This window comes from Chanodichthys erythropterus, chromosome 11, assembly GCF_024489055.1.
Source record: "Chanodichthys erythropterus isolate Z2021 chromosome 11, ASM2448905v1, whole genome shotgun sequence".
Lineage (NCBI taxonomy): Eukaryota > Metazoa > Chordata > Actinopteri > Cypriniformes > Xenocyprididae > Chanodichthys > Chanodichthys erythropterus.
In genome coordinates, this window is record NC_090231.1 from 2580483 (window position 1) to 2652571 (window position 72089).

The 72089-nt window shown below is 38.1% G+C and overlaps 2 protein-coding genes across 2 annotated transcripts; both read right to left on the reverse strand.

The window, feature by feature from the left end:
- Positions 1 to 8606: 8606 nt before the first annotated feature.
- On the reverse strand, positions 8607 to 33326 carry apold1b (apolipoprotein L domain containing 1b). The gene is made up of 13 exons (XM_067400981.1): positions 33086 to 33326; positions 30087 to 30134; positions 28505 to 28549; positions 28333 to 28407; positions 25617 to 25676; positions 20510 to 20560; positions 20388 to 20423; positions 15890 to 15949; positions 15633 to 15710; positions 15506 to 15545; positions 15375 to 15426; positions 14781 to 15195; positions 8607 to 13155 (listed from the first exon to the last, which is right to left on the reverse strand). Exons 2-13 carry the CDS (start codon positions 30120 to 30122, stop codon positions 12679 to 12681), a joined length of 1425 nt encoding a protein of 474 aa, XP_067257082.1. The 5' UTR covers positions 30123 to 30134; positions 33086 to 33326; the 3' UTR covers positions 8607 to 12678.
- A 322-nt stretch (positions 33327 to 33648) lies between these two features.
- Positions 33649 to 60333, reverse strand: si:cabz01007807.1 (uncharacterized). Its single transcript, XM_067400530.1, has 37 exons — positions 60201 to 60333; positions 59313 to 59354; positions 58869 to 58913; positions 57233 to 57292; positions 56438 to 57139; positions 56198 to 56266; positions 53244 to 53306; positions 52232 to 52291; positions 52115 to 52150; positions 51844 to 51897; positions 51706 to 51756; positions 51359 to 51424; positions 51162 to 51233; positions 51032 to 51079; positions 43653 to 43700; positions 43484 to 43564; positions 43352 to 43399; positions 43161 to 43220; positions 42553 to 42621; positions 41610 to 41684; positions 41454 to 41519; positions 41041 to 41100; positions 40900 to 40959; positions 40758 to 40814; positions 40630 to 40677; positions 40450 to 40545; positions 40316 to 40366; positions 39228 to 39272; positions 39075 to 39128; positions 38894 to 38992; positions 38761 to 38814; positions 38610 to 38684; positions 38392 to 38478; positions 38237 to 38276; positions 38102 to 38156; positions 37410 to 37743; positions 33649 to 35836 (listed from the first exon to the last, which is right to left on the reverse strand). Exons 1-37 carry the CDS (start codon positions 60201 to 60203, stop codon positions 35423 to 35425), a joined length of 3447 nt encoding a protein of 1148 aa, XP_067256631.1. The 5' UTR covers positions 60204 to 60333; the 3' UTR covers positions 33649 to 35422.
- Between the last annotated feature and the right edge of the window lie 11756 nt (positions 60334 to 72089).

The following is a 72089-nucleotide window of genomic DNA, read 5'->3' on the forward strand; positions in this document are numbered from 1 at the left end:
AAAACAAAATCCATACAAAAGTTCACACACACAATGCAATGAGCATATACAGTAGACCCATAGCAATGTGCAATGTATTTATACAGCATTTATTTAACTTTTTTATTGTTAGTTGATAAAACTGTTCATTACAGTGCATTAACTAATGTTAACAGATACAATGTTAATGTTATAAATGTAGTATTAAATGTTGAGATTTTATTAACTAAGATTAATAAACACAGAAGTATTTTTCATTCTTTGTTCATTTTAAACCTAATTGTAGAGTGTTACCAAACAATACTCCACCCATCCATCTATAACTGTATTGCCTTCAAAAACCTTGAATATATATATATATATATATATATATATATATATATGCATACAGTGGGTACGGAAAGTATTCAGATTCCCTTAAAATTTTCACTCTTTGTTATATTGCAGCCATTTGCTAAAACCATTTAAGTTCATTTTTTTCCTCATTAATGTACACACAGCACCCCATATTGACAGAAAAACACAGAATTGTTGACATTTTTGCAGATTTATTAAAAAAGAAAAACTGAAATATCACATGGTCCTAAGTATTCAGACCCTTTGCTGTGACACTCATATATTTACCTCAGGTGCTGTCCATTTCTTCTGATCATCCTTGAGATGGTTCTACACCTTCATTTGAGTCCAGCTGTGTTTGATTATACTGATTGGACTTGATTAGGAAAGCCACACCCCTGTCTATATAAGACCTTACAACTCACAGTGCATGTCAGAGCAAATGAGAATCATGAGGTCAAAGGAACTGCCTGAAGAGCTCAGAGACAGAATTGTGGCAAGGCACAGATCTGGCCAAGGTTACAAAAACATTTCTGCTGCACTTAAAGGGCCATGAAACCCCCCTGTTTTACCCTGGTCGTTCACACCTCTGAGTTTCAAAAAGTCTGTGGAAATGGGCATGTAAAGCTCTTGAAAAGTGGGAGTGTAGAGGGGGGGAAGAGGGGAGAGAACAACCAATGAAACACAGACATACAATACACTCATTATACAGAATAATGAACATTAATATATGAGCACGGAGAGAATGACAACAAACTCCCAAGCACAAGGGAGAAATGCGAAAGAATATTTAATAGGGCTAATAATAGCTACTTTGATTACATTTACGAGCACTGCAGTCTCAAAATCAGTCTTTTAGAATAATTGTGTCGTCACGTTCAGATAGGCTACACCACTGTATCAGTGTCCAGTTTGCACATATAATTCATTTGAAGAAAACTTGATGAAATATGTGTGCATAACTACACCGTGCTGGTTAATGTTTGGTGCAGGAGAATGTGTGAAATAAACACGGATACTTTATTCTGTATGAGCTATGTGTCACATGGCTAGTGTTATTAAACTCAACGCGGAGCTCCGCGCAGAAACCGAGCATATCCGCGCTCCGCCTGTATATCATAATAACAGTCGTATTTTTCATGTGTTCATATTCAAACTCCAGTTCTGACTGCATCGTGAAAAAAATACAAACAACACACATGCTGCTGTGCTGAGGGAAACAGCCTACGGCTCGCGTGTTTGAACGCAGCTAGAGCAGGCAGAGGAGAATGAGCTGCACTTTACTGACATTTGAATTCTCCGCTGTAATGCGATCTCATGTGAACATATTTTCCATTTGTGCTGGTAGATTACAGCAAAAAAAATCCACATGCACACAAACCTCTGCTCTGGTCGCGTTGCAGGAAAACACATTGTGTTGTAGCACTGAGGAAACGAACACCAACGATATGTCTCTGAATGACAAGAGACCGAGGCGAGAGAAGTGATACTTCCTCATGCATAATACCGCAATTATAATCTCATGCATACTACATCGCAGTGATTCGATTGAATGAGCTTTATGTCATGAATATATATGTCGAGAATCTACGTCAGCATGTTCGGAAGTACAGATCTTTTGACGTTGCTCCGACTCAACTTTTCAAACAGGAAGACAGAAATCACTCTGAAAAAATGCAAAAATAAAAATTTTTCACTTATGAATAACATTAACGAGTACCTTTTTTTTCCCTTTCAGTCGGTCATGTTCGACGTACGTCAGTAGTGACCGATGAATTGGGATATCGCTAGAGAGCCCTATCAGCTTCGAGTGAACTAAAACAAGCCAATGGAATTGGCGTGCGATATTTGCATAATGCGCACCGCCTCCGACAGGTGTATATAAATAGGAAGCAGATGCAATCGCACTCTGTCTTTCGCTTCGGAGCCAACAGTTGGTGTCCAGCTTCAGACTTCACAAGAGTGAAACTAAACAGCCTTGGAGATTCAGCGTCTGTTTGTGTTGGCGTTAAGGCACAACAGTGAGGTCGCGAGCTTCCCGGGGAGCCTGAGCTTAAGCTCTCAACTGCTGTTTTAACAGCAACTGAATTCCCATATAAAACGCAGTTGTCTGTTGCGATTTGGGCCAGTTCCCCCCGGTGTGTTCAGGAGTGGTGTACCTGAACGCATCGCGTCACTCCCTGTGTGCTTCAGTACGAGAGAGCTGACTCTTCCCCTTCTAAAAGAGCTTCACAGACAGACACTGCGTCTCTTTCAAGACGTCATTCTGTCCGTGCGTTTCTGGAGGCGGTCGTTTCCTATCCTCAATGACGGCCACAATCACTTTCTCTCATGTCTGCTTAGCGTGCTGAGACTGTGTTTGTGGGTGGTTCATATTCTCTTATGAGAATATGCCCACGTCGGCGCGTTGTTTGTCTCGCCTTTCTCGTAAGGGCTTGAGCGTTCAGCGCGCTGTGTGCCTTCGAGCTGCCGGCTGACAGCGCATGTTGCCATGGCAACCCTGCGCGTCGTCTGGCGCTCTAGATGCACGGTCGAGACTCGAGCGCCTTTAATGAGGTGGAGTCCCCTCACTTATTCCCTGATCTAGTTATTTTTCTGAATAAGAAGAATACTACTTTGGTTAATAAGCCTGGGTGACCAGAGGATCACAGTGGGGCTATACCCGCCGAGCCATTCTCCGTGGGCCCCCCACTCCTCTAGTGCATCGCAAACAAGTTGTGACTATGTCCGTGGGTGGTTCATGTTTAGTAAAACATGGCCACGTCGGCGCCCAGTGCGCCGTGTGCTGTCCAGTTGGACGGCCACGTTCACTGTCCAACATGGCTGGTAGCTTCTGCTTGGATTGCTGGTCCTTCTCATAAGGGACCTAGCGTCTTAGTCGGAGCTCCAGCAGAGGATCAGATGTCGACTGCTACATTGGAGAGAGTATTGTTGGGCTCTGAAAATGAAGATGATGCTGAGCATCCCACAGTCATGATGTGCTCATGCTGAATCAGATTTAGACTTGACAACCACGCTTTCCCGGGCCCCTGGGGGCGTTGTGTGACGCGTACTCGCCTTGCCCCGCCCCCTGTGCCCGGACGTGCATGGAAAAACTTTGCAATTTTGTGTCCTCTTTGGTGTTAAATATGGAGCGCCAAGGGGGCCATAATCTGCATTACAAGTTTTTTCTCTCTCACTACCCTTTAGGGGGTAGTTCTGAGTCAGGGTTGAGCTACGCATGATGCAGGTCATAGCGCAGGCCTCTGGCCAGACAATGTCCACCATGGTGGTCCGGAAACACCCCTGGCTAGTCTTGCTGGGATGTGTCATCGTCAAGTACTTTCTCAATGTGCTCATCTCACAAGCTGGCCTAAAACCCAGCCCGCTCTCCCGCAGCCAACCAAGTTGGTTAACAGGAAGCGGTCCTGGGGATATGGTGACCTGCAGCTGAAGGAAACGGTTCTTTCCCCGGAGGAGGGCCGGGTGGAGAATTCTGGTCTGTTCCGCCGCTGGCTCTCCGGAGTCCAGCGGTCCCCACGAAAAGAACTGTTGTCTGATCCTCCAGGTCCCAAGAGGGTGTGGCTGGTAGTGTGCAAGGCCCCGCCTTGCCACTCTCAGCCCTCTCTCACTTAACCAGCAGGTTCCAGTGTGGTGGTTCAGGCCGCACCCCATGTGCCGTCTCCCATTCACACTGCTACCTCGCAGAGTCTGACCACACTCCGGGCCGCTCCCATGCCGTCCGAGTCGGGTCCCCGTACTCTGCTTGCAGCTGTCAGCGTGCAAGGCCCTGCCTTGTCACGCGCAGCCCCCCCTCACATCGCCAGCAGGTGGCAGTGTGATGGTGCAGGCCGCGCCCCGTGCGCCGTCTCCCATACGCACTGCTGCCTCGCAGAGTCTGACCACACTCTGGGCCGCTCCCATGCCGTCCGATTCGGATCCCCGTACTCTGCCTCGCTGCCCCACCCCCAGTGCGTCTGTGGTGCCTTTGGTCCCGCTGGCTCAGTGTCTGGAAGCGTGGATAGCGCTCCCCAGCCTGTCCAGCTGGCTCATTCGTACCATCAGACTCGGCTATGCGATTCAGTTCGCCCGGCGTCCCCCGGTTTTCAGGGGTGTCCACTACACTCAGGTGTCACTGGACAACGCACCTGTTCTCCGGGCGGAGATTGCTGTCCTCCTGGCGAAGGATGCAATCGAGCCGGTCCCTCCAGCCGATATGAAGTTGGGGTTTTACAGCCCCCTACTTCATTGTACCAAAAAGGGCGGTGGGCTATGGCCAATCCTGGATCTGTGCGTCTTAAACCGGTACCTTCACAAGTTGCCGTTCAAGATGCGCAGAAGCGCATTTTCGAATGTGTCCGTCCCCGGGATTGGTTTGCAGCGATCGACCTGAAGGACGCGCACTTTCATGCATCGATTCTGCCTCGCCACAGACCCTTCCTACGGTTTGCGTTCGAGGGTCGGGCATGTCAGTACAAAGTCCTACCCTTCGGGCTGGCCCTGTCACCCCGCGTCTTTACGAAGATTGCGGAGGCGGCCATTGTTCCCGGTGGTCGGACCCCTTGTTCCTGCGGGCCGGAGTGCCCCTGGAACAAGTGTCCAAGCATGCTGTGGTCCATCCTGAAGGTGTATGTTGCCGCTATCGCTGCACATCACCATGCAGTTGAGGGTAAGTCCCTGGGGAAACACGATCTGATCGTCAGGTTCCTGAGGGGGGCGAGGAGACTGAATCCTTCTCGCCCTTCCTCCATACCCTCTTGGGATCTGACCCTGGTTCTTACATCTCTCCGGGGTCAGCCCTTCGAACCTTGCAATCAGTCGAGTTAAAAGCACTGTCTCTCAAGACCATCCTCCTGGTTGCATTGGCTTCTCTGAGGAGGGTAGGGGATCTGCACGCATTTTTGGTTGACGAATCGTGCCTAGAGTTTGGGCTAGGCCCGGATATGTGCCTAAGGTTCCTACCACTCCGGGTTCGCTTCCCCAGTGTAGTCTAGTTTACTTAGCGGGTATGTCGGAACAGCAGTAGACTCTCTCGGTGTAAGCTCGCCCCCTTCATTGTCCAGTTGGTGCGACGGGTGGCTAGAGCTTGCTCTGGGCACTGGAAGGGGTTTGTAACTGTGGCACTTTTGTTTGGGATCCCAATTCGTCGGTCACTACTGACGTACGTCGAACGTGACCGACTGAAAGGGAACGTCTCGGTTACATATGTAACCCTCGTTCACTGAAGGAGGGAACGGAGACGTACGTCCCGTCGCCACAGTTTCTGTACCCTCGCTGTTGTGCGGACACCAGTTGTCTCCTCAGCGAAAAACAGAGTGCGATTGCATCTGCTTCCTATTTATATACACCTGTCGGAGGCGGTGCACATTATGCAAATATCGCACGCAAATTCCATTGGCTTGTTTTAGTTCACTCGAAGCTGATAGGGCTCTCTAGTGATATCCCAATTCGTCGGTCACTACTGACGTACGTCTCCGTTCCCTCCTTCAGGGAACGAGGGTTACATATGTAACCGAGACGTTATATACATATCTGCTTACATCTCATATACATATCTGTTTACATCTCAAAAAGAGTGTTTTGGGGTTTCGTGACCCTTTAAGGTTCCTAAGAGCACGGTGGCCTCTATAATCCTTAAATGAAAGACTTTTGGGACGACCAGAACCCTTCCTAGAGCTGGCCGTCCAGCCAAACTGAACTATCGGGGGAGAAGAGCCTTGGTGAGAGAGGTAAAGAAGAACCCAAAGATCACTGTGGCTGAGCTCCAGAGATGCAGTCAAGAGATGGGAGAAAGTTGTAGAAAGTCATCCATCACTGCAGCCCTCCACCAGTCGGGGCTTTATGGCAGAGTAGCCCGACGGAAGCCTCTCCTCAGTGCAAGACACATGAAAGCCCACATGGAGTTTGCTAAGATGGTGAGAAATAAGATTCTCTGGTCTGATGAGACCAAGATAGAACTTTTTGGCCTTAATTCTAAGCGGTATGTGTGGAGAAACCCAGGTACTGCTCATCACCTGTCCAATACAGTCCCAACAGTGAAGCATAGTGGTGGCAGCATCATGCTGTGGGGGTGTTTTTCAGCTGCAGGGACAGGACGACTGGTTCCAATCGAGGGAAAGATGAATGTGGCCAAGTACAGGGATATGGCCCAGCCAGAGCCCTGACTTAGGGTGCTTTCACATTAGCACTTTTGGTGCGCACCCGGGTTCGATTGACGTCAGAGTTCGGTACGTTTGGATGATGTGAACACGGTCTTCTGAACTCGGGTGCGCACCCGCGAACCGTACCCGAGTCCGCTTAGAAAGGGTGGTCTGGGGTGCGGTTCAAGTGAACTCCGGTACGGTTCGCTTGTGATATGAATGCAAACGTACCAAATTGCAGAAGTGAACCGCTATTAATGCCGTATTATTTGATAAATATGTGAGTTTGTGTGTTTCAAGTGCTGCAAACAGAGAGCTGTAACGTCGCTTTTCTCATTTCTGCTCGCCTTCAGCATTGTACATTCGTGGCAGATAGACGCAAGAGCCGTTATTAACAAAACCAACGGTTCAAAAACAAAAATATTTAAAGTGAGGAGAGCAACGTTATGCATTTCGCCGCCTTCTCCTGTGCCATCGTTACTAAGCAATGTAGTAAACAGCTGCTGGTTTGATGACGCAAACGAACTGCGGGTCGGACCCAAATAATATAATGTGAACACAGTCCAGTGGGCGCAGGGGGAGGGGTGAGCAATCGAACTCAGGTTCGGTCCAGGCAATCGAACCAAGTGTGAAAGCACCCTTAAACACAATTGAGCATCTCTGGAGAGACCTAAAAATGTCTGTCTACCAACGTTTACCATCCAACCTGACAGAACTGGAGAGGATCTGCAAGGAGGAATGGCAGAGGATCCCCAAATCCAGGTGTGAAAAACGTGTTGCATCTTTCCCAAAAAGACTCATGGCTGTATTAGATCAAAAGGGTGCTTCTACTAAATACTGAGCAAAGGGTCTGAATACTTAGGACCATGTGATATTTCAGTTTTTCTTTTTTAATAAATCTGCAAAAATGTCAACAATTCTGTGTTTTTCTGTCAATATGGGGTGCTGTGTGTACATTGATGAGGAAAGAAATGAACTTAAATGATTTTAGCAAATGGCTGCAATATAACAAAGAGTGAAAAATGTAAGGGGGTCTGAATACTTTCCGTACCCACTGTATAAATATATATATATATATATACACACTAAGCAGCCACTGAACACTTGTTCAACTGCTGGTTAATGCAAATATCTAATCAGCCAATCACAAGCCAGCAACTCAATGCATTTAGGCATGTTGACATTGCCAAGATGATCTGCTGAACCATGAGCATCCGAATTGGGAAGAAAACTGATTTAAGTGACTTTGAATGTTGTTGTGTTGTTGGTGCCAGATGGGCCGGTCTGAAACTGCTGATCTTTTGTGATTTTCATGCACAGCATCTCAAGGGTTTACAGAGAACTTGTTACAACTGAGGTCTGCAGAAGAGCATCTCTGAATTAATGTGGAACAAAATAAATTCTCTGAACCCTAAGTACATTTACACAAACTGAGAAAGTCAAAAAGCGTTAGGTTGTGCCCCACTAATTAACAAATTTGCTTATTGTTTCCCCTGACACTGATCTGAATTCCAGTCGCTCCAGTCGGTCACCAAATATTTCTCTCTGTTTTAATTCACATGACATTTTTGAAACAACACTTTTCTGGCTTCAGCTCTTCCTCAGGCACTATTCACTTCATGCATGATTCACATGACGTGTTATTTGAGGGACATATTCTCTAAAGAGTGATTGTAAAGCTCAAGATTATCCAGCCACATTGAAACCTTTTGACACACCTCTGTGTGATTCCCCTGCTTCTCACCTCCTCATTTAGCAGAAGCACTTAAAACAATATTGCAGTATCTTCACACCTGTGGCACAGACGTCTTCACTGGTCATGACTCAGATATTATTTTGAACACTCATTAAAATACCATTACTTTAACATTTAATAATATAAATAGCTAGTTTCACTTTTATACGCTGTCAATTCTTTAAGCTGCACTGTAAATAAATATATACATTCAGTAGCAATGCAAAAAATGAACTTGATATATTAAGTCTTGTTTTCTTGTCAAGTTTATTTTTCTGGTCCTATTAGCAGATTTTTTATAAGCACAGACTCACTTAATTTTGATACTTAATTCTATAGTATATCAAGTAATTTTCTTCTCAAATTTTTCTAAATGTAAGAATGATTAGATATTGTATCAAACAAAAATACTAGATGTGAAAAAAATTTTTGCAGTGTACACTAGTTTTTATTGTAGGGTCAAGAACGTAAACAATAAACATTTGGTTACAAAAAAATCTCTATAATGTCAATAATAATAAATAAAATCTTAAATTATCTCTTTAATGTCAATAAAAACTTCAGGAAATAAACATTTACCGTCTTTGTACAGATCATGTGATTTTAAGAACTTAAGTATGAGGAAAGAAATGTCTGAAGCTACAATTTCTCGCCTGAAATGTCTTATCCTGTCAACCTTACACTTAGAGAATCTTTTTTTTTTTTTTTTTAAATGTGACAACCGGTCAATTGCATGAAACTAGAACTGCTTCCAGTCATCTAATCCAGTCTTCTACAAACATGGGTCAGAAAAGTTCCAGAACATGCCTGACAAAAGTGATTAAATAGATTTTTCTGTATTTGAAATCCACACTCAGGCAGTTTGGTTACCATTAGTTTTCTAATAAATCAAACTCCCAATTTTAAAATGTTCACATGCTTATGTTAATTGTTCAGGGGCATTTATGCGTGAGACATTCATGTTTTCATAAAAGTACTCTTTGCTGGAATGCGGAAAAAATATTTTTGTATGAGTCGGTTACATCTTTAACAGGTCACTGCATAATAGTCTTCCACTAACCATTAAAGCTGCACCCTGATGAAGAACAAATAAAAAAACGAAACCATGCATATGTGCTTGTTTCCTGAAACACCAGTCAAAAAAATGATGAACAGCCAAAAGCCTTCTTCTTGAAAAACCATTAAGAAGAACATTTTGTTTTTCCTTGTCTAATTCATCTGAATATGGAGTCTGATTTGTTTTTACTGTAAAACACAATGTGTTGAGCATAAATATAATCAACATATTTGGTGTTCCTGGAACAGTATTCGTGTCAACTTAAAATACTTAATTTTGTACAAGAAAACAGCCCTTATTAATGAATTATTAGTAGCCTATTGTAGCCAAGCAGAAACCTGAATCTGACCACAGTGGGTTGGGTTGTTGGATGGTTGATTATTCGTTTGTTTTGCTGTTCACTTGGTTGGTTGGTTAATTGTTTAGTTGGTTGGCTGGTTGGTTGGTTGGTTGGATGGTTGGTTGGATGGTTGATCAGTTGGTTGTCCATTTGGTTGGTTGGTTGGTTGTTTGTTTGGTTCATTGATTGTTCGTTTAGTTGACTGTACAGTTGGTTGGTTGGTTATCCATTTGGTTGGTTGGTTGTTCAGTTAGATGGTTGTTCAGTTAGTTAGATGGTTGTTTGTTTGGTGGGATGGTTGTTAGTTTGGTTTGATTGGATATTCAGTTGGTTGTTCATTTGGTTGGTTGGTTGGTTGTTTGTTTGGTTCATTGATTGTTCATTTAGTTGACTGTTCAGTTGGTTGGTTGGTTATCCATTTGGTTGGTTGGTTGTTCAGTTGGATGGTTGTTTGTTTGGTGGGATGGTTGATTGTTAGTTTGGTTTGATTGGATATACAGTTGGTTGTTCGTTTGGTTGGTTGGATGGTTGGTTCGGTTGTCCATTTGGTAGTTGGTTGTTTGTTTGGTTAGATGGTTGATTGTTTGTTTGGTTGGTTGGTTGGTTGGATGGATGGTTGGTAATTCTGTTGGTTGGATGGTTGTTTAGTTAGTTGGATGGTTGTTTGTTTGGTTGGATGGATGGATGGTTGGTAGTTCTGTTGGTTGGTTGTCCATTTGGTTGGATGGTTGTTCAGTTAGTTGGGTGGTTGTTTGTTTGGTTTGTTGGATGGACAGTAGGTTGTTTGTTTGGTTGGTTGGTTGGTTGGTTGGATGGATGTTTGGTTAGATGGTTGGTTGTTCAGTTGGATGGGTGTTCAGTTAGTTGGATAGTTGTTTGTTTGGTTGGATGGTTGGTTGTTCTTTTGGTTGGTTGGGTTGTCCAATTGTTTGGTTGGTTGTTTGTTTGGTTAGATGGTTTATTGTTTGTTTGTTTGGTTGGTTGGTTCGGTTGTCCATTTGTTTGGTTGGTTGTTTGTTTGGTTAGATGGCTGATTGTTCGTTTGGTTGGTTGGTTGTTTGGTTGGGTGGTTGGTTGTTCATTTGGTTTGTTGGATGGACAGTAGGTTGCTCGTTTGGTTGGTTGGTTGGATGGATGTTTGGTTAGATGGTTGGTTCTTCAGTTGGATGGGTGTTTACAATAAGAGCGCACATTTAACCAGTTATGGAAGTGTTTATAATGAGAAACATTTTAACACCCAATACAACCAACCATCACCATGATGAACAAATAAAGGATTGTTTATAATAAATAAAATTTAATATAGGGTAACATAGTCATAGTGAGGTGTCTGTGTAAGCTTTTACTGTTTATAAATTCATGGCACAGTAACTTCATGACTTCACAGAAGTGTCTTTTTAACTGCTGGATATACTGGTATAGTTGGTTAAACAACATTATTATTACCCCACCTGTTTCAAGACTGAGATAAGCAACATGTTATCTCTAGGACATTTAACGCCTTAATTTAAAATAGTTTAAATAAAGAAGTAACATTCAATCTTCATTTTAATCTTTAAAGTAATTCAGATGTATATTTAAGGACAGCTGTACTGAACACAACCAAATGTTTTTCCCAAGACTGACTAATTTATCTTGACACAATGGCTTAAAAATGTGGAACAACAGCAAGACAAATGCCACAAATGTCAGTCTAAATATGTACATTAACCAACAATAGCCATATAACACAGACGGAAAACACAAAACAGATGGATCAACCTGTAGGTTAGTGATAGACTGATGATAAACAGGAAATAGGTTTAAAAGAAAAAAAAAAAGTTTTAAAACAAAAGATTTAAAAGGTTTGAGTAATATTATATTATTGACTGCAAAACTTGAACTAAATTGAGCTCAGTGATGACACTATTGTCTTTTTAGAGTTGCTTTACAACCAAATTAGTTTCATAACTAAAATTTTGCAACATTAACACTGTTATTTTCCTGTTTTTTACAGTGAAAGTTGCTTTGAAACTATTTGACTTGACTTCTAAAGACTTGTTTAGTCCAGTCAATGACTTATTCATCTGGTACAATGATTCATATGGAGGACTTTCTTAGCAAATATATGTGATGAACTGTAAATATATGCAATATCATGAATTCATTTAATTACAAAAAAACAAAAAACAAACCAAAAAAAAAAATAAAATAAATAAAAAACTGATATTTGAGTCCCACATTTGGTGCATCTGCCCTCTAGTGGTGACAGAAAGAACCTAATGGGTGGGAAATGAATTAATCAATTAATCACAAACGACTGATTGGTCCATCCAGACCAGTGCTGAGAAAAGGAACTGGTATCAGGTGACTCTGCTGTTAGTGTGCTATTTTAACATCCACTGAACTGAACATATATACAGTAAAGAGCTGAAATGTAAGATAAACAGACCCATCACACCTGAGCAGTTAAGAGATTTCAATTGAGAAATAATAGAGAATAATAAATAAGAGAGTGAAAAAAATCTATCATAACAATATCAATGTCACAGTATATAACATGGCACTGTGTTTTTCATTGCATAGATATAAAAGAGTTACTCATCATCTCTTTTCATTATTTGAACAGTCCTTATTTGTAACCACAAGACTCTGTATAACCAGTTCACTTAGTAAGTAGCACTGACGTAATCTACTGACCTTTGACCTTTGGCAAACAGCGGAAATATTTATACTACAGGTCAAAAGTTTGGAATAATTAAGATTTTCTCTTCTGCTCACCAAGTCTGCATTTATTTGGTCAAAAATACAGTAAAAAAGGGAAATATTTGGAATGCTGCTCAATCTTTATCAATTATTACAGTTATTATTATTATCAAATCATTTTCAAAAACATGAAAAAATCCTAATTATTCCAAACGTTTGACCGCTAGTGTATCATAAATACATATTTATTTTTATTTTATATTATTTCATATTTATTAACATTTATGGGTTTAGCACTTAACTTATCCAAAGAAACTTACAAACTAATTTAATAGAAATTATTAATTAAATTATTAATATATTTTATTTGTATTTATTATTGCTCAAGATAATCATCTATGCTTATTCCTCTAGCTGGACTCTTTCATCAGTTCTCATTTTCTACCTCTTCCTCTACATCATCTTCATCCTCCTCCTCCTCCTCCTCCTCCTCCTCCAACTCAACCCCATCCAGGGTTTTCTGCAGCTGCTGTTGGATTCTCTTCAGCTCCTGCAGTCCATCCTGGAGCTCCTTGCAAACCTCTCTGATCTTGGCCGCGAACTCTGTCTTGGCGCCCTTACGCAGCTCCAGCGATCCCTTGGCCAGGAAGAAGACGTCGAGAGCGAGGAAGAGGCCCGACATGACGCCAGAGGTGACGCTGATGACCTGTGCGGCTTTGGCCGCTCCTCCTGCCACACTGAGCACCTGCACGGTGTTGATGAGGTTCTCCGTGTTGACAAGCAGCGCTTTCCCGGCCCGGCCGCCCTCCTTCAACACGTGCTTGACGTTCTGGTTAAGAGCCTTTCTGGAGATGCTGTCCACGTATTGCTCGAAGTTCCACTCCTCCAGAGTCGCCATCCCGGCCTGGAGAGACAGAAACCGGAAGAAGAGAGACACGATGACGAGATGTTCATTAAAAGGATGAATAGTGATAAAAATCAGCATATTTATCTAATCCTAAACGCCTCTGATTGGCCATTGCGTTCATACACTCAACAGAAACGTGAGACATTCTGTCAAACTACATTATGCTTTACTTTTAGATATCATACAGCAATGCAGTAAGGCTCACATAAACACTAGTGGATCAAATATAGAGATGCTTTTCATAATGAAAGATTTACGCTGCAAAAATTGTTATTGTTTTACAATGCAAATATCTAAACATTTTTAAACCAAGATACATTTACTTGAGAAGCAAAATGGCATAAGGTAAAGTCTTGATTTCTGAAAAAATAAATAAAAATAATATAAATAATAGTTTTTATACTATTTAGAAAAAAATAAAATGATAATCAAAGAGACCATCCCATATGCATTAGTCACTTTAGTATTTTATTTGTATGGGTATGTTTTTATAGCTTTTTATAGTTTTTAGAGAGTTTTATGTTGCTAAGAAAACATTTGTGATTTTTATTTAAGTTCTGAAATAACTAAAACAAAACATAAATAAATAAACAATATGCATTTATTTATTTATTTATTTTTTTTAAGTGAGAAAATGACAAAAATACGGAAGAGGATTAGGGCCAAGCAATAATAAAAAAATAAAACCATCTCGAGATTAAAGTTGTTAAATTTCGAGAAAAAGGTCTAAATAAAATGTTGAGAATAAACTCGTTAAATTATGAGAAAAAACTCATTAAATTACGAAAACAAATTCGTTAAATTATGAGAAAAATGTCATTAAATTTCAAGAAAAAAGTCGAGATAAAATGTTGACAATAAAGACATTAAATTACGAGAACAAATTCGTTAAATTATGAGAACAAATTCATTAAATTACGAATTTGTTCTCATAATTTAACGTCTTTTTCTCAAAATTTAACGACTTTTTTCTCATTATTTAACAAGTTTATTCTCAACATTTTATCTCGACTTTTTTCTCGAAATTTAACGATTTTTTTCTCGTAATTTAATGAGTTTATTCTCAACATTTTATTTAGACTTTTTTCTCGAAATTTGACAAGTTTTTTCTAGAAAATTTTAACAACTTTAATCTCGAGATGGTTTTATTTTTTTTATTATTGCTTGGCCCTAATCCTCTTCCGTACAAAAACTAAGTACTAAAATAACTAAAAAATACATAGTATAGTAAAACATTAATACAAAAACAAAATAGTATAGGATCAAAGTTATCTAACTATAACCACAAAAAAAAGTTACTTGAAAAAAAAAAAAAAAAACGCTTTTTAATTAAATACATTTTTTTTCTCAGTTAATGTTTATTTTAAACTTATTTTGCTTAGTTGCCAAGAAAACATTTCTCATTTTTGTTCAGTTTAGCTTAAAGTACTAAATTAACTAAAAAACAATATTTTTAAATAAAAAAAAAACAAAACAAAAAAATAAAAATGACAAAAAGATGCAACAAAATGACTAAAATTAAGAAGAAAGCAGAAAATATCAAAACTAACTCTTAAATGCATAATATAGCATATAATTTATACTAAAATAACAAAGGTTTGTACAAAATAAACGCGTCTGACCTGCAGAAAGTCCAGGCATTCTTTAATATCTTGAATTTCGTGCTGATAGTCTTGGATCATCTTCTCCACCTTCTTCCGGTCCGTGTTGGAGTGAACCGTGTCTGTGATGTTGGCCGACGCTGACGTCACGCCGCCGGCGGTTGCCACACCGATGCCCACCGCCGTCACGATGAGGGACGTCCCGAAGGTGAAGGGTGCCAAAACCAGGCCGGTGATGGTGGTGATGCTGCCGGCTACGCTGGCCACGCCGCCGCCGACGCTAGCGGTCACCGTCTTCTTGTGGAAACTGTCCGCCGCGTCCGCTAAAGCCAGGAGCTCGTGGATCCGCTGCTGCAGCGACGCCTCCCGCTGGTTCAGCAGGTGGACGAATAACTTGGCAGCCATGAACACCCGGTTAGCAGCCGCTTCGATTGCTCTGGAAGACAGAGAGCCACCACCAAAAAAATCTACAAACTAGTATACTTATACCATGTTAAAATCTCTGTTAGTTTAGTATCGTTAATAATACTATATGTTTTTAAGCCATTTATAGCAAGATGTTAAACATATAACATACATATTTTTCTTGGAAAATGTAATATAAATCTTTCTCACCGTTCCCCATCTTCCTCATTAAACTGTTTCGACTCGTTCCATTCGCCCCAACCTGACGAATAAAACATAAACCCGTCTCTGCAAGATCTAACACAAGTCTTTAAAACACGACTGAACTTTACAGAAAATACCTTCCACTGTTCTCCACCAATCCAGCAGACCATCTTCATCCTGTCAATAAGACGAAACTCAGTTCTCTGCCACCAAACATGCTTGATAAAACTAGCAATCAAGGACTAAACTTGAGTTTTCACGTACATCTTCATTGTCCAGAGGATTCCCGTTAATGGAGCGGACGACATCTGTTTCTGCTGTGAGAACTTCAGCAGAGCTGCTCTGGAAATAAAACAGTGAGCGATATAGTGATGATCCCTGAAAAACAATTCTCATCGATGCATCAAGTTTTCAACAACAACACAAGGCTGCAAACCTTTCACAGTAAAACATGGAAGAGTCTTCATGTACACCATATGATAAAATGACATACAGGTGAACGTGAGCAGACGAACACACACCTGAGTGGCCAAACATTCTCCGTCTGTCGGCGATGAAGTCACTTCTTCTCCATCACATACCTGCAGAAAGAGATCAGAAAGACTTTATACTGCAAAAAATGCAAATAATATGCAAACACATTCAGGGGAAGGGTGGAAAACTGCAGGACATTAACCCTGTAAAGCCTGACATATAAAGGAATAGTCAGAAAAAAATAAAAAAATATATAAAATATTATATTATATATATATATACACAGTAGGTACGGAAAATTTAAATTTAAACTTTTTCACTCTTTGTTATATTAAATCATGTAAGTTATTTTTTTTCCTCAATGTACACACAGCACCCCATATTGACAAGAAAAAAACTCACAGAATTGTTGACATTTTTGTAGATTTATTAAAAAAGAAAAACTGAAATATCACATGGTCCTAAGTGTTCAGACCCTTTGCTGTGACACTCATATATTTAACTCAGTGCTGTCCATTTCTTCTGATCATCCTTGAGATGGTTCTACACCTTCATTTGAGTCCAGCTGTGTTTGATTATACTGATTGGACTTGATTAGGAAAGCCACACCCCTGTCTATATAAGACCTTACAGCTCACAGTGCATGTCAGAGCAAATGAGAATCATGAGGTCAAAGGAACTGCCTGAAGAGCTCAGAGACAGAATTGTGGCAAGGCACAGATCTGGCCAAGGTTACAAAAACATTTCTGCTGCACTTAAGGTTCCTAAGAGCACAGTGGCCTCCATAATCCTTAAATGGAAGACGTTTGGGACGACCAGAACCCTTCCTAGAGCTGAGCTATCGGGGGAGAAGAGCCTTGGTGAGAGAGGTAAAGAAGAACCCAAAGATCACTGTGGCTGAGCTCCAGAGATGCAGTCGGGAGATGGGAGAAAGTTGTAGAAAGTCATCCATCACTGCAGCCCTCCACCAGTCGGGGCTTTATGGCAGAGTGGCCCAACGGAAGCCTCTCCTCAGTGCAAGACACATGAAAGCCTGCATGGAGTTTGCCAAGATGGTGAGAAATAAGATCCTCTGGTCTGATGAGACCAAGATAGAAGTGTTTGGCCTTAATTCTAAGCGGTATGTGTGGAGAAAACCAGGCACTGCTCATCACCTGTCCAATACAGTCCCAACAGTGAAGCATGGTGGTGGCAGCATCATGCTGTGGGGGTGTTTTTCAGCTGCAGGGACAGGACGACTGGTTGCAATCGAGGGAAAGATGAATGCGGCCAAGTACAGGGATATCCTGGACGAAAACCTTCTCCAGAGTGCTCAGGACCTCAGACTGGGCCGAAGGTTTACCTTCCAACAAGACAATGACCCTAAGCACACAGCTAAAATAAGGAAGGAGTGGCTTCACAACAACTCTGTGACTGTTCTTGAATGGCCCAGCCAGAGCCCTGACTTAAACCCAATTGAGCATCTCTGGAGAGACCTAAAAATGGCTGTCCACCAACGTTTACCATCCAACCTGACAGAACTGGAGAGGATCTGCAAGGAGGAACGGCAGAGGATCCCCAAATCCAGGTGTGAAAAACTTGTTGCATCTTTCCCAAAAGACTCATGGCTGTATTAGATCAAAAGGGTGCTTCTACTAAATACTGAGCAAAGGGTCTGAATACTTAGGACCATGTGATATTTCAGTTTTTTTTTTTAATAAATCTGCAAAAATGTCTATATAGTATATGGCTCATATAGTACAAATATGGAGGAAAACTGGCTCAATTTTATTTAAAGGCTCAAAATGAGTAAACATATTCTGTGTAATTTATACTGCTTGTAAATTTTGCACTATTTTACAGTATGTGCACTTATGTGTACTTACAGTGTACAGTGTACTTAAGGTAATTACATGGGTTAAGGTTAAGTTCAGGGTTAGTATTTAGTTATTGCAATTACTATATTAAAGGTGCTCTAAGCGATGTCACACGTTTTTAGGCCAAAACATTTTTTGTCACATACAGCAAACATCTCCTCACTATCCGATAGCTGCCTGTGCCCTGAACACACTGTAAAAAAACGCGGTCTCTATAGTCGCCACAAGCTCCAAAAACGGCAACAAAAACAAACTGGTGCAGCGTGGACCATGAATCATAATAAACATGCTCCAGCCAATAACCGACAAGAATGATTTTAAATGCGTTCATGACTGTTTCAGGAAGCACGGAGGGGAGGGGGAGGAGGAGGAGGAGGGAGGGTCTAGCTAGCCTCTGTTTTGTTTGACAACACTTTGAACGTCAACAGGAAGTTACTCCAGCCAGGATTGCTTAGAGCAAGTATGTACATGGGGAACAAGACTGTACAATAATACCATGTAAATCAATGAGATCTTTAAAACAAAATAGCAGATACTTACATAAAATGCAAATACCAATATTCACCAATAATGTCTTAGTATGATATTTAAATGCTTAGTTTATGATCAAAGCTCTGTAGTTTAATGCAATGCAATGATGATTGAGAGATGAACAAATAAACCTCAATTCTCAAAAGCCTAATGATCATATTTGATACTCATGATTTAATCAAGTAAACCTCAGTTGCTTCAGTCCAGTTGAAATATTAATAACAATATCGAAGTTATTCTTAAGCTTATGATAAAAATCAGTGCAGATTTGACAGCAGAAAGACGTGAAGCACAAGCTGAATGTTTGTACAATTATACTAAAAGACTTTTAAAGTCTAAACTATCAATCAGATGACAGATGAACTGTGTGTGACAGCAAAGATTTGATCATGTTGATCATTTAGAGGAATTCATGTAATACATATAATACGTTAGGCTTTATAGGGTTAAGACTTGTTTTCATATATATATATATATATATATATATATATATATATATATATATATATATATATATATATATATATATATATATATATTACAGTACAGTCCAAAAGTTTGGAACCACTAAGATTTTTAATGTTTTTAAAAGAAGTTTTGTCTGCTCACCAAGGCTACATTTATTTAATTAAAAATACAGTAAAACAGTAATATTGTGAAATATTATTACAATTTAAAATAACTGTTTTCTATTTGAATATATTTGACAAAGTAATTTATTCCTGTGATCAAAGCTGAATTTTCAGCATCGTTACTCCAGTCTTCAGTGTCACATGATCCTTCAGAAATCATTCTAATATGCTGATCTGCTGCTCAAGAAACAGTTGTGTACTTTTTTTTTTTTTTTTTTTTCAGGATTCCTTGATGAATAGAAAGTTCAAAAGAACAGCATTTATCTGAAATACAAAGCTTCTGTAGCATTATACACTACCGTTCAAAAGTTTGGGGTCAGTAAGAATTTTTATTTTTATTTTTTTTAAAAGAAATGAAAGAAATGAATACTTTTATTCAGCAAGGATGCATTAAATCAATCAAAAGTGGCAGTAAAGACATTTATAATGTTACAAAAGATTATATTTCAGATAAACACTGTTCTTTTGAACTTTCTATTCATCAAATAATCCTGAAAAAAATATTGTACACAAATATTTTGTACAATTGTACACTTTAAATGTTTCTTGAGCAGCAGATCAGCATATTACAATGATTTCTGAAGGATCATGTGACACTGAAGACTGGAGTAATGATGCTGAAAATTCAGCTTTGATCACAGGAATAAATTACTTTGTGAAATATATTCAAATAGAAAACAGTTATTTTAAATTGTAATAATATTTCACAATATTACTGTTTTTTACTGTATTTTTATTTTTATTTATTTAGCCTTGGTGAGCAGATGAAACTTCTTTTAAAAACATTAAAAATCTTAGTGGTTCCAAACTTTTGGACTGTACTGTATGTGTGTGTGTGTGTGTGTGTGTGTGTGTGTGTGTGTGTGTGTGTGTGTGTGTGTGTGTGTGTGTGTGTGTGTGTAAAATAATCTCAAATAAATAAAAAGCCACAGAAACTCAAAGAAATCACCATTCATGAAAAAGTATAATTAAAATAATATGATTATAAAATAATGAAACTATCATATTATTAGTTTATTATGTTGTTTTCATTTTATTTTTACAAATTTAGTTGTGTTATTGTAACTATTATTAGTTTTTTAAAATGTCTATATACTGCAACTTTTATTAATTTTGATTTCAGTTTTAGCTTGAGCACAAACAAACAAAAGAGAAAGGAATGCGTAGACTGTCATGTGCCGACAGTGACGCATTTTTGGCACTTAAAGCCAGTGTAAATAACGGATGTTGTTCGTCAGACAGTTCAGACTCGTGCCTCTGACAGCAAATACCACATATTTAACCTGCAACACTCCTTTAATTACATGTGATCAAACAAACACGCAGACAGTGTCCTAAAAAGCTCGTCCTGCATCGTGTCGTCATCAGCGATGAGAATAAAAGACTCAAACCGCTTACAACATTCAATATAAACAACCAGTGTCTGACGGATCAAATATCACAAGCACAGGCTGTCCGACGGGTTCTCCGGAAACAAAGCTAGTATATCCCACCGTCACATGAATCAAGACCAGAGACTCTCGTACCTGAGCGGTGGATTTCAGATGGTCGCGCATCCCAGCCTGAAACACAAACAAACTCACAGAAGTCAGAAAACACTGATGCTGTTCTCTGAAAGAATGAGTATCTGCTTCATGACGCAGTTCACCTGTGTTTTCTCCTCTGCTGCTGAGACGCTGTGAGCCTCATTGGTCTTATTCTACAGAAAGAAATGAGAGAGATGCTGAAACAGACAAACATTTACTGCTGAGTGGCGTAAAGACTGGATTGTGCTGAGACCTTAAGGAGCTGTGTGTGTGTGTGTGTACCCCCCCACCCCCCACACACACATTAAAAGACACAAAATGTGCAGTTCTGTATGAGAGGAGGAGTGGAGGGAATAGGTGGTACTGTTCAAAAACTGATAAATATCCTGTGTTTACAGTAAGGCAAGGCGATTTTATTTGTATAGCACATTTCATACACAATGGAAATTTAAAGTGCTTTACATAAAGAAGAACCAAATACATAATTAAAGCGGCAAGCAGCGATGAAAGGTCCCTTGCACCCGGGCTCACCACCACCCGTTGGCCTCAGAAAAACAGCGAACATGCATGTGAGCGAGTAAATACAGGAGAATTATGGCAAAATCATGTAAAAGTGCCACACTTCCTGCTGCCAGCAGGTGGCGCTATAGATAACTGAATATTGTCATATAGATGTCTTTAGGCCAGGACTCTTGTCACACATGTGAAGTTTGGGGCAGATCGGACATAGTATGCCCGAGTTACAACATCTTCCTGTTTCATGGCGAAACATCAGACTTTGTCGGTCACCACGGACACGCCCTTCAACGAAAACTCTAGATCTTTGATATTTATCATCGCTAAGGTCTTAAGATTAGACTGACAACATATGATGTTGATCTGATTAAATCTCTAGGAGTAGTTAATCACAGTGTAAAACATGTAATTTCCTGTTGCCCCCAGGTGGTGCTATGACTGTAACTGAATATTGTCATATAGATGTCTTCAGGCCAGGACTCTAATAAAACATGTGAAGTTTGGGGCAGATCAGACATTGTATGCCCGAGTTACAACAACTTCCTGTTTCATGGCGAAACATCGAAATTTTCCAGGCCGCCACGAACACGCCTTTCAGCGAAAACTCTAGATCTTCGCAATTTAACGTCTCAAAGGCCTTTATATTAGACTGACCAAATATGATGTTGATCTGATTAAAGCTCTAGGAGGAGTTTGTTAAAGTACAACATGTGGAAATGGCAAAAACTGCCAAAATTTTGTAGAGAAAATTCAAAATATCTCACTTCCTGTTGGGTTTACAAACTTTGAACCCGGGGGCTTTTTTGTAGGTATTGGGCTGTTACATCTTTCTACCGAATTTCATAACTGTTCGTGAAATGTAGCACGAAGGGCGCTTAATTGAAATTTTGTAGGTGGCGCTATCGAGCCATTTTGCCACACCTAATTCTGAAACCCATATCAGATGTAAATTTTCACCACTTCTGACGCGTGTGCAAAGTTTCATGAGTTTTTGAGAACGTTTAGGCCCTCAAACATGCGATTCATTTTGGAGAAGAATAATTGGCTGAGCAATTCCAATAGGTTCCTCACACCATCGGTGCTCGGGCCCTAATAATAAAAATGGAATGCATAAGAAATAGGAATAACATCTGGATGGAAGAGTTAGGAAGTTTCAGGGAGTTTTTTGTTGTCCGCCAGAGCAGATCTAAATGGATCTATCCATAAGAAAGGATCTTCCTCACCAGTCAGGACGCTGTCTAGCTTTATTTGTTAAGGTACTTCGAAGTGATACACAAAGTTTCAATCTCTTCTTTTGGCAAGACTCCTCAAACTGCACCACACAGCCCTAATCCCCATTCTGGAGATACCTTATCTATGCAACGCAGTTCATATTTCCCCTTTGGAAAGTGTCCTGACTGTAATCCAGAGATATCGTAACCATGCACCACAGCTCAAATTTCCCCATGGTTTGTCCCCTTATCCAAATTTATCGAATTTTAACCTAATCACAAATGCTTTCTTCCTAATTCTCCTTTCAACCAGACTGCAAGATTTAAAATGCATTAAAACTCAGAAATAACAAGATGATACATAAAAGATATAAAATGCATTTAAAAATGAAATAAAAACAAGAAAAGGAATTAAAAGAATAAACATAACACTGATTCATAACGCTCCGAATCTTCCTGAAGCAGTGTTTTGAATTCGGCAATCACTAAATAAGTCGTTATTTTATTTTTTTGGTGCACCAAAAGTATTCTCGTCGCTTTATAATATTAATATTGAACCACTGTACTCACATGAACTGATTTAAACATGTTTTTAGTACATTAATGGATCTTGAGAGAGGAAATGTCATTGCTGGCTATGGAGGCCTCACGGAGTGATCGGATTTCATCTAAAATATCTTAATTTGTGTTCCAAAGATGAATGAAGGTCTTACGGGTGTGTAACGACATGAGGGTGAGTAATTAATGACAGAACTTTCATTTTTGGGTGAACTAACCCTTTAAGTCAATTTTATAATAATAAAGTTATAACACTTTTACTGACATAATTAAGTTTCTAATCCAGTTTGTTTTGTTTTAAATGGTTTGAATTGTTATTTTTCCTGCTGACTATCAAGTTTACAGTCAACAAATGGCTTTTCTATGTTGCGTGACATTGTTTCCAACACTGATTGAACTGATTAGGACGTGATACAGTACTGTATCTTGCAACATATTTTCTGATGTTCCATCATGTTTATTTCGTTTTGTAAAGTAGTAAAGAGGAAGAGATGATGGCGTTCAGTCACGATCCGCGACAACTGTGTCTTGGTGTCTTGTGTCTTGGTTCAACTTTCTTTTCATTATATAAATAAATGCATAGCTTAGGCCCATTTGCTTATTCTGTAAGCTTTTGAATAAAAATGTGGATAAAAAAAAGAAACTATTAAACATCATTAAAATCATTAAAACAGAATTAAAATGGAATTTTAACTTTATTTTTACTATTAGACGAAAGTCTAACGAGACTTTCTCTGGTTGGGGGTGCCAAACATGATATGGATTTATACCAGCATGCGGATTTCCCATCTTCTGAACATGCTGAATAATGATGACCAAGATGTTAGGGAGCTGGCCAGATCCTCCCTGTTCCTGGACCTAAGGAGACGCAAGATGCCGTTGGTCAGGAAGTCAGAGCCTCACTTCCTTGGCTTCAAAAGAAAACCCACTCTGCTGGTTTTGGTGTCTGGTCAGACTGGCCGGACCTGAATGACCTCTGTGTTCGAACTCGAGTATCGCTGGAGTGGGCGAGGTCTGACTCTATGGCTATGAGAGTCCCAAAGGACATTATCACTGACCCCCTGACCTACATTAGTCACACACGGAGGTCATTAACATCTACAGGTGCCCAGGCGAATCCTTATGGACTTACATTAACATCACCAAAAACAACACTGGGCGGGACTGAAACTTGCATTTCTTCCATCTGCTGATCACTCTGTTTCTCATTCATTTCTTAAGAATACGGCACTTAGTGAGGACATTGTCATTTTCACAGTAAAAGCTACATTACAAGTTCTTCCTACTAGATTTAAAGGATTAGTCCACTTTTAAATACATTTTTCTTGATAATTTACTCACCCCCATGTCATCCAAGATGTTCATGTCTTTCTTTCTTCAGTGGAAAAGAAATGAAGGTTTTTGATGAAAACATTCCAGGATTTTTCTCCATATAGTGGACTTCAATGGAGCCCAAACGGTTGAAGGTCAAAATTACAGTTTCAGTGCAGCTTCAAAGAGCTTTAAACGATACCAGACGAGGAATAAGAGTCTTATCTAGAGAAACCATTGGTCATTTTCTAAAAAATGTAAATGTATATGCTTTATAAACACAAATGATCTCCTTCCAAGTGGTTCCACCAAAACTGCACTTTCCTATTCTTCAAAAAGCTTACACTGTATGTCCTACGCCTTCCCTATTCTACTTACGGAAAAAAACTGGCTCCGCGTTCATTCCGTAAGTAGAATAGGAAAGGCGTAGGACATACGGCATAAGCTTTTTGAAGAATACGGAAAGCGGAAGCACTTGCAAGGCAATATTTTGTGTTTATAAAGCATATACAGTTGTATTTTTTTTTTTTTAAATGACCAATGGTTTCTCTAGATTAGACTCTTATTCCTCGTCTGGTATCATTTAAAGCTCTTTGAAGCTTCACTGAAACTATAATTTTAACCTTCAACCGTTTGGAGGCCACTATATGGAGAAAAATCCTGTAATGTTTTCATCAAAAACCTTCATTTCTTTTCGACTGAAGAAAGAAAGACATGAACATCTTGGATGACATGGGGGTCAGTAAATTATCAGGAATATTTTATTTAAAAGTGGACTAATCCTTTAACTTTTCTACAACTCAGGTTCCCCATTGTTTGCATCACACCACAGAACAGATTATTGAAACATTGCCGCATATTTTGCTTATAAGGGAATGTATATAGCACGCCACGACAGAATAGTGGACTGTATAGTGAAAGACATATCAAATCATTTCTCATCTTTAGTAAGAATGTATAAACACCAGACATGCTCCAGTAGCAATAGTAACTCTGAAACCTTCTCACATCTGTTGGCTAATACACGTGATGTTGTTTGATTAATGTGGAGTCTAGAGAAGTGTTCGTTTTGGAGGCTGCTTGCACTTTTGACTCCAGTGTGGAGGAAGCCTTTATGACTACAGTAGTTCAATACCAACCCCTCCTAAACACCATTTCAGAGAAGAAAGGGCTGAGCGGTTAGCAAGGTACTGTGATGTGTCTGCTATTATGCGTTGTTACTTATACCCATAAAAACTGAGAGTTATGCTTAATATTGTGATGATCTGCTGGTCTACTGGTCCATGATTTTGCACATGTATTTCATTTGCATCTATAATATGTATGTCCGTTTGGATTATTTCTCTTAAGTAGACTTAAATAAATTTTTAAAATGTGAGAGAGTGTGCATGTTTTTGTGATTTATGAGGACACAAATTTGTATAATGACATGGGTATTACACTGGTATTATGACATAAATATGAAATATGAGGACGTTTTATCAGTCCTCATATTTAAAATAACTTTAAAAACATACTAAACATAGAGGTAGTGTAGGGGGAGAGAATGTACAGTTTGTACAGTATAAAGACCATTACATCCGTAAACCACATTTACAAGTACGTGTGTGTGTGTGTGTGTCAGTGTGTGTACCTGCGAGTAAAACCTGAATGGGTTTAGTTTTTGAATCATTCCCATGATCATTCCAGGATCCTGAGAATAAAAAAACAAAAGAATAAATATCCAAAATTTCAATCGACATTACTAGGGTTATTATAGTTAATTACTAACAAAAACTAAGTCTAATAAATAAACATTTACAGTTTTTTCCAATTGCTAACACACTAAAATGACATGCACAGCACAATTATTTAAACTGACACACAGAGAGCAAAACTTCTTCTCAAGTCTCCAAAAGTCTAAACACCTTTTCTGTTTTACACACATTTTGCATTTCAAAATAGCACTTTTTAAATTCACTAAATACAGTTCTCTGCATAAGACACAACAATCTGACATAAAGTCACATGTTTGCCATTTCAAAACACTGCCATTCAAAATGACACTACATGAGCTAATTGGCCAATTACATGTGCCACCTGGCCAAACACCTCAGTGGTTAATTGTTAACACTTCAATCAGGATGTAAGCACTATGAAAAGACCACAGGTGAGAACCTTTTTTTTTACAACAACAATGGAAGACATTGCAGAGAGAGGAAGAGGAAGAGGAAGAGGAAGAGGGAGGTTGAGAATAAGAGGGGGAGGAAGAGTGAGAGGTAGGGGTAGAGCAGGTAGAGGAGTTCATGGTCAAAGAAGACAAACACTTTCAAATGAAATCAGAGCAACCTTAGTAGATCATGTCATCAACCATGGGTTGACAATGCGTGAGGCTGGACAGAGAGTGCAGCCAAACTTGAGCCGTTTTACTGTCGCCTCTGTCATCCAGACCTTTAGACTGGAGAACCGGTATCTAACCAAAATTTCATGTAGTACACATGTAGTATACCCCATGTCATAGTGTATCAGTTGGGTGACACCTGTTTACTTAGTGTATGACATCAGCCATTCATGAACTGTACAAGTTTCCTGTACAATGTACTCTACTGTGGGGGAAAATATTTAGGCTGCATTGTCCAAGCCCTATATATATTTTTATTTTATTTTTTCTAAAGGACTGAGAGACGACACCATGGTGGAGGAAGGGGCCAAATGTTCACCGGGGTACAGGAAGCTGCCATTGTAAACTTGGTTTTGGAAAATAATGAAATCAGATTACGAGAAATTCAAAGCCACATCATCCAAGACAACACCTTATTCAACAACATTCAACGAGTTAGTCTGTCCACATTGGCTCGCATTCTCAAGCGAAACCAAATCAGAATGAAATAACTTTATAAGGTGCCGTTTGAGAGAAACTCTCAAAGAAACAAAGAGTTCAGACGAGCATATGTGGATGTAAGTACTATATTGACTGCAGTACACTACACACAACATTGTTTCCCAGTGTACTGGATAACACCATATTGAGTGATTTTTGTTCTTTGTTTTCAGGGAGTACTGGAAATGGATGCTCATGCAATCCCACATGAGTTCATCTTTATAGATGAGGCTGGGTTCAACCTAGCAAAGACCAGAAGAAGAGGGAGAAACCTCATTGGCCACAGAGCCATTATAGATGTTCCTGGCCAACGTGGTGGGAACATCACAATGTGCGCTGCCATCTCCAATATGCATGGTGTCCTCCACCGTCATGCCAAACTTGGACCATACAACACAGCCCATATTCTCACATTTCTGGACAGACTTCACAACATTCTCATACCACCAGAGCGTATGAATGATGCAGACCATCAAAGAAACCGGTACGTTGTAGTATGGGACAACGTGAGCTTTCATCGTGCAGCCCCAGTCCAAAACTGGTTTGCTGACCACCCAACATTTCTCGTGCAATACCTCCCACCATACTCACCATTTCTGAACCCCATAGAAGAATTCTTTTCGGCATGGCGGTGGAAGGTATACGACCGGCAGCCCTTTGTGCGCATGCCTCTTGTGCAGGCCATGGAAGAGGCATGTGATGAGATTGATGTGGGTGCAATTCAGGGATGGATAAGGCACTCAAGGCTCTTCTTCCCTCGATGTCTGGCAAGGGAAGATATTGCCTGTGATGTTGACGAGGCGTTGTGGCCAGACCCGGCTGTGCGGCAAGATGCTGCCTAATTATTTTTCTTGCCTTTTTTTTTTTTGTTTGTTTTTTTTACTGTAATATATTTTTTTTCAGAAATTTTCTTTTTCAGTTTACTTTTTTTGTAAGAATATTTTTGTTCAGTCCCATGTAAATATATCTGCTGTGCTTATGTTGTACTGACTTGTTTACTGTAGTGAAGGAAAAAAAATAAAAATGTTGCAACAGCATGTGTGTGTATCTGCAAATATTTCTGTGCATGTGAAGAATCTGATACATATTTTAGTATTATGGCAAAGCATACTAAAGATGGGGGTGCTTTTCATTATGCCCAACAGTGTGTAGGTGGTTAGGCAAAAATCTGGTAATATGAATGAAGTGTGTGCCATTTCATGCAAAAGTTTGATTTTGATAATGCTCTGTGTAGTTTCGGTTGCAGTGCTTCATTTTGCAGGATATATGAGGTATTTTGCAGTTTGGGTGTGTGGTTTTGTGAATTGTGTTAAGTGTTTTGATAAAACCAGACTAGTTTGAAAAATTGTGTTTTAGCAATTGGAAAAAACTGTAATATATATATATATATATATATATATATTTTTTTTTTTTTTTTTTTTTTTGAAACTAATAAAAATGATAAAAACACAGAAAAGGAAAAGGAAAATAACTCAAAGCGGCTCCTGACCTGTTTGGCTTCAGTAGTTCTGCTCTCTGCTGCCTCTTCTGTCCAGGTGGATGAACTGCTGCATGCAGCTGTGTCCTAGAGTGAAAGAATAAAGAGAGGTCAGTTCTGTGCAGCCTAAAATCACTGCAAATCTCACTTCTGTGGATATAATGATGACAAAAATGAGCCTCACCTGTTTGCCGTCATTATTCACTGAAGCTTTGGTTATCGTTGAACTCTGAGGTTAGAAAAAAACATCATCAACAACAAGAAGAACAGTACTACTATTATTAATAATGTTTTATTTATTAGGCACTTTTACTCGGTCACTTTACAATGAATGCACAAAAATCTGCTAATTCTGGTTTACATTTGAGATGTCAACAACAAGAAACAGAGAGCTTTCTAAAAATTTGAGGAATTATTATTTCTGTATGTCCAGTGAAGAAATGTGACTGAAAACTTAAAAAAATCACTTTGCCTTTGCACATTATTAAGAGGATTATGCTTTTCTGTGTTCGATAATTAGTTATTTACTGCAAGACAAACGGTGTAAAAATGTAAAAAATAAATAAATAAAAATACGACTAAACTGTCTATCTAAATAAATACATTTAATACAATAAATAAAGCATGAATTAAATAAATAGATTAATAAAAACAAATAATACATAATGCATCTACAGTACAGCACAATAATATAGCAATGTAAGAATAAAAACTAAATGTATATATTTTAAAGTATATATATATATTTGACATATATTTAGAATATTAATTTTCACTGTATAAAGTTGCTATTTATACATGAAAAAAAATCTGCCTTTAAATATTACACTCTAACTAAAAAAAGGAAACAAATTGACACAGATTTCTATTTAAAAGGTAATATACTGTGAAAACAATGCATTCTGGGTAATATTATTAGTTGTTTTCGAGAAATTAACCTATAGGCTATTTTCTTGAAAATAACAAATATTACCCAGAATGCATTGTTTTTACGGTATATTACTTCTGAATATTACAATGCATTCTGGGTAATATTATTGGTTATTTTTAAGAAAGTAGCCTATAGGCCTCTTTCATTAAAATGAAAAATATTACCCAGAATGCATTGTTTTTATTGTATATTACTGTTTATACATCAATACAGATAAAAATTTACTTTTAGCAAAACGTTTAGCAAAACAGCATAAGATACAGTCTTCATTTCTGAAAAAGAATTATCAAAATTAAGAGTTTTTATACTATTTAGAAAACATACTTTTAGACATAATACAAGTAAAAAAAATAAATAATAATAAATAATAATCTAAGAGACCATATGCATTTTTATGATATATTACTGTTTCAATTTAAAACAGTATTTTACTCTGTAAATTTGTTTTGTTTTTTTTGTCATTTTTTAGAGTGTAAGACACAAGAAAAAAACAACAACATTATGACATAAAAGTCAGAATTATAACATATTCAGTCATAATTATGAGATGTGAATTATAAAAAGTGACATAAGTAATTAATACACACAAAATGATGACTTATGGCAGTAAAAATTTGAAATTATGACATAGTAAGTTGTTAATGATTGTTATGTCAAAATTTTGACTTTTTAATCTCATAATTATGATCATAATTTCAAAAATTTTAATATTTTTGTCAATTGAAAACCCATTATTTAGTGGACACTTTATCTAAAGCATTGCAGTTTGGCATTAGTTGAAGCTTTAATGCATATTTCCAGCCCGGTGTTTAACCACAACCCTCTGAACTGTTACCTGTGGAGAGGATTTAAAGGGATATAGTTTCTGCATCACCAGTCCTTCCTGAGAAACAAAACACTTCTGCAGTCTTAACAACACACTCATCAGAAACAACAAAAACACAATGCTTTAATTAAAGAAGACATCATTATTAGACTGGTTGAACCTGTCTGTATTAGTCTGGACGGCCGGTGAATGGAAGGCGTTTACTGCTTTGAGTGGATCTCATTATGACTATTGAATTCACGTTAAATGCAAGTCCTTTAAATAGAGAGTAAACACTGATACGTAACACTATACGTAACTTAAAGGTCATGCAAGGAATCTAGACATACTTAAACCCTTCATGGCTTTATTAAAACACACCATGATGACACACATTCATTCAGTTGCTATTGTAAACACTCAATAAGACAGGCCTCCTTTGATTGGTCAGATGTTTCACAACTGACGCAGCACTAAAAACTATTTTTAACTTGACACAACACATTGATCAAAGAAGTTTTTCTGACGCATATGCAAGCCTCAGCTCCTGAATATTAATTATGTAACTTTACTTGACGTCATAATGTAGGACTGGGGTTTTCAATGAGGAAAAAATAATGGTGTAAAAAATAATTAAAAAGTTAAAATTTGTCAAATTTTATATTATCATCTTTTATTTATTTATTTATTTTTTTAAGTCAGGTTGTAATTGAAATTGTTTTATTCTGTTTACAGCTCTAGTTTTAAACTGAAAAAATAAAAATAAAAACAATAAATGAGTTTGAGTGAAACTTCTCTGGAACGATATTTACAGTGAATTTGTTATAAAATCTATTTGATATTGAAATTTTACACATTTTATTTTTAAAAAACATGTTGTCTTTATAATATCATGCTATTTTTCTCTCACACTGAATAAATGTATATTTATATATGAAAAACTCATACATCTCCCTTTATATATTAGGAATATGGACATTTCCATACAAGAAAAATAAATGAACAATGATTTGTAAATCATAATCATGAAATAATAATAATTTTGATTTTTTTTAATGTCATAATTAGGACACAAGTCAAAATTATGACAAAAAGTCATCTAAATCATAATTAATATATTTAAAATTGAAATTATGACAAAAAATTATAAATTGTGAGGTAAAGTTTAAAGGTGCAGTGTGTAAATTTTAGCGGCATCTAGTGGTAAGGTTGTGAATTGCAGGACAAAGATGTCATGAGATAGCAGAGAGTAATCCTGCATGTCAATGTTCCTACTAGGCATGTGACGGTATAAAATGTTCATGTTGCGATAATTGTTGAAGCTTTTATCACAGTATACGGTATTATCACGGTACTGAAATAAGTTGCAAAAAAAAAAAGTTGTCATAGTTAAACAGGTTTAAGAACTTTTATAACAAAAATAACTGAATGTTTAAATGCAATAATCCAATACATAAAAAGAAATATAAAGTAAAAATTTTCAAACAGATTAAAGCAAAATAATTATAAAGAACAACAGGAAACACTTTACAGTAAGGTCTCATTATTTAACGTTAGTTAAAGCATTAGCTACATTTGTTACAGATGGTAATATTTTTTGTTAATGTTAGTTAAGAAATACAACTGATCATTGTTAGTTGATCATATGCATGTTGTCCATATTAAAATATAAACATGTTTTAAGTTTGAAAATAAATAGCCCATTAAGTCTTTAAGTATTGAGTATTTGGTGCTGTGATGAACAACATTAAGATTCCAAAAAAATTAATGGCTGTTTGAAGCATTTTAAAAACTTCACTAGCAGTTGCTTTGTTTACGGGGTTTCCGGGGTAACCGCTGCATTTCTGCTGTTTCATCAGCGCCCTCTGCTGTCAGAGAGTGAACGTGCACTTTCATTCAGCGCGTCACTCGTTCCGCCATGTGCTTCTCATGCACTTTGGGCTTGTTTACATGAAAGCGCATGTCTTTTTGACGCAACTTACAGCGGTGTTGTGCTTTTTATACGTTTGATGGGGAAAGTATTCTTAAAATGCTTTATAAAAATTTGAATAATGCGTAATAAATAATACACCACTTTATACACCACTGATAGTTATGTATATTATATTGCATTTCTGTCAATAGATCCTCCTAAAATTTACACATTGCACCTTTAAATTAAAAAGTTGAAATTATGACAGTTGACATTATGACAATAAATAGAAATTATGATATTAAAAAGTAGAAACTGTGACAGTTATAATTGTGAGATAAAAAGTTGGAATTTTGACAAAAAGTAATTATGACATTCAAGTCATAATACCGACTTTTTAATTGCAACTTTCATAATTTCGATTTTTTTTTTTAAATCTATTGATATGATTTATGTCATAATTTCAACTTTTAAATGTAACAATTAAGATAGCTTCCAATGGAATGGGGTTCCTTTATATTCCCAATCCCATAAATCAGAAATTTTGAAAATCACTCTTTTAAGATATTATGACACACGAAATTGTAGCAGACAAATACAGCTGCTACAAAAACAAACAAACAAAACAAAACAAAAAACAAAACAGCTGTAAAGTTGCTACATAACATTAGCCAAACAAAAACTAAACTCTGAATTTATCCTATTTTTAAGTTGACTCGCCTTACAAACGCAGACGCAACGCAAAAACACGTGTGAACGCCTTTGATTCGTTGAGCGACGAGGGCGTAATCAGCTGACAAGTCCTAAGGGGAAGGCATGGCTCATGAATATTAATTAGGTTATAAGAACGACAGACTAACCACAGGAATTTCGCTTCAGGCGATGGAATGTTCATAAAGTTTTGTTGGGCTCGCGCACGTGTTTTCAAAGCAAATCTCTTTTAATATTCGGACGATACACGACACTGCGTTCAAAGGCCATGTCATAAACAAAACAAAAGTTCCCCAGCTTGTTGTTCTAATAATATTTTTCCTCTTTCAACTTCCCCTTAAAGTAACACAACACACACTTGACCGCACTCAACAAAACACGCTAAACCGCAAGCAAAATCTCTTACCTTAACACTGCTCGGGTTGACGGTCTTCTCTTTATATCCTCTTCCAAAAGAAAACAAAAACAAACGGACACAAAGCGCTAAAGTTGTCAATGTTTTAAAACATTTACGTTTAGTTGGGAAAAAAGCCCGTAAAATACTGACTGGTCCAAAATACGAAAAGTACTAAAGCAGGAACCAAAACAGTGAGTTCAATTCTTGAGGTGAGAAAAAAAAGAAAACTCTTTCCCTTCAAGTCCACCGACTCTTCCTCGAAAAAGCACATGATCACGGGGCGTGTTTGTAGAAAAATAGTGATTTTCCACTCGAACTCGAGCTCTGCAGTATGCTTTGCATGTATAAATCTAACTGTTGCATAAAACTGATTATTTTATGCACAATTAAATACAGCTAAGTATATTTGAATTTTATTTACATCATATCTTCATTGCTGTATTGCACAAAATCATGTCAAGACATGAAAGAACTTTTTTTTTTTTTCTGTAACAGCTTTAATGTTGGAAATAATACAATTTGTGCAAAACAAGAGCATATGACAGATTTACACAAAAACGCACTGTATCCAAAGCATAAAATCTCAATTACTGTACATAATAACACATCTTGTCTGTGGACTTCATTCTCAATACAATGATTGTGAGAAAAAACAAACAAACAAACAAACAAAAAACACTGGAATTTAACCTGTTAAATATGAAAAATGATTTTTGACAACATACATAAATAGAAAACATTTGTTTTTAGATCATATAGTGCAGTAAAGCATGATGGGAACTGTTGTTCAAATGGAAAAAAATATCAGCCCCCTTTTGATGTCTCTTAATCTTTTGATATTTATGCAGAGGATGCTTGCATAGAAACTTATTTCTGCCACAGAGTAATAAAAAAAAAAACTGCAAGAACTGCAAGATATAAACTCACAAGTTTAGAATTTCCAATTGCAATTGTGAGATAGAAAGTTGCAATTGTGAGAAGTCTGATTTGTGATTGTGAAAAAAAAAAGAAAAAAAAACCCCAGCGAGATATAAACTTACATTTCTAAGAAAAATTGCGCCGCAACAGCTAAAACCTGTCTACACTGAATGCGACAAATCGCACTTGGACTACGTCAGAAATAGAACGGGGAATCCGTTTACTGTCTGGAATTTGTTGTGTAGCCTCACGCCGCATCCAGTGTAGACTAGGGGCCCTATTATACATCTGCCGCAATGTGCTGCCAGGCGAGACTTATTTCAGCCCGACGCAGTTATCATTTCCACTTCCTGAGCCATGTTGTTTAAATTGCAAATGCACTGGCGCGCATCTGTTCGCCCATGGGCGTGCTGGTCTGAAAATGAGGTGTGCTCAGATGCATTGTTGGCGTGTTGCTATTTTGATGCAACTGAATACGACTGCGCCATTGACCAACTGCAACCTGGTCTAAAGTCAATGGAGCAGTGTTTGTTTTGTTATTTAAAGAGCGCGTTAGTAATTTGAGCCTATAGTCCTGCAAACACTCTGTATGTTGCACACACAGGGATGCGTAACATCAGCACACAAACATGCCAAATATTAAAAATAAAAAGATTACAATGTAAAAGATTATTATTGTGTGCATAAAGATAAAAATGCTTTGATGGAATCCAGCTTGACCCGTAAATAATCTCCTCATGCACAAGTGGATCCGTTTCCTCACTACAGAAACATTCAGTTTTTCTGCTTGCAAATTCCGCCATGTAAATAGCGAATCCGCTATGGCGCAAACGCAACTGGCTTGTAAAGGGAATGGGAGATAAAACTCTGATTGGTTTATTGCACGTTACGCCCAAAACACACCCATTACTCATTAAGGGAATGGGTACAAACCTTTTAGACCATTTTTTTTCCGTCGTTATACTAGCAAAAGTGCATTTGCCCTGTGCGCTTTAGATCATGCACTTAGATCATTAAAATAGGGCCCAATATCACTGATTATAATGGGTTCTATTATCTTTTGACGCGTCACGCCGCTCGCGTCCGGTGTAGACATGGTGTAAGAAGAAAAGTCTGAATTGTGAAATATAAACTAAATTCGCGTTTTTACTTTTTTTATTGTGTAGCGTGGCAATCATTTGCATGCTGAATGGATTTCTTATTTCATCTAAAGACATTATTTCTCAAGAGAAAAACTAATTTCAATCCCTTGTAAGACACGTTCACACTGACAGCGATTTGCTGCAACAAAGCAGCCGCACTTCATTCATTTTCAGTGGGAGTTGGTGTTTTCCAGCAGGTTTCTTTTATGCAAATGAGCAGCAAAGCAGCCAATGGGAGCGCAGACAGCTGGGACCAAAGTCACACACAGCGACTCTGAGATTGACTTCAGATGTTTCCGCTGGCATCGAGCAGCTGCTCTCTGATGGAGTTGAGCTCCACTAAACCTTCGTGCAGTTGTTTGGCCAGGTTTCGCACCTCCGCCGTCACCTCCTTCTTACAGCCCTTCTTCACCTCCTTCATGTCTTTAGTGAAGTACTTGTCTATTCCTGTATGCAGACCGGCTAACTTGGCCAGAGTGTTGTTAGTGATTTCTACAGCTCGCTCAACCGGGTCAGTAACTAGACTGATGGTTTGGAGCGCCCGTCGCACTTCCCAGTCGCCGGTGTAGTAGTTGTTGCGTCGCAGCAGCGGATGAGCGCGCAATCGACAAAGACCTTCGATGATGAATCGCAAGCAGCGCTGCATTTCCACCAGCTGAGCCTCGTAGTCCTGAATGATTATATCGATCTTCTTACGGTCCTGCGTGAGGAAAAACAACACTTCAATTGTATTAAATTTGATACATGAATTTCTAAGGCCTCTAAATAATCAACATGGTCAAAACTTTGCTAAAAAACATCACACAGATCTAATCCAAGCCTTCAATGTGCTGAATAATGCTGGAAACATGCTAGCAACATTCTAAATCATGTTAGAAACATGCTAGCAATGTGCTAAAACATGTTAACAGTATGTTAAATCATACTCTAATCATGTTAAAAATGGGTTAAATCATGTTAGCAATGTGCTAATTCAAGCTAGAAACATGCTGTTAAATCATGTTACATAAAACATAGTGTTAAATCATGCTAAAAAGATGTTAAAACATGCTAGCTATGTGTTAATTCATGTTATCAGCAAATTAACCATGCGTATTAACATATCAACATGTTATATCATGCTGGAAACATGCTAGCAACATTCAAGCAGTGTTAAATTGTGCTAACACCTTACTAAAAATGTTAATTAATGTTATAAACATTTTAGCATTAAATCATGCTTGCAAGATGTCAAAACATACTAGCTTTGTGCTAATTCATGCTATCAACATTAACCTTGCATATTAACATAACATGGTAAATAATACTAATACATGTTAGCAGTGTGTTAAATCATGTTAGAAACATGCTAGCAATGTGTTAAATCATGTTTGAAATATGCTATCAGTGTGTTAAATCATGTTAGAAACATGCTAGCAATGTGTTAAATCATGCAAAAACATGCTAACAATGTACTAAACATGTTAGCAACATGTTAAAACATTCTAGCAGTGCTAAATCGTGCTAACACCTTACTAAAACATGCAAATTAATGTTATAAATTTTAGTAATGTATTAAATCATGCTTGCAAGATGTTAAAACATGCTAGCAATGTGTTACTCATGTAAGAAAAATGCCAGCAAAATGTTAACAAATGATACATAATGGCAGAAACATGAATCATGGTAACAAACAACATGTTAAAACATTATAGCAGTGTTAAATCATGCTAGCACTGTACTAAATCATGTTAGCAAAATGCTAAAACATGCTATTCATGTTATAAACATTTTAATAATGCATTAAATCATGCTATCAAAAAGTAAAATATGCTAGCTATGTGTTAATTAATGCTAGAAACATGCTAACAACATGTTAAAACATGATATAAATGTGCTAAAACATGTCAGCAATGTGTTAAATCATGCTAGCTACAAGCTAACTCATGTTAGGAACATGTCAACTCATGTTAGCGATGTGCTAATTCTTGATAGAAACATGTCTGCAGCATGCTAAACCATGCTAAAATATGTTAGCAACCTGTTAAAACATGTTAACAATCTGTTAAAATATGCTAGCAGCTTGCTAGAACATGTTAATAACATTCTATTGACTTTGAGTAAAATCTGCAAAGCTTTTCAAAGATATTTCAAACTTTCAGTCAAGGCTTTGTCAAGCCAACATCACAAGTTTGTCATCAAACTTTACTGCAAGGCTTGATATAAAGACCAGCTAAGCCAATTTTATTCAAAAGTCGACATGTTTAACCTCCTAACAATGAAGCAGAACGTACATGCATGTTGTGGATATTGTCTGAAATGCTAGCTGAAGCCGCCGTGATGCCGCCCGCCGTGGCCACGCCCAGTCCGATGGCCGACACGATGATGGAAGCGCCAAACGTAACAGGAATCAGCGCCAGTCCCGCGATGGCCGCGGCTCCGCCGACGGCTGTTGTCGTGCCGCCCGTGATGTTGGCGATTTTAGTACGATGGTGGAAGTTGCTGATGTCGTCTGCGATGCCGTATAAGATCAGCACGTGCTGGTAGAGCAGCTCGGCTCGCTCCATGAAGAGCTTCAGGTACACTCGGAGGCCACGATGGACCTTATCGGCAACCGCTTTAAACGATCTGACAGGAGAGAAAGAGGACCAGTTTCAATATGTGTGATACTTAAAAGTCAAAACCTGAATCTCTAAGACCAAAACAAAGACAAACGGCAGGACTTTGGGTGTTTATTAATGACAAACTGATTGACTGGATGGTGGAAAGTGTTACAATTGAACACTGCAAAAAGAGATTTTTATCTTGTTTTCCAGGAAAATATCTAAATGTTATTAAAGGGACAGTTCAGCCAAAAGTAGTTAGTAATTAGTTTATTTTTTGCACCAGATTGGGAGATATTTGTTCTCGTTTTAAGCATAAACACACTTCATTTTGGCCATTCCTCAAAAAACATGACTTATCAATATGTCATTGTGAATCTTACATGGTCTCTTCCTCTTTAGAGCTGATCGTCTCATTGGAAGGAAGTTCATCCCAAACTGAAAAACACAGAGATTGAATGTGAAATGCGTTGGATTGGATGAGCGCCGGGTGAATTAGTGAATTAATCTCGACTCACACTCGACTGTATTCCACCACTCCATCAGACTGTCGGTGTCCTGCCGATCAAACACACATTTATGACAAACACACTTCAAAATCACATCAAGAGAAAGCGAAAGGCTTCTTTACGGCTACACAGAATAAACAGTAAAGAATCTATCCGTTACTGACCCCTTCATCCTCCTCTTCCTCACGCTTCTGCTCTTCCTCTTGATCTCTCAGTCGCCTCATGTCCATCTGAGCCGACATCCACTCAGCCTTACAGAGAGACGTGATGGAGAATGAGACGAAACACCATTGACAGAAACCATAATCAGCAATTTAATCAGTTTTACTGACTATAATCACACAGACATTTTTACTCTCCCTACTATATTGTTGATCATTACCTTAGCAGCATCAGACAGGTGATAATCTCCAGACGTGGCACCCGGAGAGTCCAGAAAGTCTTCGGGAAAAGTATCCTGAAAAAGCAGGATTTACACCAGATGGAGTGGTAGTGAATGAGTTGACTGTAGACTGAGATGAACGCACACTTACCTTCGACCTTCTGCGATCCGAGTCAGTTTCTTTAGGTTTCTGTGGTTTATTGTCCTGCGTGAGAGGGACCATCAGTGCTAAACTCATTTGTGTGAACCACAGAAGAGCATGAAAGTGAAAGGATAATAGATACCGGTGTGTATTCCTCCCAGCCGACGTCCTCCGCCAGCTCGGCGTCTCGGGCCTTGAACAGATCTGCACCCTTCTGAGGGACCTCGTCTTCCTCAACGCTCTAGAGATTTCAGACGTCAACAACGTTTTCAGATCAATTTTAATATTTAAATAGTAAGTTGAGAAGAAAGTCAGAATCGCACCTTTGATTCTCTGCGGGACAGTGGTGGCACTTTAAGAATAGGAGGCTTCTTCATCTGCAAAGAAAAAGTGTGAAATTTAAGAAAACGGACGACGATCAAAACTAATCAACAGCATATGTGGCATTTGTTGACTGAAAAGAAAATAATTTTCACCTCATCATAATCTTTAGTTGTCCTGATCTCAGATTCTTCAATGCTCTATAAAACACAAAGAGTGAACAGTGTGTCGAAATTAGCTGCCCACTTCAGTAGGAAGTACTAATTATTGCTTTTGTAGATCATTTAATGTTCAAAAAAAAAGGTCAGAACTTATTTTTAAATACACCAATAAATATGCAAACTGAAGCCAGGGTTATTAACTAAAACGTTAAATGATATGAAATATAGCTAAAATAAAATGTTTTTTCCCCCATGATTTTAACTTGAAGTGGTAAAAAAAATAAAACTGAAATAAAAATAAGAAATTATAGAGTTTTATATTTAAAATATACTATAAAAATATAATATCTTTTTAATGCATTATATAAAAAAACTAATAAAAATGACAAAATTGAAATGAAAATTGAAGATATAAATCTAAAAACTAATTTACAATATTAATAACTACTAATAAATTATTTATATAGCATGCATGCTTGAAATAAAATAAATGCTAACTGAAATAAAATGTTCTTATAAAATATATAAAAATATATAATATTAAAAAACGTAAACTCATTTTATTTAAGCTTGTTGCCAAGGCAACATTTATTTTACTAAAATAACTAAAACTGAATGAATTTTTTTTTTTAAATATATATTTTTTTTCTGAAAAACTAAACATACAAAACAAAATTTTATGAAAAAACTTTCGATCTTTGTAGTATTTAAAATTGATATAAAACTGTATTTAATAGTTTAGATTTAAAATAAATAATAACATTGACAAGAACAACAAAATTCAAATGAAATGGAAGATATAAAAAGTATATATAAAAAATGAATTCAAAATATTAATAAAAAACTATATTAAAAATAAAATACTTTTACTTATACATTTTCACAAAAAAACAAACAAAACAGAAACAAGACTAACAAAATTACAAAAACTTTAATTAAAATAAAAATGGGAAATATAAAAATATTTTATTTTATTTTAAGTACTTGCCAATAGAACATTTCTCATTTTTGGTTTAACAAAGTTTAACTCGAAAGACTAAAATAACTAAAACTGCAATAAAAGCCTGAGTTTGATGATTTACCTTTGACTGTCTGCGGTGTAAACGAAGGACTTTAAACTTCCCTGCTTTCTTCTGTACAAACAGAAAAATGTAGTTTAAAATTCAAATGCGATTGAAAGCTTCACAGGGATCGTGAGAGCGTTTTGTGAACGTACAGGTCGACAGTCTTGCATTTCCTGATGTTTCTCACTGAAGTCTGAAGATGTGAAGAGATCTGCTGCTTTATTGCCGTCTTTCTCCCAATCGGCTGCCTGAAAATATCAAACAAAACCAGTGATGCTTCTCTTTGGCTTCTGAATTAGATCTTGTGTATTACTTCTTATCAAGAGCCCTACCTTTGAATCCCATGAAGATGGAGCCATAAACCCATTGGAATATGAACTCTGGGGAAAAAAAAAAAATCATATAAGCAATAATAATCAAACAAAAAGTGAGCAGAAACAGAATATGGTTTACTTTGAACCTTGAAATTGTTTGGTGAATAACTGCGTCCGGCTTCGGTTCTCTGTAATGTGTCTTCCTAGAAACACATATATATATATATTAAAAGATATTAAGAGAACAGATGCATGATATGAGACTCATGCACTGACATGTTTCTCTACCTTGAGCTCCTGAGGCGTGTAGCTGCTCATTCCCTTCAGCTCATCCAGCCCGTCGTGATCCTAAAACCACAGCTGATCTGTGTTAATAATCCCAGATACACATCTGAGCTTTCCACAAACATCCGTACGAGTCGAACAAACCTTAAGATCTGGATGAGGTGTGAAACCACAAGCTCCCTTCAGTTCAGCATCGTCATTCTCCTGTAACACAGATCCAGAGATCTGAAGATACTGTTATAATGTTCATCGGACAGAGCCGCATACTACCACACTTCTGCAGTATACAGAACGCATCTTAAGGGCCTTTCACACTGAGCACGATTAAGCGATGCAAATGTACGACATGATGACAATCACTGTGTGACAAAGCAAGATCTTTTTCTTTTTATATTAAAATAATAGTATCAGTAATAGAAAAATAACACTGGCCAAAAGACATTTGTACACTAAATTGGCTTAAAAATAAGATGAAAACTGCTGAATTAATACAAAACATCTCAGATCTGATATAAACACAGAAGTGTGAAAACAGACACCGTCCCATCGACACTCACCTTGGATAAGCCGATCACAAACCCTCTTTGAGGAACAAATTTGACTTTGACTTTCTTTTTGTGTTTCTGACAAAGAAAGAATAGCAGTGATTAAAATAATGCATTAATGAGAAAATAACAGACAGGACAGAAAGATGACAGATCTGCTCTCTCTACCTGTCCATCAGCATTCCCACTGATCCCCGCTATGTTTCTGTCTTCATCATCCGGATACGTCCCGATCTCTGCCATCTTATACAACAGAAAATCATGTGTTACTCAAAGTCTGTCGCTTTGGACTATCAACACTGGGCACTCTAGCAACAACATAGCAACACCTTAACAACCACCCAGAATACCCTAGCAACCACTAGAGTGACCGCATGGCCCTAAAACCTCCAAACTTTGAGCTTTTTTAAAAATGCTTCAAAGTTAAAACTACTTTTATTACTACTTTTTAATTTTTTCAAACTATCGCACACCAACATAGACTTTGTATTGCCACGATATCAATGTTTTGGGAAAAAAAAAAATTATATATATATATAATAATTAACTATATAAACATATTTTGGGAAACAAAAACTATTAAAAATGACAAAAATACAAAATTACTAAAACTTTAACTGAAATTAAAATGAAGACTGAAAATAAAAATAAAAAATAATTTAGTATTTTAATAAAAACTGTAATAGTATTTCAAAGACACTACTATAAAACTGACATCTGCTGGTCACAGTGGTGCAATGAAAACAATAAATAAAAGTCAAACTGCATTTGATAAATGTTTGTGTTTTCTCAACTTGTTTTATTCCATTTATACAACATTGTATAATCTGAATACAACAAGTTGAGAAAACACAAAAATCTGCTGAAGTTTGTTGCCTTAAACTTATAAGTTTTCTCAACTTTTCATTTTTTACAGTGTGTGTGTTTTCTTAGATATATTTGGAATGAATGTTTTGATTTCTCCCTCATTTCAGCCTGATAAATGCTAGTCAATCTCAGTAATTATTATCAGACACTCTGTTGTGTGAGTTCAGTGGACTGATGTTTGATGTCAGTATAAAGTTTTGCCAAACAAACTAAACAAGAAACTACAAATGGGAAATGGATTTACCTGATGTCTGTCATGGGTTGAATAGCCGAGATCCACGTCTCCTTCCAAAAAGGGATCTTTGGAAAAGGACTGCAAACAGTACACATGTATTTTCAAATAATAAGATATTGTAAGATTTAAATTCAAATAGGCTTGATCAGTAAACTGACCCAGCCATCAAAACAACATTAAATCAAACGAAACACCGATCACCATAATGGTGAACATGTTCATAACATTAACATCTAAACCTTTGTTCATTCTCAAAAAGCACTTCTGCTGTGATCTCGAAAGATTTATTGTCTTCTTTTATCTTCGGTTGTTTTCAGGCTGTGTGGTTTTACATCAGTTCTAGTTGTTTCTGGTTGGTTAAATAGCATGATATTTAACCAACCATTGATTTTTGGATGAAATTTCAACATTTTTTCAACATTAATTATGGATGCAAAAGTGATGTTGAATCAATGAAGTTAATATTGACACTTTGACATTGATTTGACATTGTTTCAATTGTTATCTGGGGATAGAGTTCAAAACATAGCAGCAGAAATCTAGTAGCTTTCTAGTATGTTTTTCCTGCCATCATTTGAATATCTGTCTTCATCTCTGCAAAAGGCCAATGAAAATACCTTTGACTGCATCGATGGAGGAGGACCAGGCAATGATTTCAGAGCAACTGCAGAAACATCCTACAGAAATGAGCAAGGTTTTGTAGATTAAAGAGCACCTATTCTGCTTTCTTTAGTGTGTAATGTTGCTGTTTGAGCATGAAAAAAGTTTCAAGTATTAAAACCATGCATTTGTGTTATATTTCTCATACCTTTGATGGTCGATGTGGCACAGGAGGCTTGAATTTCTGTGTTTGCTTCTGGAAAACAAATAATAAAATAAATATGTTAAAGAGCGGACACTGAGGTCAAATCGCAGCGCAAAGAGAAACGTGTGTCTGTACCGGTTTGCAGTCCATATCTTCTTCCTTCTTCTCTCCCAGTGATGTGAGATCAGCGGTTTTGGATGAGGACTTTAAATCATCCTAATAAGACGATTCAGTGTCATGAGAGTTCAAATGTTACCCATCTTTAATAGCATAATAAACTGATTATTGAAGTACAGTGTTAAACCTGATAGTCTGGAGTGAATCCTTTAGTTGATGCTTCAGTGTGTTTCCCCTAAAGGTATAAAAGAGCATCAGAAACACTGAAGATTAAAAGTTGGCTAGACTAAATAATGGCACATTTTAGACACACAGACAGTTATCTCATCTGCATTTCTTGCAACACATGTATTACAGGACAAATGCATTGTGTGTTTAAATACCAGAAACATCAATGAAAGTGTTAACGGAAAATGTAAACAGGCTTGTTATTAAAAAATATGTAAAAATTGTGTGAGGAATTGGAAATGAGCAGCCTTTTCTCTAATGGTTAAACAAACAGCCCAGGATATTTTAGTTTAGAATAATGTTGCAATGTACATTATATTATAATTGTAAGCTATAATAATTAATATAAATATAATATATACATAGTAATACATTCATTAATATAAATGAAAATGATTTTATTTAAAAAAAAATATATAAATAATTTTATTTAATTAATAAGTAAAGTAAAGTTTATGAAGATGATTCATTATTTTATGTTTTATGTTTAGAATAATATTGGGAAATATAGAAATGTACATTATATTATAATGTATACATTCCTATGTTATAAATTCTAAAATATTATATAATAAAAATATTTTATTTTAATACAATTATTTGTAAATTATTTTAAAATTATAAAAACTATTCTATTAAGAATAAATTATTTTGTTTTAAACAATATTATAAAATATTGTATTATTATCAAAAAATTAATATTTTGAAGATCATAATTTTTTTATTAAGCAAATTATATTTTATTTGTTTAGAATAATGTTGGGAAATATTGCAATGTAAATTCATTATTTGTATTATTAAAATAATTTTATTTTATAATATAATTTATAAAATAATAAATATTATTTTATTTGTATTTTTAATTATTTATTTAAATGAATTTGTATATATTATTTTATTATTAAAAACGTCTCGGTTACGTATGTAACCCTCGTTCCCTGAAGGAGGGAACGGAGACGTACGTCAGTAGTGACCGACGAATTGGGATATCGCTTAGAGAGCCCTATCATCTTCGTGTAAACTAAAACAAGCCAATGGAATTGGCGTGCGATATTTGCATAATGCGCACCGCCCCCGACAGGTGTATATAAATAGGAAGCAGATGCAATCGCACTCTGTTTTTCGCTGAGGAGACAACTGGTGTCCGCACTACAGCGAGGGTACAGAAACTGTGGCGACGGGACGTACGTCTCCGTTCCCTCCTTCAGGGAACGAGGGTTACATACGTAACCGAGACGTTCCCTTTCAGTCGGTCACGTTCGGCGTACGTCAGTAGTGACCGACGAATTGGGATCCCAACTAAAGCGCCACAGTTACGAAACCCCTTCCAGTGCCCAGCGCAAGCTCAGCCGCCCATAGCACCGGCTGGCGGTGAAGGGGCGAGCTTACACCGAGAGAGTCTACTGCTGTCTAACCACTACCCACTAAGTAAACTAGACACACTGGGGAAGCGAACCCGTGAGGGACGCTGCGGAGACCACTACCTACCCAATGGGGGAGGAGTTTACGTGGGAATACACACATGGACTGGCCCGGGGGCAGTACGCATATGGAGTCCCTGGGATGGCTCCACCTGGTTAGGGGGAGACTCATCTGACAGGTGACAGCAGAGCTGGCTCTGCTAAGGGAAAGACACGGACTCGGCCCGTAGGGAGTTTTAAACCGTGGAAAATACACATATGGGACCGCTCACGTAGAGGGGTCACGACATATGGGCCCCAGCCAACAGACAGCGTCAGCGACGGATGTAGGCCTGGCATCAGACACTCCGCAATGTCCGAGCCGAAGGGGGAGGCGGAGGAACTCGACAGGGTTCGCCAAGCGGGGAACACGACTGGAGTGAAAGTATGCACGTATCCGGCCAGTGGCGGGAATGGCATTGCAAGCCGACACTTAGAGTGGGTACAACACGTCTACCGACTAGTGGATGCGAGTACACGCGAGGATACCGGCTCTACACGTAGGCTATAAAACCTAGCGAACGTGTTAGGTGTCGCCCAGCCCGCAGCTCTACAGATATCTGTCAGCGAGGCGCCATGAGCCAGCACCCAGGAAGAGGCCACCCCTCTGGTGGAGTGGGCTCTCAACCCGAGCGGGCAAGGCACGCCCTGGGATTCGTACGCCAAGGCGATGGCATCCACTATCCAGTGGGCCATCCTCTGCTTGGAGACAGCCTTTCCCTTCTGCTGGCCTCCGTAACAGATGAAGAGCTGATCTGAGGTCCTGAAGCTTCGCGTTCTGTCCACGTAAACGCGCAGAGCGCGGACGGGACAGAGCAAAGCTAGGGCTGGGTCTGCCTCCTCCGAGGGCAGCACTTGCAGGTTCACTACCTGATCTCTGAAGGGAGTGGTAGGAACCTTGGGCACGTATCCAGGCCGGGGTCTCAGGATGACGTGAGAAGCACCGGGCCCGAATTCTAGGCACGTTTCGTCGACCGAAAATGCATGCAGATCCCCTACCCTCTTCAGGGAAGCCAATGCAACCAGAAGAACCGTCTTAAGAGACATTAGTTTCAGGTCGACTGATTGCAAAGGTTCGAAGGGATGACCCCGGAGAGCTGTGAGAACCAGGGTCAAATCCCAAGAGGGTACGGAGGAAGGGCGAGGAGGATTCAGTCTCCTGGCCCCCCTCAGGAATCTGACGATCAGATCGTGTTTCCCCAGGGACTTACCCTCAACTGCATGGTGATGTGCGGCAATGGCGGCAACATACACCTTGAGGGTGGAGGGAGACAGCCTTCGCTCCAACCCATCTTGCAGAAAGGAAAGCACGGATCCGACCGAACATGATCGGGGGTCCTCTCGGCGAGAGGCGCACCATTCGACGAACAGGTTCCACTTCAGCGCGTAGAGATTCCTAGTGGAAGGAGCTCTAGCGGAAGTGATGGTGTCTACGACCGCTTGCGGGAGATCACTCAGAACCTCCGCATCCCGTCCAGGGACCACACGTGGAGGTTCCACAGATCGGGACGCGGGTGCCACAGGGTGCCCCGTCTCTGAGTCAGGGGGTCCTTCCTCAGAGGAATCGGCCAGGGAGGTGCTGTCACGAGGAGAATGAGGTCTGAGAATCAGGTCCGAGTGGGCCAGTACGGAGCCACTAACAGAACCTGCTCCCCGTCCTCCCTGACCTTGCACATGAGTTGTGCGAGAAGGCTCACTGGGGGAAACGCATGTTTGCGCAGACCCGGGGGCCAGCTGTGTGCCAGGGCATCCGTGCCGAGCGTGCCGCCGGTCAGGGAATAAAACCACTGGCGGAGGGCAGTTTCCGGGGAGGCAAGCAGGACTACCTGGGCCTCGCCGAAACGCTGCCAAATCAGCTGGACCGCCTGGGGGTGGAGCCGCCACTCGCCCGCAAGTAGATGCTGCCGTGACAGCTCGTCGGCTGCACGGTTGAGCACACCTGAGACACGAGTGGCCCGAAGGGACCTCAGATCCTTCTGACTCCACAACAAGAGATGGCGGGCGAGTTGCAACATGCGACGGAAGCATAGACCACCTTGACGGTAGGTGTACGCAACGGCCGCAGCGCTTAGTGAGCGGACTAGAACGTGCTTGCCTGACAACAGCTCCTTGAAGCGGGCCAGCGCAAGACGAACCGCTAGCAACTCGAGGCAATTGGTATGCCAATGCAGCTGAGGCCCCGTCCAAAGACCTGTCACTGCATGCCCGTTGTACGTGGCTCCCCATCCCGTGGCAGAGACATCTGTGGAGACCACAGCGTGCCTGGACACTCGTTCGAGGGGTACTCCGGCCCACAGGAACGAAGGGTCCAACCACCGGACAAGGGTGCGACGGCAGCTCGGTGTCACGGGGACACGGAGCGTGCCGCACTGCCACGCCCATCACGAGACCCGGCCGCGGAGCCAGTGTTGAAGCGGTCTCATATGAAGCAATCCGAGCGGCGTTACCGCGGCTGCAGATGCCATATGCCCCAGGAGCCTCTGAAAATCTTTGAAAAAAAATGAAAATCTGCACTTGAGCGAGCTCAGGCAGTTCAACACCGACTGGACGCGCACCTCGGTGAGACGCGCAGTCCGTGCGACCGAGTCTAGCTCGAGACCGAAACAAGAGATCCTCTACCCGGGGGCGAGTTTGCTCTTGTCCCAGTTGACCTGAAGACCCAACCGGTTGGGAGCTACAACCATGTCGGGTAGGACTTTGTACTGACATGCCCGACCCTCGAACGCAGACCGACCTAGGAAGGGTCTGTGTCGAGGCAGAATCGAGACATGAAAGTATGCGTCCTTCAGGTCTATTGCTGCAAACCAATCCTGGGGACGGTCCAGGATTGGCCGTAGCCCACCGCCCTTTTACGGTACAATGAAGTAGGGGCTGTGAAACCCCGACATCATATCGGCTGGAGGGACCGGCTTGATTGTACCCTTCGCCAGGAGGACAGCAATCTCCACCCGGAGAACAGGAGCACTGTCCAACGACACCGGAGTGAAATGGACAGCCCTGAAGACCGGGGGACGCCGGGCGAACTGAATCGCATAGCCGAGTCTGATAGTACGAATGGGCCAACTGGACAGGCTGGGGAGCGTGCTCCACGCTTCCAGACACTGAGCCAGCAGGACCAAAGGCACCACAGACGCACCGGGGGTGGGGCAGCAAGGCAGAGAGAGACCCGACCCGGACGGCTTGGGGGCGGCCCGGAGTGGGGTCAGACTCTGCGAGGCAGCAGTGTGCATGGGAGACAGCGTACGGGACGCGGTCTGCACCATCACACTGCCACCTGCTGGCGAATGGGGAGGGAGCTGTCAGCGGCGAGGCGGAGCCTGGCACACTGACAGACACCCCTTGTTGTGACCTGGAGTTTGAGGAAACTGCTCTTTTTGTGAAAAAGTGGGTACCGCTGGACTCCGCAGAGCCAGCGGCGGTAGACAGACAAACACAAATTCCCCCCGGCCCTCCTCCGGGGGTGGGAGAGATGGTGGAAAACTCTCCCGAAGAGCAAGATCCTTCCCCTCCAGGTTGCCCGTCTCAGTGCCGTGTTTTGCTCTTACGCTTACCACCGGGCTTAGCGGAGACGGGCTGGGCACCACGCCCGCGACCGGCACCCTGCTGTCTGGCTGGTGTAGGCTGCTGCTTTGCCGTCTTAGCAGGGGCGGAGGACGATGCAGGCGGGCGCCCTCGGCGACGAGCGGGCTGAGGCTGAGCCACGGGCGGCTGGGTGGAGGCAGCAGCGGACCGCCGTGGCATGACGTGACTGATAGCCTCAGCCTGCTTCTGTGCAGCGGAGAACTGATGGGCGAAGCTCTCCACCGCATCGCCGAATAGGCCGACCGGGGACACGGGGGAATTTAGGAACCTCTGCTTGTCGGCATCCCGCATGTCCGCCAGGGTCAGCCAGAGATGGCGTTGCTGGACTACCAAGGTAGACATCGCATGACCAACAGCGCGTGCTGTCACCTTCGTCGCCCGGAGGGCGAGGTCGGTGGCAGCGCGCAGCTCCCCCAGCAGCTGTTGGTCAGGACCTTCCTGGGGCATTTCCGACAGCGCTTTTGCCTGGTAGACCTGCAAAAGCGCCATCGCATGCAGGGCAGAGGCAGCCTGCCCACAGGAACTGTAAGCTTTCTCAGTCAGACCGGCTGAGAATTTACAGGCCCGGGACGGGAGACGCGGCTCACCACGCCAGCCAGCGGCCGTTGGACACAGTTGCATCGCAACAGACCGCTCGACTGGCGGGATCCTCGCGTACCCCCTGGCTGCCCCGCCGTCCAGGGAGGTGAAGGCGGACGGGGGGCCAGGCCTCAAACGAACACTATACGGTGTCTGCCAAGACCTGGTCACCTCATCGTGCACCTCCGGGAAGAAAGGCATTGGGGCGGGACGCTGGGGCTGACCAGCGCGACCCGCCCCCAAATACCAATCATCCAGCCGCGATGGGCCGGGACAGGGTGGAGGGTTCCACTCGAGCCCGACACACAAGGCGGCCCGGGAGAGCACAGCCGAGAGTTCGTCCGGATCTTCCTCCCCCGAACACTCAAACTCGCCTTCCGACGCAGCGATCGACATCTGATCCTCCGCCGGCGCACCAAAGGTAACGGCTGGACAGTCCGAAGAGGGCCCAGCGGAAACCAACGGCGGCAGGATGGGTTGCGGTGCTGATGAGGGGGCAGGGGCCCGCGGAGCGTTTCCGCTCGACGGGGGAGCCCTGACCGTTATCCTCAGGTCGCCCTCCCTATACAGCGCCGTACCGTCATTCCGGTTCCCACTCCCTGACACACCGAGGAACCGGCCCAAATCGCTGCCTCACACACACTCTTTTTTGTGTTGCTGTGAAAACAGCAGTTTAGAGCTTATAGCTCGGCTCCTCAGACACTCGCGACCTCGCTGCACGTGCCCTCTTCACCAGCACCAAAGCTCGCTGCAGATCCTCTTCTGAGGCAGTGTTTTAGTAAAAAGAACACACGAAGAAAGGAGTCTTCTAAATAGGACACCAGTGAATGGCTCCGAAGCGAAAGACAGAGTGCGATTGCATCTGCTTCCTATTTATATACACCTGTCGGGGGCGGTGCGCATTATGCAAATATCGCACGCCAATTCCATTGGCTTGTTTTAGTTTACACGAAGATGATAGGGCTCTCTAAGCGATATCCCAATTCGTCGGTCACTACTGACGTACGTCGAACGTGACCGACTGAAAGGGAACAAAGATTATGAAGATCATTATTTTATCAAGTAAATATTATATTCTTTTATAATTTGTTTAGAATAATATTGGGAAATATAGAAATGTACATTATTTATATTACAATGCATACATTTCTGTGTTATAAATTCTAAAATATTATATAATAAAAATTAAAATTAAAATAAAAATATTTTATTTTAATAAAATTATTTGTAAATTATTTGTAAATTATAAAAACTATTCTATTAAGAATAAATTATTTTGTTTTAAACAATATTATAAAATATATTATCAAAAAAGTAAAGATTATGAAGATCATTCATTTTTTATTAAGCAAATTATATTTTATAATTTGTTTAGAATAATGTTGGGAAATATTGCAATGTAAATGAATTATTATTTATATTATTAAAATAATTTTATTTTATAATATAATTTATAAAATATTATTTTAAAATAATAAACATTATTTTATTTGTATTTTTAATTATTTATTTAAATTAATTTGTATAGATTATTTTATTATTAAAAAATATCAAAGATTATGAAGATCGTTATTTTATCAAGTAAATAAATATATATATATATATATATATATATATATATATATATATATATATATATATATATTCTTTTAATCTTGTATTACTAATAAAACACAGTTATTGAGCCCTTCAGATGACTGTAATCATGATGTTTCACCTTCGATCCTCTGCGCTGTGAAATAATCTTGGGTTTTGATGATTTCTTCTGTTGAGAGCAACAAAATCTGCGATGAAAGACATGAATCTGAATTGACTGAAACATGATTCAGAAATAAAGAGCTTCATACTGATTTAATCTCGCCGGCTTCATTCTGCTCTTCATTTAGAGCGAAAAACTCATCCATGCCGTCAACGACGAGCTGAAGACAAATACACAAATCATTAGAGAAGAAACGAATATGATCTGCAAATGAACACTAAAACAATAACTGCTGCTGACATTTATTCCTTTTATTTGAGGTCGATCGTACATGAAGATATTCACCTTTGACCCTCGATCCAGCGTGTTTGAGTTCATCTCAGAGTTCTTCACTTCATCTCCAATTTTATCCTGAAATCAAAGATTTTGTCAATGACAGCGGACAAATATTGAGTTGTTCGAAGTTTAAATATTTTTCCCAGGTTAACATCAGAGCTTGATTTCCCCAAAATTAGCAGTGAAAGACTTTCATCCCGATCAGCTAACAGTGCGATTTTCAGTCAGGACTGTATATATTTTAAATCAATTGCGATTGTTCTGCTCTGCTCTGATTGGACAAATGGCTCGGTATGTTGTGATTGGTTTGAAATCAAACACTCATTAGAATATCTGAATCATTTTCAGTCATTTACCTTTGAGCTCCTCCTGATCAGCAGAGAGTGTCGCAGTTTCTTTCCCAGAGTCTATAAAGATCAACAGGACGACATGAACACGTGAAGGACAAACAGTAGCAAAAACACTCATGCTAAGTTTAATAATTCGCATCATACCTGCTTTCCATTCTTCTTCGCAATCCCATCAACTCCATCAGACGCTTCTGCAACCTAATGATGATTTGACAATATAATGAAACCAGTTTTTACAGTGTGAGAAACTTTCCAGCATGACACATGTAATTTGGATGGTTTCCAAGGCATTGTGGTTGCTAATGAGTGATGTGGTTTTAAGCGCATTCCACACCCTCAGCATCCCAACAATATCAACAAAACTACAGAAAATAGTTTCAGTTAACAATTTTAGTAATCTGAAGGTCTGACTGACCCGTATTGAGTCTCTCCGAAGCCTGAATTTCCCAGACTGCAACGGAGAAAGAGCAGATAAAGAACTAGTATTTTTGAGCACAAGTTTGCTGTATTGTTTCACACTATAAGAACTTACCGGTTTCCATTCTGGATTGAGTTCCGGACTGTGTTCGGGCCAATCCTCCACACACCTTTCCTGTAAGTCATGTTTCAGTTGTGTAGGTGTATTTATTTTATTTTATTTTTTTTTTTTTTTTACAAATCATGCATGGCACTCAACAGGGATAGGAATTCATATGAGGGTGTTTCTGCAACTACAGGCACCTTTTTGTTTTGTTATTATTATTAAAATGAACTTTTTCTTTGTTGTAACATGGTCAAGGTCAAATTACAACCTGTCTTGGAGACGTTTTACCATGGCCTTCAGCATTTTATTTATAAATGCCTTTTATCTACAGTCTGTCAAATTATGCAAAATGTATGAAATTCAACCATATTCCACACATTTAAAATTACATTTTAAATAAATAAATAAATATTTATAGAAGTATTCTAACAATTATAAAACATCAACTATAGATTTCAAAAGTCAGGTTCCGGAAGTAAAAACTCCTTTCATTTTCTACATAGGGAAATTGATTTTTAACATTTCTTTATAAACCAATAAAGTCAGCCGTACAGTGAACTATGAGGCTGTTAATCAATAGTATCCTTTAGCATGTATTATTTCAGCGTAGTTTTAAAATAATTGTTTAACAGCAGAAGTTTTGGTGAAGACTACATTACCCATGATTCTGTGCAAATTTTAAATTTATTTTTAATTTGAATATGCTGTTCGCAATGCTTCATGGGAATGTAGTTATTGTCCTCACTAAAGCCATTCACAGTCTTGTACCTTTGTATTTTTGTCCAATTTTATTTTTATTTTTTCTTCAAATTAAAGTTTGTAATATTATGATCCTCCTCATAGCTAGGTGGATTGTTTTGCTGATTATGACACTTTAACGAAGACAAATGAAAAAAAAAAAAAAACTTCTGGAACCAATTCCACTGAAAAAGTGCCGGGCACTGTTGCAATCTATTGTAAAATTAGATAGAGTTGGTGAATCACCCACAAAAGTTTGCAGACAGGAATGCAGCACACATACCTGACCGATAAGAAGAACATCCTCATAAACCTGCAGATCGTTCTCGAGCTCAGCCATCGTGTTCTGCCAGATCAAAACATTTCATTATAGTATCGAACAGATAACAGACAGCATATAACACATGAAGATTGCATTTAAACTCAATTATAGTGGAGTGAAAGTAAAATGCAGGTACAGTAACACTTTATTTTGATGGTTTACTGGTGTGCATCTTGAGCATAGACTGTAAAAAAATATGGACGTAGTGTCCGTGACGTCACCCATAGAGTTCTGAACATCAGTTTGACGCGCAAATGAGGCCGCGGCCATCTTAGCTTCGCATCACCGCACGTCACTCCCTGATAACTGAAAATGGGCAAAGAGGCGGGACGTAGTTGGAGCCCATGCGACTTGTTGCTGAAACCACGCCCGCCTAGCATATCTATCTTAGATAGCTTACTATCTAAAATATTAATAAAGATAACAATATCATTAGAAAGTACTAAAGGTTTTTTAAGATAGTGTTATAACACCAGTAGGCTAATTAATTTGTGTGGGGTGTGCAAATAACACAAAAAAATCAACTGAGACTTCATACCTTTAATGAAATAGAGATCGTGAGATGAATCCAATCCTTTGCACTTGTATAACTCTCAAATGTTCTCTCAAACTAATGAGCACGTGTCCAAAGTATAATTTTTCAAAATAGTGCAGCAGTTTTAGTTATATCCAAGCAGTGCTGTCGGAGTTGTATATCCTCCTGGTATTGTCATTGTAATAAATCTCAGGAATAAAACTTTTAGCCAATGCCACGACGATCCAACAACGTGTGTTCTTATCTTCCGCATGCGAGCACATGTACACAGACGCACATCTGTCTCAAGTATGCAGCAAGCCATATATTGTATAAAATAATCCAGAAAAAAAGGCACAAATACGGCTGAGATGCCAAATTCAGTGGCTGAAATTAGCTGCTGAGGTAACATGACGGCTCAGACATCAGCGCCAATCCACCTGTCACTCAAGTGACCACGCCCTTAATTATGCAGAACTTTAAGGCTTAATATAATTTAAACGGATGAGTTAGAAAAAAATTCACCCCTCTCAGAGTTGTCATGAAGGGCAAAATTAGCAGTATAGACCAAAACTCAATTTGAACCAGAGTGTAAACATGTTTTTTTCTGCTGTAAACTTGGCTGTTTTAGCATGATGGTCAGTGAGATTCTGCTCCCTTTTGCAGCCTGTCCCTAGCGGCCAGTTGATGAATCGCAGTTTAAGTTACTTCCGTATTGGCTTCACGAGAAACTGGGGGAGGTTGCCGCTTGATCTTGAGACTAAACAATGGCACTGACATATTTTAAGATATATCAGTACAAGTTTCTTTCAGTTAAAACAGTGCAAACATGCATTTTGTCTGTGAAACTGGGGGTATAAGTAACTTTGCAACTATGTCAACTTATTCGACTAACTCGAACCCTGACCCAACAGTCTACTACAATCTACTAAAACTCTGAGTAAACTGACATGTAGTTGCAAATCAATTAGCATTTGTTGACATGTAGTTGCAGATTAATGAGAGTTAGTTGACATGTAGTTGCAGATTAATGAGAGTTAGTTGACATGTAGTTGCAGATCAATTAGCATTTGTTGACATGTAGTTGTAATTTAATGAGTTAGTTGACATGTAGTTGCAAAATAATGAGAGTTAGTTGACATGTAGTTGCAAAATAATGAGAGTTAGTTGACACGAAGTTGCAGATTAATTAGCATTTGTTGAAATGTAGTTGTAATTTAATGAGTTAGTTGACATGTAGTTGCAAAATAATGAGTTAGTTGACATGTAGTTGCAGATTAATGAGAGTTAGTTGACATGTAGTTGCAGATTAATGAGAGTTAGTTGACATGTAGTTGCAAAATAATGAGAGTTAGTTGACACGAAGTTGCAGATTAATTAGCATTTGTTGAAATGTAGTTGCAATTAAATGAGTTAGTTGACATGTAGTTGCAAAATAATGAGTTAGTTGACATGTAGTTGCAAAATAATGAGAGTTAGTTGACACGAAGTTGCAGATTAATTAGCATTTGTTGACATGTAGTTGCAGATTAATGAGAGTTAGTTGACATGTAGTTGCAGATCAATTAGCATTTGTTGACATGTAGTTGTAAAATAATGAGTTAGTTGACATGTAGTTGCAAAATAATGAGAGTTAGTTGACACGAAGTTGCAGATTAATTAGCATTTGTTGAAATGTAGTTGCAATTAAATGAGTTAGTTGACATGTAGTTGCAGATTAATGAGAGTTAGTTGACATGTAGTTGCAAATTAATTTTTTTTTTTTTCATCTTAATTGTGTTGTTTACATGTAGTGTAAAGGACCTCAAAGTATGACGATTGCATGGATTTATATGCTTTTATTTTGACACTTCCTGTTCAGCCGAAATTGGCTTTTATTTTGAAAGAATGGTATGCGTGGGGGAATCAAATACAAAAAAAAAAAAAAAGGAAAAGGAAAAGATTGCTAGCGATAAAGAGAAGGTGAAACAGCAACAAACGTTAAAGAGATAAAGAGTATAGCCTCAGTCTAAAGTGGCAACAAGGAATGCTGTGTCTTACAGTGTAGAGGATCTGTTTTGTTAAGCTTTGGTACATACTGATAAAATGTTAATGAAAATAGCTAATGTTTGAGTGAGAGTGACACGCTGTTTTGTTTATTCTGTGTTCAGCTCTTACGCTGGTTTATGACCTGCAAGGAAACTCATTAAAAAGTCACTAAACCTAATCTTTCGACTGGACGATACATTTAGTGTTACTGTAGTAATAAAGAGAGAGTTAGTCTGTATTCAGACTAATATTATCACCAAATCACATCCAGATGAACATCCACTACGATCCATCTCCCAGAGAACACTAATATGAGGAAAAGGAAAGGGATGAGAAGGAATAATGAGAAATGTTTCTGCTGAAAGAGGGATACCTGAGTCTGATGGGCGCTCTTAGCGGCTTTACTGCGAGGAGCAGGTTTCGGCGGACGTCTCCTGAACATCTACAAAAACAAAATAATTGACAATTTGTTTTGGGTGAGAAGTAAATTGGTCTAGTATATTAAATTTGTCAACTTTTAGAGACAAACTATAGAGATGAGCTCAAAACCAACAGATATGGACTAAACACCATAAAACCCGAATCATGGGGTCTTTAGTGGAAAGACACTCACCAGGTCTCCATTGGAGGTGTTTGAGGAAAGAATCTCTTGAACGTCTCCATTATTCAAACCAACATGAGACATAAGAACATCCTGCTTTGTATCTTGACCGGTGAGCAGCAGATCATAATTGCTATTCCGATCGGACTGAACTTCTTTCTGAGGGTCGAACAGAGGATCGAATGCTTTGATGTCAGAGGTTCCTGCCGTGGATGAGGGTGTCTTGAAAATATCATCAAATACTGGGTCAGTGTTAGAGACGTACGGTGTCTCGAAGAGACTGTCTGTTTTAGTGGATGTTTCTTGGAAAACATCGGCAAGATCGGACGGTGATGTTGAGGAGGGTGTGGCTTGGAATTTCTTCTGTCTGGAGAGGATGAAATCCAGCAGAGGATCCCTCTGATTGGATGAAGACGAGGATTCTGTGTTCTGATTGGTTGAACTGCTTTGCGTCACATCAGTGTCCACTTTTTCTTTAAAAGGCTGGAAGATGTCTGTTTCTTCACCCCAAATGTCTGATGCTGATGTGGTTCGAAACACATCAGGTGTGTTATCATTATAAAAATCAGGTGGAGGAAACCCAACCCAGTCTGGAGCCGCAAAAGGATCCACAGTAAAGTCTGAAAACGGAGGCGTCTGATGAATGCCATTGCTTTGTCCTGTTACATTAGGTAACACACTGTTTTCCTCTTCAACCGTTTCCACATCGTAGTCCTGCAAATACAAGCGCATTCAACAGAATGTGAGGATTACCATGAACTTTTAAACACAATATAACGTTTTCTTTTTATTTTATGTCAAGGTCACCTGAGCCATGTGGTTTTCTCTGATCGAGTGAATATCATCTCGATCTCCGTTCACTGGACTCTGAGAATCAGAATGATTTTTTCTCAATTACTAAGACTGTGTGACATCATAAACAAAACAATGCATTTTATTATATGCAAGGAAACAAATGCAACTTAAATATGACCCAAAACCAGTCATAAGTTGCACGGGTATATTTGTAGCAAAAGCCAACAATATATTGTATGGGTCAAAATTATCGATTTTTCTTTTATGCCAAAAATCATTATGATATTAAAGGATTAGTTCACTTTTTAAATGAAAATTAGCCCAAGTTTTACTCACCCTCAATCCATCCTAGGTGTATATGACTTTCTTCTTTCTGATGAACATAATTGAAGAAATATTAATAAATATCCTGACGCATCAGCGCTTTATAATGGCAGTGAATGGGGTTCACAGGTATGAGCTGAAGAAAGTGCTTCCATCCACATCCATCCATAATAAATGTACTCCACACAGTTTAATAAAGGCCTTCTGAAGTGAACAAGTTATTAGGTAAATATCGAGCTTCCACCAGACCACTTTCCTTATACAAGTTACGGAGAAAGTGTAAATTACACTTTTTCTGTAAGTTGAATAGGGAAGACGTAGGACGAAGTGTAAGCTTTGTGAACTGTGAACTGCGGAAGGTGGTCTGGCAGAAGCTCGATATTTGGCTTCATAACTTGTTTAAATGTAGATTTTTTTTTACACAAACACATCACTTCACTTCAGAAGGTCTTTATTAACCCCCTGAAGTCATGTGGTGTACATTTATGATGGATGGATGTGGATAGAGACACCATTATAAAGCTTGGATACGTCAAGATATTTATTAATAATTCTTCAATTATGCTTGCAGGTGAGTAAAGCTTGGGCTAATTTTCATTTGAAAGCGAACTAATCCTTTAAAAAAAGATCATGTTCCATTAAGATATTTTGTAAATTTCATAAAGTAAATATATATATATATATATATATATATATATATATATATATATATATATATACAATTATGTTTGAGGGGATATGCATTGCTAAGGATTTAATTTGAACAATTTTAAAGGCGTTTTTCTCAATATATTTTTATGTATTTATTTATTTATTTTTTGCATCCTCAGATTCAAGTTTTTCAAATAGTTTTATCTCAGCCGAATATTGTCCTATCCTATCAAACCATACATCAATGGAAAGTTTATTTATTTTGGATGATGTATAAATCTAATATATATATATATATATATATATATATATATATATATATATATATATATATATATATATATATATATATTACCTTTATGGCTTATGTCCAGGGATGCAGTTTTTATTAATTTATCAGAAAAGCTGTTTTGTGGTCCAGGGTCAAAATATTTGGAGAAGTTTTTTTGTTTTTTTTGTGTGTGTGTGTGTGTGTGTGTGTGTGTGTGTGTGTGTGTGTTCTTTCATGTTTCTTAAAGATATCTCATAACAGATTATCTGTTATGCTGAAAACCACTTTGCTGTTTTTTTTTTTTTTTTTGCATCCTTTCTGAATAAAAGTATTACCTTCTTAATAAAATCTTTCAGACTCAAGTATTCAACAGTAACGCAAGTGTGAAATGGCCACTGATACCTGTAGGTTTGAATGGAAAGGATTCCAGGAGCTGTTGATCCCATTCTAGTGGAGAGAAAAAATGAAATTAAAGAGTTTAGATTGGCTCTCATTTACATTTCACATTCTCTTAAAAATAAACGTTCTTTATCTTTTTGAAGAACCTATTTCCATTATTAAAAGGGGAAAAAAAGGTTATTTTAAGAACTGCTCACTGAAAGGTACTTTGGGGAACCAAAATGGCTCTTCAATGGCATCGCTGACACTGCATAAACCCCATTTTGAAAGAGTGTATGTTTTATTTGTACATGCACACTGTTATGGACTGAATCAATAATCCTCAACTACAGAAAAGAAGATCTATCCTTGAACTGTGTGTAAAATGGACTGTCTGGACTGATATATTCTTACTGTTAATTCTTATTAAATTATTTAATAAGAATAAGACGTTAATCAGAATCTCACCTCCATAATGAGACCTGATGCATCAAACAGTGAATCAGCATCCTGCGACAGACACAATAAAGAAGGTGGAAAGATGGAATAAGTTCCAGAGCACTGTATACCTGTATGGTTTTATTCCAAAAGAACGTTAAGGAAACGTTCCATTTAATCATTCTTTAAACCTTATTGAAATGTTACTTTTGAACATTCCGAAACAAATAGTAACACTTAAAAATGTCCAACCAAAACGTTTGAGTAAAAACAAAAAATTCCATGAACAATGTGTAAATAATGTTTTGAGAATATTATTTTAAGACCAGATAACTTTGAACAAACGTTCCATTAGCGTTACTGGAAGAACGTCATGATTTAAGAGAACATTCCCTGTCAGCTGGTAAAATCTTGCTTACACTTGATCATAAAGAGTTGCAAAAGCAGTTGCATTTTAGCAATGTAAGCATGACGCTGCGTATATGCGACGTCAATGATGACGACAAAAACCACTTACATGTGGTCACAATAGATCCTGAAAATTAGTTAATGACATTCGAAAACATTCAAAAAATGAGACACATTTCACTCAGATTCAGTCCTCAAACTCCACATTTACAGCATTGTGTACAATTCTAACATCTAAAATATCTGGTGACCTATTCAAGTAAAATATATTATTTTATATTGCGAATCTACCTAAATGCCTACCAACAAAATTCATGTTACGAGCTAAATCAAGCATCGGCATCAGCATCTCAGTAAAGCTAACGAAACTTTCTATATAGGATAAACAGCATCGCGTGTTAGTGTTATTGTTGTTGTTTTGGAAGAAGCTTCACGTTATGCAGCTCACTAAATTCACTTCTTTATCGTTTCAAGTTTGACGCAAAGCTATTTTAATGAAAACAAACTTACCATGTCGCCGGTGAACTGTACAGAGAGGCTTACGGGAAACCTGTGGACGAACTAAAGCACTCGCCAAACTAGTTATTAAAACAAAAATAAACGGAGCGACTCGTTTTCAATCGCACAACAGGTGAAGCTCGCGCCTCTTTCAGCACTCACCTGAGCGAAACTATGTGGACATACCTGTCCTGTTGATGATCTCTGGTAGGTCGTAAGTCAATCATGACAGCTGAGTGAGACTGAAGTGAACCCAAACCGCAATAAATACATTCACGCAATAAGCAACAATTTATTCAAAACTTAATGCAATGATATGGCATATGCCCCATTAGTTAACCTGTCTTATATTTACCCGTCATAAAATAAGATAAAAGAATAATCGGAAACACTTTACAATAAGGTGCACTGGTTAAGTACATTGGTTAATATGAACTAATAATGAATTGCACTTAAACAGCATTTATGTATCTTTGTTTATGTTAATTTAAGCGTTTACTAATAGGCTACATTATTGAAATCTTGTTAACATTAGTTAATGCACTGTGAACTAACATGAACAAACAATGAACAACTGTATTTTCATTAACTAATGTTAACAAAGATTAGTAAATACAGTAACATGGTTAGTTCATGTTAGATAATACATTAACTAATGTTCAACTAATGAACCGTGTAAAGTGTTATCGAATAATCTCACCCTGAGTTTAAGTTAAAGTGAGATTTCAGCAATTCGTCAGTCCCAATTTGGGAATAAAAATGTTTAACTCAGAACGTTTCCTAAATACATTGACTTATGCATTTGTTGCATATCTGACACATAATGTAATCTGATCGAGCCTTCAATTGGCATAAACTCATAGTCTTTGATTCTTCACTATTGAAGATTTTGCGTCCAGTACCAGATAACCCTTCAAGGAGAAAGTTAACCCATTTAAGCACATACTCTATCTTACCACAAGAGGGCAGTAAAATCACTTATTTATAATAAATACCAGTAGTACTGTAGCAAAGACTTCAGCCTAGATAAAGACGATGCACTCTTACAGGAGAAAGTGCAAAATAGGCTATGACGCGAGGTATGATGTAGGATGTAGTATATTAGTATAGTATATAGTATAGTATATGTAGTATATTAGGTTTAGATTCTTCTCACAGATCAAACAAATAGGGCTGTGCAACAAATTCAAGCTCCTCTCTTCTCTCTTCTTCGACATTTCTCTTTAAAAATGATCATTTTAGACTTCTAATTCGTGACCGGTGTTTTGTTGTGCTCTATCTTCTGTGTTTATCATTACGTTATTGTAATGACTTGTGCATTCTGCGTATGGTCATTTACACCTAGGATGGCTTGAGGGTGAGTAAATCATGAGATAATTTTCATTTTTGGGTAAACCAAAATTATATTAGCGTCCCATTCATTGACAACCATATAAACATTCACTGCGCTGTGATTGCTGACAACTCAAGCATTTCGGCCAAATACAGGCTATATTAAATGTGTATAAAACATTAACACATTCATTACACTTCAAATGATTAATCATATATATGCACTACTGTAACGACAAGACAAGATGTAGCTGTTGTGGGAAAAACAACAACAAAAAACAAACAATAAAAATTTAAAGTTTACGGCCTGTCAGACTTTGGCTGTAGTGTGATTTTGATGTTTAGCCCTTTAAGGTGGTAGATGAGTTAATGTTGTCCTTTCCAAATGGTATAAATGATGCCTACGCGAAGGACTTATATAATACTTAAAAACTTTAATAATACAAATATAAATGAAATTTGCTTTATATTGAAATTCATACATAAGCACAATTTATCATGCAAATATTTTAATATCATTCATGTCATTCTACCTTGTGCATTGGTTTAAAAAGTCAAAGGAAATCATGCAATTTATTTATTTTTATTTTAGTTTAATGTGAAAAAGTATTTCTTAATGTCCATGTTGTCAAGTTTACACTGTATGACATGAACAAAAAAAAATGGAAAAAATAATATTTTTGAAATATGTTAGAACATGCATAAAACCTACATTTCACAGGGTTAAACTAAACAGGCTTTATAATGATATTAATATTATTCTGTATTATTATTCTAAATTTGAAATTGGCTACAACAGTTTATGATCTGAAGTGTCTATTACATAATGAGAATGTAAGAAGTAATTGTATAATTATCACAGGAAGTTCCTGCAGTATTACTGTGTTTGTTCAGTGTCTTTACTACGGATGTTCAACAGTAATTTTTCAACTTCTCTTTCATAACCTATTTTTCTAAATATTTGATAAAAAGAAAATGTATAGACTTATTTAAAATAAAAACAGGTTTTCTGCAGACTATGGACAGTACGCTAATGACAGCATTCAGCTTCTCTGTATCTTATGTTTAAGATTTAGGTGTGTTACTGTGGATCATCTGTGTGTTCACTTCAAAAGAACAGCACTAATTTTTGTGAATAAACAGTTTCATGCTTATATTTTCATCTGAAATCTTTTAAAAAATGTGTCATTAACAATAATATTGTCAGACACAGACGAGGACACAGATGAAGTAAGCGCAACAGTGTTTATTAACAGAGGTTTCCGACACAGGTGAAGACACAGGTAAAGAATCTTGACACGTAGAACTGGTGAATGGTATAACAATGTAAACTTTCCTTGGCAGATGACGATGGTGACACAGATGATGACGGAGGACTCAGGACTGGAGATGAAGACGATGAAGACAACAGTAGGTACAATGTTCAGGTAAGACGAGGTCGAGTGACGTGTAGGGATCGGTGCAAGACCAGACAATGAGTGAACGGGACTGGTGTGCTTATATGTGGCTCTGGTGATGATGCACAGGTGTTCAGTATTCCGGTGATTGTGAACGAGTGGGCGTGGCGTAAGTGTCCGTGTCTGAAGGTGCAGGTTGTGTAGCCGTGACAAATATAATATTAATAATGTAATATGAGTCTTATAAAATGACTTGAAATGCCCATTCCTAAGACCCTTTAAGCTAATGAAAACTTTGTTTACACTTACTAAGGTGTCCTTGTTAGATTGAAATTAATGAAGTACTGAGTAATATAAATTAACAACATGTGTTAACTATAGGGTTCGGTTGCATGCAATTATGCAACTAATATACTATAATAATTATTTGCAATTTACAAGGACACTGTAAAATAAAGTGTAACTAAAACATCTGTCAGAACATTCATTACAGTTTTCAGGGATCTTGATTATCTTCAGGCAAAAGAGCAGCAGTGAATCTTTCTTAACACTTTGTTCTTGTGTTTGTGACATTTTTCTGCTGCTGGAAGATCTTCCCATTAGGCTGGACTGTCCACGTTAAGCTGGATCCAGCGTCCATATTCTGCTCCTTAAGGATCTGATTGATCTGGAGACGGGATTTCATCAGTGGTTAGTGAACGAGATCAATAATGATTGACATGCAGCAGAGCAATGGTTTATCTGACCTTCTCTTCTACAGCCGCCATCACTGCAGATTCATTCAGATGTCCGGATGATTTCACTGCCACTCGCACAAGCTGCATTTGCCTCCTTTTAGCTTACAGAAACATACACATACTTAAAATAACAATTAAAAGAACAGCATTTGATGTCAGACGAACTGACACTATAAAAAACAATGTATTCATGCAGTTTTCTTGATCATAAACTATAATTCATTGCTTTTTTTAATGTAATGTTCTGTTATGGTAGAAAATGAACTGAAAATGGTCTTACATGTGTTTCATAGTAAAAATATAAATACATTATTTATTTATTCAACCTAAAGTGTTTGTATTGCCTTAAAAAAACTGTTAATAATGTAGTGTGAATTCACAGTATATTCCTGACTATTAACTGTTACAACCTAACCTGCTGTTACGAGAGAAAATGACCTAAAAATGATCTTGTTTATTTCATAGTAAAAATATGAATCAAGCAATTACTGTTAAAATTTGTTTCAACTTAAAGTGTTCATGCTGCCTTAAATTTTTTTGTGAATTTGCAGTATATTATTGATTATTGTCATTCTTTGCCTTTTTAAAAAGCAATTAGTGACATGAAAACAATCTTGCATTGATTCCATAGTAAAAAAAAAATGAATTCAGTATTTACTGTGAAAAAGTGTTGAAAGTTAAAAAACTGCAGAAATGTAGTGTTCTTGAATATTTGTCATTTTACATTAATTTACTGTTATGACAGAAAATGACTTGAAAACCATCATGAACTGATCTCATAATACAAATATGAATACAATATTCACTCCAAAAACAATTTTTCAACTGTTTGTGCTGTCTTAAAAGCTGTTAAAAATGCAGTGTTAACAATATTCTTAATTATAAATTTTTTGTGTTTTTTAAAGCAGTATCTTATGTAATTATTATTATTATTATTATTATTATTATTATTATTTTTACAGTAACTGATCCAGTAAATCCAGTTTATAATAGAAACAGGCAGGAATAACACTCACTGCAGAAGAAAGGTAACTGCTCCAAGCATCCTTTATCCCCGATCAATCCAGTCTCTCGGACAAATCCACATTTTTCATTCCCGTTGCCGTTATCAGGCTCTCCCGAAATCCATTTCAAAGACAGCCAGCTCACACTGCTCTGGTCCGACCACAGCCACAGGTTCTTGGACAGCCCGATCCAGCCGTCAAACACAGAGTATGTAGCCATTAGATTTTCTATGATCCTGTTGTCAGTAAGGGATCTAATGATGGCCAGGTCGCTGTAGTACCTCCTACAGTATTGCAGAGCATTACGCCACGTCCAACTTGTCTTGAAGAGAATAAATTTTTTTTCTTCAGTGTTATTTCCTGTAGGATTTAGAGTTTTGGTCAGAGCAGAGAAACACCATGATGAGAGGATGAGAAACGTCCACACATCCAGCACTAATAACAGTCATCTTGTGCGATATAAGGCTTTGATGAGGATATAAGGAAACCGAAGATAAAGTTTTGGTAATTAAATTAAATAGGAACATAGAGGTGATAAAGTTCTTATGCAACAAGCTGCCTCTCAATATTCCAGCCGAACAAATTTACATTCTAGCATAATTTTTGTTCCCGTTGGAGTGCGTCCGTCCACACAGCTCACATGTAGTTTAAACATTTATTCTGAAACTTAAAATACTAAAAAATTTTATTATTGTTGTTTTTATTTGTCTGACATTTAATTTTGATGTTTTCGATTTGCTGCTTATTAAAAAAAAAAAAAAAAAAAAAAAAAAAAGTTAAATTATTTAGCAGCAGAAATTGTGTTCAACATTGATATTAATAATTGCTGAGCTCCAACTGATAATAACATTGGAATAATTTCTGAAAGATCAGTTGATACGGAAGACTGAATTAATGATGCTGAAATTTAGCTTTGATCACAGGAATAAATTACATAAAATACATAGAAAGCATTAATTTTATTTTTGATCAAATAAGTGCAGCCTTGGTGAGCAGAAGAGACTTATTTCAGAAATGTTTTTTAAAAAAAATCATAGTTATTCCAAACTTATATACCTGCAATGAGTACAAATATACAAAAATGAGACAAGGCTTTTGAAAATTACATTTCATTACAAACCCATAAATAATAATAATAATAATAATAAACTTACTATTGTAGCAAAAAAAGTATTTTTGTTCATCGCAAGAGTAAGTATGCCAGGTTCCGGTATATTTAATCGCGCCACACATCCTCTGAGTGTTGGAGGTCGTGATTTCGTTGAGACCCCAGTTTGTAAACACTACGTTCTGATCTTGGAAGGACCAGCGCCAAACGCTAACGCCGTCGTACAGTCCAATCCAGGCCAAAGATTCTGTTGTAGTGTTGTAGATCTCCTTGATCATAGCTCTGTCCTGATCGCTCTGAACCGTGGCCAGGTCCTGGTGAAACTTCCTACAGAATGACTGGGCTTCGGTCCAGTTCTTTGGTTCCTGGATCAGAACGAGGTAGCACAAGGTCTCGGAGACGAGTCCTGTCGACAGTTTTAAAGAAACAAGAGCAGGTTTAATTTAGTTGCTGATCTGTAATTCCACTGATCTTAAATCAGCACAGATATAATGTGAATTTGGAAAGGTTAAATGTGTTAAACAATGAACAATTAGATTTTAACTATAACGTTCACAAAAAATAATAAATGCTTTAAAAATATATTGTTCATTGTTAGTTCTTGCTACAGTAACAAATGAGACCTTATTGTAAAGTTTGGTAACACTTTTTCGATAGACCACTTTAGACGTTCTACTAAATACAAGTAACTTTGCAACTATATGTCAGTTAGCTCTTTAATTTGCAAAAACGTCAACTATCGCTTATTAATCTGTACATATTGTCTAACTCTCATTAATTTGCAACTACATGTCAACAAACTCTCAGAGTATTAGTAGACTGTTGGGTTAGAGGTAGTAAAATAAGTTGGCTTGTAGTTGCAAAATTACTTATAGTTAGTAGAATTACTTAAGTGGACTATTGAAATAAAGTGTTATGTTTTACCATTAAAGTTAAAAAAAGGCTAGGTTCCTGATAACGCTCACATTATCCAATCCAGGACATATATTATTTGTTATTGAGTGGATAAATATGAAACAACTAATACTATCTAGTTAAAGTAATAAACAGTAACCAACCTACCTAGTAAAAAAAATAGACAAGCTGTTTTTTGGATCATCTCTGTTGCTCTCAGGTTTGTTCACTGAAACAAATAAATCAGTTATGAGATACATAAAAATGGGGGGAAAATAATGATTAAATAATAGCAGGTTTAAACTAATTTAGTTGGAATATAGAAAACAATGCGTATTAATCTGTATTTCGCTTTAAAATGATGAAAACGTGAAGTCCTTTTATGAGTGTGCCAGACTGAAAAATCTCAAAACAAGAAACTCAAAAAATAATTAAAAAAAAGACATCATGAATGCAGTGCCATGTTAAAAAGGGCTATGCAAAAAGCAATTATAAGATTATTATAGCCTACTGATAAAATAAAGTTCATGGCAATTTATTTAAAAAAAAAAAAGCATCTTGACTTTGATGACAAATAAACAAGAGACAAATGCGTACAATACAATCAATATTACAGCAGATCCGCATCAACAGACAGACTGAAGATCAAGCACGACTGGTTTCTTAAGCCTCTGTGTTCTTTCAAAGCTTTTTCTTTCAGCATTCTCACTTTATTCCTAATATTAATGTTTATCTATTCATTACCTGTCAAGGAAAACCTCCTGCGGAGCAGAAATTCAGTGTGGAGACGCCGAGACTGGCATTGCTGCAACATGATGATCCTTATTCAAATGGCATCGCAGAGCATGAAAATAGCCAGTAACTGAGATTATCCTTATGGAAATGGAGCATCTTCCTGCTCTTTTCTTAGCAAAAATCACTCATCACGAAATTAAAGCTTCAAGTATTTGATTTGTTTCCATTGGGGTCTGTGATGTTATTTAGTTCACACAAAAACCCATTGGATCACTTCAGAATTCCTTTATTAACCCCATATGGAGTCATATGGATTATTTTCTTATGATAGATGGATGTGCTTTTTTGGGCTTCCTATTCCCTATTGCAAGTATCCTGTCCCTTCAGGGTGTAGCAAACATAAACCTTTATCAGCTAATAATTAGTAAAAAGAGCAAATGTTTAATTAAACAAATAGTTAGTTTCTCCATCTGGATGAGCTCAGTTACTGGTTATTTTCATGCTCTGCGATGCCATTTAAATAAAGAACCAAAGTGCAAATGGAAATCAGTGTCTGTGTGTCCAGACTGAAACATTTTGCATCTTTAAAACAACACAAGGTTTTGCATAAACTGGTCATATATCACTTCATCTGTGGAAGAAACAAACAAGCTGCACTGGAACACATATAATTACATTATAACAATAAAGAATTCACCTTTACAATTCCTAAACTTTGTTTAAAGTAATCTAACAGCTCAGATAGGAATCATGGATATTTATTTATGCGTTTAGATCGGTAAAATAACAGCTATATTAAGGAACTTTTTAAATGTAAGTTCAGGAGGAATTTGTTCATGCAATCCTGTCACTGTTTACCTCAATTCCCTGATAAATTACATAATTTTTTTTTTTTTCTTTTTAAACCGCTTATCCACTCTTAAAATAAAGGTTCTTTATTGACATTGATGGTTCCATGAAGAACTTTTAACATGTTTCTGAACATAAAAAAAGCTCTTCACATGAAAACAGGTTCTTTTGAGAACTGATCATTTCTGTATTTTCTTTGATTTATTGATCTCTCCGACTGTTGAAGCTAGATCTGTCTCGGTCAAAAAGCGATGCTTAAATAAGAATACTAGTTTGTTTATGAAGGCTATATCTTTAGCACCAAGCATATCTGCAGACTGTTGATTTTCTCCTTGATTCTTTTAACTCAAAATTACAGAATGTTATTGATAACATTGCTACTGTGAAAGTCAGGAAGAAAAGTGGCAGACAAAAAGCACCATGGAGAAACTCAACAGCAGTGCAAAATATGAAAAGACAATGCAGAAAAGCTGAGCGCATGTGGCGAAAGACAAAACTTGAAATCCATTATAACATCTATAAAGATATTCTTCATGCTTTCAATGTGGAATTAGGCAAAGCTAGACAGACCTTCTTCTCAAATATTATAAACAGAAACTTAAATAACACCCGCACTCTTTTTGCTACAGTAGAGAGACTAACAAACCCCACAAGTCAGATTCCCAGTGAAATGCTCTCAGACAGCAAATGCTGTGAGTTTGCTTCCTTCTTCTCTGAGAAAATTAATAATATCAGAAAGGCGATCAGCACATCCTTGAGCTGCACTGGGGTAAAACAGATCAGATCACAACATCAGAAAGCAGCTATTATGTCTGTTTTCAAAGCAATTGATGGTAAAATTTTGGAAGAAACAGTACAGCACCTTAAAACATCAACCTGTGCCCCTGAAACACTTCCCACATCTTTTTTTCAAAAGTGTGTTTAACTGTTTAGAAGCAGATCTCCTAGAAAGTGGTAAGTGCCTCACTTCTCTCTGGGACTTTTCCAAAATCCCTGAAAGCTGCAGTTGTCAAGCCCCTCCTGAAAAAGAGCAATCTGGATAACACCATATTGAGCAACTACAGGCCAATCTCAAATCTTCCTTTCATAGGCAAGATCATTGAAAAAGTTGTTTTCAATCAGCTGAACAAGTTCTTAAGCTTGAATGGTTACTCTGACAACTTTCAATCTGGTTTCCGACCACAGCACAGAGACAGCACTCATAAAGATAATAAATTATATTTGCCTTAACACAGATTCAGGTAAATTATCAGTGCTGGTTCTACTTGATCTCAGTGCTGCGTTTGACACTGTCGATCACAACATTCTTCTTGACAGGAAAACTGGGTTGGGCTTTCTTGGATGGTCCTAAAATGGTTCAGGTCATACTTAGAAGGGAGAGGTTATTATGTGAGTATCGGTGACCATAAGTCTGAGTGGACATCCATGACATGCGGAGTCTCTCAAGGTTCAATACTCGCACCCCTCCTGTTCAACCTATATATGCTGCCACTGAGCCAAATAATGAGAAAGAACCAAATTGCATATCACAGCTATGCAGATGACACCCAGATTTACCTAGCCCTATCACCTAACGACTACAGACCCATTGACTCCCTGTGCCATTGCATTGATGAAATTAAAAATTGGATGTGTCTAAACTTCCTTTAGTTAAACAAAGACAAAACTGAAATCATTGCGTTTGGAAACAAAGATGAAGTTTTCAAAGTGAACATGTACCTTCACTCTAGGGGTCAAACAACTAAAAATCAAGTCAGGAATCTTGGTGTGATTTTGGAGTCAGACCTGAGTTTCAGTAGCCATGTAAAGACAGTAACTAAATCAGCGTATTATCATCTCAAAAATATTGCAAGAATTATCTTTGTCTCCATTCAAGATTTAGAGAAACTTGTACATGCTTTCATCACCAGCCGGGTGGATTATTGTAATGGGCTCCTCACTGGTCTTCCCAAAAAGACCATAAGACAGCTGCAGCTCGTACAGAACGCTGCTCCCAGGATTCTGAGCAGAACCAGAAAACATGAACACATCACACCAGTCCTCAGGTCCTTGCACTGGCTTCCAGTTGCATTTAGAATTGATTTTAAAGTACTGTTACTTGTTTATAAATCACTCAATGGTCTAGGACCTCAATACATTGCAGATATGCTCATAGAATATAAACCTAACAGATCACTCAGATCATCAGGATCAAGTCATTTAGAAATACCAAGGGTTCACTCAAAGAAAGGAGAGTCTGCTTTTAGCTGTTATGCCAGCCACAGCTGGAACCAGCTTCCAGAAGAGATCAGGTGTGCTCCAACAGTAGCCACATTCAAATCCAGACTCAAAACACATCTTTTCATCTATGCATTTGCTGATTGAGCACTGTGCTATGTCCGAACTGTTTGCAGTTTATTTCATACGTATTATCTTTTTATTCTTTTAATTCCTTTTCCTGTTTTTATTTCATTTTTAATGTATTTTATGTCTTTTATGTATTATATTGTTATTCTGACTTTTAATGCATTTTTAAATATTGCTGTCTGGTTGAAAGAGCTGGGAGAATTAGGAAGAACGTGATTAGGTTAAAATTTGGTAAATTTGGATAAGGGGACAAACCATGGGGAAATTTAAGCTGTGGTGTATGGTTAAGATATCTCTGGATTACAGTCAGGACACTTTCCAAAGGGGGAAATTTCCAAAGGGGGAATTTGAACTGCGTTGCATAGATAAGATATCTCCGGAAGGGGGATTAGGGCTGTGTGGTGCAGTTTGAGGTGTCTTGGCAAAAGGGGAGATTGAAACTGTGTTTATCAGTTTGAAGTGCCTTAACAGGTAGCAGTCCTGTTGTGTGAGGAAGATCCATTCTGATCCGCTCTGATGGATAGATCCGTTTAGATCCAACTCTGATGGACGACAACAACAACAACAACAACAACAACAAACTCCCTGAGACTTCCTAGCTCTTCCATCCAGATAGCAAAATTCTCTGTTTTTACTGTTATTTCTATTCCTTATGTTCTATTTTTATTATTCTTTTTTATGTAAAGCACTTTGAGTTACCATTGTGTATGAAATGTGCTATACAAATAAAATTGCCTTGCCTTGTTTACTGAAAGATTATTTGGGAAGCCAAAATGGTTCTATGGAAACTTTATTTCTAAGAGTTTGTGTTTTGAAATATGGGAAAATTTCTCTTAATACAATTTAAGCAAGACAAGTAATTTGTCTTAAATGACAGCATTTTTAAGGAATTTAACACTTTGAGAGACATAACATCCACAATCTCAGATGAGAAAACATTTCTACCTCATATTCAGTAGATGGAGCTCCTGCGTAAAGTAAGAAGCAGCTGGATTTTGAGCCTGGCTTCAGTTATGTCAGCTTTATTTTAAAACAGAATTACTTGAAGGAAATTGATTAAAAAAAAAAAAAAAAAATATCATGATTTTAGAACAAAAAGAAAGGTCAATTGTTAAGTTAAATTGGTTATACATATTTCACCACATACACATACATAAACGTCATCCATATATGCAAACTAGTGTCATCTATATCTTCACTGATGACACACATTTGGAATCTTCTGAAAGAATCTTGTGTAACCAGTTTTCAATAGTCTCAAGTTAATTATAGACTCGGTTAGCAAAAACAGACAAACAGGATAATTATATAAGGTTACACTTTACTTTGATAGTCCACTTTAGACATTCTGACAATAAGTAACTTTGCAACTACATGTCAACTTATTGTACTTACCCTAACCTTAAAGTCTAATAAAAGTTAGTTGACATGTTGCTGCAAATTAGAAAGAGCTAGTTAACATATACTTGCAAAGTTACTAATGGTCAGTAGAATGTCTG

What these genes read in the sequence shown, in the direction of transcription:
- apold1b (XM_067400981.1), bottom strand. Translation starts at nt 30,122, where the DNA reads ATGCAGAAACTATATCCCTTTAAATCCTCTCCACAG. An exon ending in AATGAGGAAGATGGGGAACG is followed by an intron (nt 15,196 to 15,374) that starts GTGAGAAAGATT and finishes TCTGTCTTCCAG; the next exon opens with AGCAATCGAAGCGGCTGCTA. An exon ending in AATGCCTGGACTTTCTGCAG is followed by an intron (nt 13,156 to 14,780) that starts GTCAGACGCGTT and finishes CTGTCTCTCCAG; the next exon opens with GCCGGGATGGCGACTCTGGA.
- si:cabz01007807.1 (XM_067400530.1), bottom strand. An exon ending in AAATGCAAGACTGTCGACCT is followed by an intron (nt 40,367 to 40,449) that starts GTACGTTCACAA and finishes CTGTTTGTACAG; the next exon opens with AAGAAAGCAGGGAAGTTTAA. An exon ending in TGTCCCGCAGAGAATCAAAG is followed by an intron (nt 38,993 to 39,074) that starts GTGCGATTCTGA and finishes TGAAATCTCTAG; the next exon opens with AGCGTTGAGGAAGACGAGGT.